The sequence below is a fragment of the Python bivittatus genome, unplaced genomic scaffold (genome assembly GCF_059951505.1).
Source record: "Python bivittatus isolate LINGU-HERP-01145 unplaced genomic scaffold, Pbiv_v1 ctg000020_np1212, whole genome shotgun sequence".
Classification (NCBI taxonomy): Eukaryota; Metazoa; Chordata; class Lepidosauria; order Squamata; family Pythonidae; genus Python; species Python bivittatus.
Genome location: NW_028277030.1, coordinates 95,085,235 through 95,157,323, shown reverse-complemented (window position 1 = coordinate 95,157,323; position 72,089 = coordinate 95,085,235). Strand labels below are relative to the sequence as shown.

General features: G+C 38.5%; 1 protein-coding gene and 1 long non-coding RNA gene across 8 annotated transcripts; both read left to right on the top strand.

The window, feature by feature from the left end:
• Window positions 1-24,477: 24,477 nt before the first annotated feature.
• Window positions 24,478-34,524, top strand: LOC107326507 (uncharacterized). 4 transcript variants are annotated; one of them, XR_015796754.1, is made up of 5 exons: window positions 24,479-24,533; window positions 27,819-27,908; window positions 31,964-32,044; window positions 32,162-32,252; window positions 33,818-34,524. It is a non-coding gene; the product is annotated as an uncharacterized LOC107326507 (long non-coding RNA). The 4 variants fall into 4 exon arrangements; XR_015796753.1 differs by having other exon boundaries at window positions 28,671-32,044; XR_001560179.2 differs by lacking the exon at window positions 27,819-27,908 and having other exon boundaries at window positions 24,478-24,533.
• A 7,856-nt stretch (window positions 34,525-42,380) lies between these two features.
• Window positions 42,381-66,253, top strand: LOC112542470 (uncharacterized). Of its 4 annotated transcripts, none has more exons than XR_015796751.1 (4): window positions 42,381-42,486; window positions 52,500-52,569; window positions 62,567-62,756; window positions 66,105-66,253. XR_015796751.1 is itself a non-coding variant. In XM_088144514.1 (4 exons), exons 1-4 carry the CDS (start codon window positions 42,480-42,482, stop codon window positions 58,303-58,305), a joined length of 348 nt encoding a protein of 115 aa, XP_088000640.1. In that variant the 5' UTR covers window positions 42,381-42,479; the 3' UTR covers window positions 58,306-60,116. The 4 variants fall into 4 exon arrangements, 1 of the variants encoding a protein (XP_088000640.1); XR_015796745.1 differs by lacking the exons at window positions 62,567-62,756; window positions 66,105-66,253 and adding exons at window positions 55,071-55,223; window positions 58,096-60,116; XM_088144514.1 differs by lacking the exons at window positions 62,567-62,756; window positions 66,105-66,253 and adding exons at window positions 55,163-55,223; window positions 58,096-60,116.
• Window positions 66,254-72,089: the final 5,836 nt, after the last annotated feature.

Genomic DNA, 72,089 nt, shown 5'->3' with positions numbered 1-72,089 from the left:
CGAACGGGGCAAATCTCACAGTTGTTTCGTGACTTGTGATTGGTTGCTCTTTTTTTCTCCAAGACTTTTCCAGACTAGCCAGTGAAACAGCAGGGACCAGTCTGGGCCTGTTGCTATCAGTTCAGGTTGGATGGGGTGATAGGTGACAGGATGGGGTGAATGAAGCCTTGCGGGGAAAGAAGCATTTAAGTACATGGATTGGTTAAAGAAGATTGCTTACAACTGCCTGGTAAGTTAGGTTTCTTTTGGAAAGGTGGTATTGAGAGAGCTTGTGTGGGTGGGTGGATGGATGGGTTCCATGAGTATTATGTGCCACTAATACTGCTGAGGTTGTGTAAATCTGAAGACCAGTAATTCAATCTTGGCTTGGTTAGTTTGTTGAAGTTTTGTGTACATGTTGCTCTTGTATCTACTTGAAATGTATTCAAGGTTATTCATGGAATTAAGAAGCATTAGTAGGCTTTCCCCCCATGTCCACCATGCAGAGTAAAAAAAATAACATACTGTACACAGGTTTCCAAAAAGTAAAAAAGGAGTACCTACAGAAAATTGGCCAAATATACTGTATGTTTTTGAAACAATGAGAAAAGTTCATAGGTAGATGTACTAATTGAAAGGAATGTTAAGGAGTTTAACTGCTTTGACCTGTAATTGGTTGGCTGATTAACCCAAATAATAAGAAAGAAAGAAAGAAAGAAAGAAAGAAAGAAAGAAAGAAAGAAAGAAAGAAAGAAAGAAAGAAAGAAACTGCAGTCTGCTCTTTCTATTTATAGATAAGCAACTTTTATGATAAGACACTAATCTAAATAAATGTTTTAGTTGGTGAGAATAAATCTATGTCCCCAACATTGCCTATGGGGATTTAGTTAATATTTTCAAAATTATTTAAAAGTTATGCTTTTGGCTATTTTTCCTGCAATTTGGGTGGTAGATAGCATTCAGCTGGTCTTGAGTTCCCATTGATTCCTACATCTGAAACAATTGAAATGCTTTCAATTTTGTTCTGACAAACTGTAGTCACTTGGAACAGTTTGAGTGGGATTGTTTTCTTCCAAGCTTTCAACAAAACACATTTTCTATGTCAGTAGCTCAGCATTAACCATCTATTGACAGTCAACAACCACTGGGATGTTTAGATTGAAAAAAATCCTCACTGATAACTATGATAGTGTAGGAGCTTGTTTAGAGGCATATTTTGTTGGAAAAAATAAAATTTGTATCATACAATTTATATCTTCCAAAATCAGTCTCCACCCATATGTGACTTATTAGGACTTATTATATTTGGAAGCATGTATTTAAAATGTTACTGTTATATCCTACTACTTCTTATGATTTATCTGTTCTTATATTTTCAGGGCAGGGATCATGAGATTCATAGTTATGATATCTACTAGCAATAGATATTACCTGTGTCACTTTTTTCAAGAGAAATAGATCTGTTCTTTGTACCTTTTGCTTCCCTGGTCCACCTTCCTTCTTCTTTTACTTCCATGTTTCTTGGAAGAAGAACAGAGGACTGATTTCCTAATATCTTTCAGAGCCTTTTGTTGGTTACTACTTCATCCACTTTCTCTCTCTTTCTCTCTCTTTCTCTCATAATTTTTATTAAGAATTTTGATTACAATAGTAAAAACAAATACAAACTAAACTAAGAAATGAGAAGAGAAAAAAGAATAAAAAGTGCAGAAAAAAGAAAAAGAAAGAAGAAAAAGAAAAGAAAGAATATAATAAAGAAAAAGAAAAAGAAATATATAAGGAAGTGACTTCTAACCTTCATCCGAACAAGTATCAACAAATTTAGTAACTCTTAACCCTGTATGAGGTTACAGATATTCTTCATCCCATATCCCATCCCTTATCTATAAGCAAATCCATAAAGCATCAACTTTTCAATCCTGGTGTCAGCAAAAACTCCATTAAGGGTTGATAGAACTTTGCATATATAAATAAATAAATACATCTTATTTTAAACTTGGTCAAATAAACTCACTTTATATTCCTTCCTTTTACTTCTACCAAATCTTTCATTCAATCAAATATTGTCATAGAATTTAATTTCTCTTCCATTTTTCTTTATCCCATCACACAGATTTCTTCAAGGCTTTAACAAGCCTCTTTTACAGAACCAATAAGAAAACATTTTCCAGATCATTCTCTTGGTTCATCATTTGTATTTCCCTTTTAATTTTTAAAACCTCAGCCAGTTTCTTTTGTATATTCAGTAAAACATCCTTTTCCAAATCTTTCTTTTGGCCTGTCATATCTAGTTCCACTTTTGGTACTTTCTCTGCCTTGTTAGATAAAATTTGTTTCACATCTGTCATTTCTTCATTAACATCTTTTGGACATAGCTATCTCTAATAGCTTTAAGATGGTTAATAGGCCATTTCCAAAAGCGATTAGAAAGTGAGGCTTGCAAATTTAGGGTCCTTTAAAAGGTTCGGCCACAGTGGTGAAGAAGATGGCTGATCCCTTCATCTTCCAGTGCTGAAACCCATAGAAAATCACTTTCCTGCAGTTTCCTTATGAGGAGCAGCTGTCCAGAGCACACATGAGTGATCTCCCATCCCCTCCTTATCCAGAGAGGTTCTGAGGAACCTCTCTACTTCCTGGTACCTTGGTCTTTGCCATGGTCGTTGGCTCTGCTGTCGTAGAGATGTCTTCAGTTAGCCATACCTTTTACTTGTAAGCCACCTAGAGTCACTTATACAGTGAGATGGCTGGCGTATAAATTTGATTAATAAAAAATAATATAATACCTCTCCCGGAAGTCTACTTCATCCAGTTTTCTCATACAGGTAGTCCTCAGGTTACGACCCTAAGTGGGACCAGAATTTCCATCACTAAGCAAAGTGATGAAACATCACGATTACACCATGTAGTGACAGCAGTTCTAGTAGTCCCAGTTGCGGACATTAGGCTAGGACTGTGCCATTGTTAGGCCAGGACCTTATGTTTCTCCTACCCTGCCACGCTCACCCCCGCTTCAACTCCTCTCACCTACCTATCTCCCCCTATTTCTGCCCATTTGGCCACCCTACACTACACTGTTGCCATCTCCCCATACCACCACCCCCGCCACCCGCAGGTGACCTTCACTGTCTCCCGCTGCTGGCAAGGCATGCCCAGCCGAGCCAGCTTCTGGCCCTTCACAAGGCCCTCTTTGGTATAGAGGGAAGAGAGAAACTCTGAAAGGCTTTCAAGGTCCTTTTATTATACCCTATAACAATAGAGTTGAGTTCTAGTAGCTCTTCTGGTATCTATTTCCTGACCTGGCCTATCATGAAGGGGTACCACATACCACTGAAGTCTGGTTTGCTCACATCAAAGGCATTTGTGTGGGGTGCCACAGGGGTCAGTGCTTTCACCGCTCCTATTTAATATCTACATGAAGCCGCTGGGTGAGATCATCCGGCGCCATGGAGTGAGGTATCATCAGTATGCTGATGATACCCAACTATACATCTCCATCCCTGGTGCCTTAAGTGATGCTGTGACTACCCTTTCGCGGTGCCTGGAGGCTGTGGGGGTCTGGATGGGGGGACAACAGGCTTCAGCTGAACCCTGGTAAGACGGAGTGGCTGTGGATACGGGGAGCCTCAAGATCTAGGACTTTGTCATCTTTGGTTCTTGATGGGGTTGCACTACCCCAGACAGACCCGGTGCGTAATTTGGGGGTTCTCCTGGACTCACGACTCCTGTTCGAAGAGCAGGTGGCAGTCGTGGCCAGGAGGGCCTTTGCACGACTTTGTGTCGTGCGGCAGTTGCGCCCCTTCCTGGATCAGGGGGACCTCCGCACGGTCACTCATGCCCTGGTCACCTCTGGGTTGGACTACTGTAATGCGCTCTACATGGGGCTACCCTTGAAGAGTATCCGGAAGCTACAGCTGGTGCAGAATGCGGCGGCGCAGACAGTTCTTAATGCCCCTAGGAGGGCACATATAACACCGCTGTTGCGCGGGCTGCATTGGTTACCAGTTTGTTTCCGGGTCCAATTCAAGGTGTTGGTTATCACCTTTAAAGCCCTTCATGGCACGGGACCAGGTTATCTGAGGAACCGCCTCACCCTGTTCACTTCAGCCTGTCCCACTCGGTCCAGGAGAGGGGGCAGGTTGCAGACCCCACCGGTCAGGGAATTTCGATTGGTGGGGTCTAGGCAGAGAGCCTTTTCTGCTGTAGCGCCCGCCCTATGGAACATCCTGCCTCCTGAGGTCCGGTGTGCCCCCTCCCTCATGGCCTTCAGGAAAGGTATTAAATCCTGGCTTTGCCAGAAGGCCTGGGGGCCAGAGGGGGGCTCGCACCTGTGGAGATGGCTGGTGGGATGATGGGTTGCCCCCCCCCCCAGCATCTTACAGATTTTTATAGGGCCAAAATTAGAGGAGGTTTTTTACGGTATTTTAATATGTTTTTAAATTATTTATAGTTTTTAGCCATCTTGGAGAGAATTGTATTTCTTCATTTTTATTGTGAGCCGCCCAGAGTCACCCGTGGGGGAGATGGGCGGCATACAAGCTGAATAAATAAATAAATAAATAAATAAATAAATAAATAAATAAATAAATTTGGAGAATGGGTTGGCATTATTGCCTGTGTCCATTAATGTTGGGGCCTTTGATCATAAGGCTTATATTTCTGTAAAATTATTTATTGTAATACAATTTATAATTCTCAGTCTAACATATACTACTGTTCTGATTATGGTACTCAGTGCTGAATCTCCCATGCATATTTTGACACTAATAATTAGTAGTCTTGGGAAACTACTTTGCAGATGTTTAGGGTTGGGTTTTTGGTTTTGCCCTCAGTATTTGCCTCAGGGAAGCAACTGTGGTTTTTATATATCCTTATTTTCATATAAATGTGTTTCTTTGCATTGGCTTTTATTTAAACTATGCTCTGGTATGAAAACTAAGTTCAGTATAGACAGTTGGGAAGGGAATATATTTACATTTGGAATTCCATTTTCAAACCTTTCATGTATAACTGCTAATGTATTTACTTTTTATCACTTTTCTTTTGTTGTTCCATATAATTGAATGTGTTTGAATAAAGGTGGTTTATTGGCCTTACATCTTAATTTGCAAAGTAAAAAAGCTACTAACATCTTTACCTGCTTCATGCCATCTGCTTGTGTTGAGAGGGAACCAAAAGGACAATTGCCCCCATCAGACACCACACTGAAAACATCTGCTGAGGATAGAGCTGTGGATATGAAAGCATGTAAGCTGCTGTGCTGGGTTTGTCTGAGAAAACAAACTGAAAAGTAGACATGATCCCATCCCACCTACCTGTTCACATTCTAAGATGCTTCATACTCACATTGAAGCAGTGGGCCTGAAGGGACCAAGGACCTCCAAAATCTGGCAAAACACTTGCCAAGATAGAGTCAGCTTGCATCTCAACTTATCTGAAGCTCAGTTTGGATCCCAGTGTGTACATTTCTAAGATGACTTAGGCCATATAGTGTGCTCCCTCCATTATTTCTTCAGGCAAACTTACACTCTGATCTGTTAGGCCTCTTTATAGGAAGAAAAAGAACAGGATGAGGTATGTGTCAGAAAATGAAATGGCTTCAGCACCCCAAGCTTATAATCATGCAGTACCAGGTGGGTGAGATAAAAATAGTAAGTTATCTTGTATGTTCAGCAAATGATGCTCTGTAAACAAAATTTAAGGGCTTAAGTTCCTGGAACTTTTATCATTGCATCAGGATTCCAGGTACAAACCCCAGCAAAACCCTGAATCTTACTCATACGGTTGGTAGAGTTAAGACAGGGAAGCAAGAAACAACATAAATAGGGGGCTCATATCTGAAAATATAATATACAAATCCATCCTTGTTTAGAGAAAATGAGTTAATTCTCAGATTATTCATTGGGTTCCAAATTTACTACAGCATGTATGGGAGAGTTGAACTGATTCCTTAAACTAAAGACAAATGTTAAAGGCCCAAAAGGAAAAATTAAATGTATTCTTCCATTGTATTCTACCACACTGCTTCAAAAAGGTGTAAGGAAGAACATGACCATAACATATGAGTTAAAGTGCCCTCAAATTTCTTGCACCACCAGTGCATTCTTGTGATAAATTTTTATGCCACTGAAATTTTATATAACATTATGGAAATATTAAACATAACCCAGACTTATAACAAGCTATATAAAAAGAATACACATTAAGTACACATTAAGTTAATAATGTTTATGAATTATAAAGTTTATGACATTAAAGTTTATAATGTGCTCATGAGCATCCACAAGGGGGCAAATGATGCTGTGGGACAACATCAACACACAAATGCTGCAACTTACTTTCTTGCGTTAGATGTTGGGATGTCAGCCCTTCAAGGTTGTCCAGAGCAGGAAACTCTACAAGTAGACTAGAAGTAAGCTTTATTGAGATAAGCTATATTAACAGAATTTTAGAAGTCTGTGTTTTTCCTGCCCTCCCTCTTGTACCCCAGTGAGTCAGGGAGAAGCCAACTTGAGTCCCTTCCTAATACTATCTCCTTTCCCAGGGCTCAAGGAATGCTACTGCCCTTTTTGTTTTTGTAACAGCTTCTGAATATTTCCCTCAAGGCCACCTCCATGGGTCTCTACAGGATGCAAGTACATAACAGTAGCATTTGCGAGATGACACTGTTATGCATCTGTTGTCATTCTGGCATTATAGCAGTCTGCTCTGGATGTCAACGAATGCAGATTAGAGCTGTGTAACTGTTAAAAGAAGTTTATATAACACAAAGTATTAATTAAAAGGAGGAAGATGTTGAATGCTATCCTGCTGAATCTGGTAATCATCTACCCATAGCACCTTCGTCTTACTGGGATTGAAAGTCAATGCATTGACCTTCATTGAGTCTATCAACATTTTCAGGAATGGGTGGAAAAAACAGAATTGCTTGTTATACTACTAATGGTATCCTATTCCATTTTATCAGGATAGCTATGTGAAATCTCATGCGGATGAACTGAAGTTCTCCAAGATAATCTTCTAGAACTAATCCAGCAAGCAGAAAAAGAGCCAACATATTATGGTGTCTTCCATTCCCAAATCACAGAGCTGGTCTAGAAGGAGAGTGAAAAGTAATGAGAAGTCACTACCATAAAATTTCTCCCAATACAGGTAATCTATCAGGAGAGCTTTTCTCAAGTCAGTGCTCCCTGGGTATGTTGGATTTCTGGAATCCCTCACCAACCATTACTGTTGCAGTTTTCAAGATTCTATATTTACCCTAGACTAGAATTAAAGATATCTTCTTGAAACCTCTGTCATTCTTGCTTCCTTGATCTTGCCAGTTATGTGGGGCCTGGCCAACTTTGCCCTTGTCATTCCAAAGCAATGAATTTGTTCAAGATATCTCTGCCTACTCCTTGTGCCTTAAGACTCTTTGAAGTTTTTGATGAAAAACACAGCCACTTTTGTTAAACCTCAAAAGTTGATGAAATGTTTCACATCAGCCTAGATTGAATCTAAGATCTGAAATTAAAGATGCTTACAAAATTCTTCCAGTACAAACACTGATCCTTAGAAGAATCTATTTCTGTCCCGAATCACAATGATGCATTCATTATATACAAGTCTTCCATTTATGATTTTCACATATTATTCAGATTGCTGGGCTATAACATAATTCTCGAGTTTCTACTACTAAGGTGCACCAGGAAATATGCATGCTCGTTAAGATTCATTTTAAAAAGAACTGTGTGAATGGATCACAGGTGTTCACAGAAGGGGGAAAAGTGGTAAAAAGGGCATCATAACACAAACTCCACCCCTTATGTTCATTTGTGTGATATCATCATGCCCAAGACGTCCTAATGCTTGTTTCATGATTTTGGCATCATGATGACTAACAGCAGAACCTTTGACAATGCAAGAAAGAATCCTGATGTGATTGCATATTCATCTCAGAATACCTGACCCCATCCTGATTAGTCTACATATGAGCTGACATACATCAGTAACTTGTAAAGAAAAAAATTGGTGAGAAATTAAAACCATAGCATGCTAAGCATACACTGTTCTGAAATCATTTTATGAAAATCTTAAAATGTATCCAGAAGACAGAATAGAGGGAAGAGCAGACAGCACTTGCAGAACAGTAATGGAAAAGACCAAGGGAAATCTACTCAACTCAGTGAAAATATTGAAAACGGCTGTTCCACTGAATTCAGAAAATGTACCTTATTCAACAACGCATTCACAAACCATTCCCAGCACTTGTTTCTCATTATCTCTTTTTCAATCCCCACCACAGTGCATGAAAGCTTTTATGCTTTCCCATCCATTCCTTAAGGGTTCTGATAGTAATAATTTCTGTTGGATTTATGGTAGGGACAGATGAAATAGATTACATTAAAAGAATTTACACTTGCTATTAATTTCCTAGATTTTTTTTTTCCATTTGTCTGGCTTGACTGTCTTTTAATTGATCAAGGGCTCTTATGGACTGTAGCCTAGTCTAGCTGCTTTTTTAAATTTACATTCTACTTGTGCAACTTATTTTCTTACTGTGGAGTCCTTGGGGTTCTCTGAACTTGGTTGTTTTCTTGCAAACATTTTGTTACCCGGCTAGGTAACATCTTCAGTGCTAGAAGGGAGTGGGGTTTGCTCTCTGTTTATATACAGTGGCTTGCCCTGCCAGTGGTGGTGGTGGTGGTGGTGGTGGTGGTTGGTTTATTTATTTATTTATTTATTTATTTATTTATTTATTTATTTATTTATTTTCATTCATTCATTCATTCATTCATTCATTCATTCATTCATTCATTCATTCTTCTCCTGGTAGTTCCTTGATTAGGGTATTGTTTACTGCTTGATTGTCTGGTGATAATCTTGGTGTCAATCTCTGCTTATCTGGGTGATGATTGCTGGTGAGGAGATGTTCTGGTCTTTTGTTTTCCTTTTTATTGTCTCTTTTGAATAGATGTAGATGTTGTTTATCTCTGTGTGCCTGTTGATGGCTGCCTTGTCTGAATACCAGGCTTCTAGGAATTCCCTTGGATTTTTGGATATAGCTTGGTTATTTTCTTACTTTATATGATATTATTTGCTAAGCTGTATTTAGCAATTTATTTTATTTTTGGCATTTAAATTCTACAACAATTGCAGAGTGTATGGCACATTCTAGCTGTGCTTCAAATATTCCTTCTCTGGTGCCTTTTCCAAACTGTCATTACATCAGGTGTGTCTTCAGGGAGGGGTCAATAAATGGTTAGTGACCACAAGTTTCAATCTGGGCTAAAAGTTGTTCCTCAGATTCTAGAAGGAAGGGATTTAAGGAAGAGATTTACCAACACACATCAGACATAATAGGTAAACATAATTTCATGTTCAGATGGAATTGCAGCAGAGTAAATGCCAGATACTGAAAGGAGGACAAGAAAGGAAGGAAGGAAACATTGCTTGCTGCATTATACCAAGTTAGATATTTGTCCCTTTCCCATATCCAACAGATATCCAGGGTCTCAGGTAGTACCCTCTCACTAAATCTTTAAGGTAGCCTATGGAAAAAAGGTGGGATATAAATCAGAAAATAAAATAATCCCCTACTTGGCACCCTCTAAATATGCTGGGAGTACAAATACTGACCAGCAATGGCTTCAGGCAGGTTGCCCAGAAATCCCACAAGTTGTAATCCACCCATCTGGATGCCACTGGGTGGGAGAAGTTGGCTTTAAAACTAACTACTAAACAACCTGGAAATAATGGGATTGTTCCTACAAAACATGTCCTCTCTATCATTGAGTTTGCTCTGGTCTCTTTTGCATTTTTTCTAGGTATAGCTATTTTTGATGGATTCCTTGTCCAATCCAACAGAGTATTTATATTATAGAAGTGTCACAATACTTACCTATTTGTTTGGTACTGGTACCTTGAGTCTACTTCAGATTTAGAACAGAAAGCACGCAAGCAAATATAAACATGGGATACAATAGCCTTCTTAACCAACTAGGATGTGATATCCCAATTAAATGTTAATAGGTACTCCTATTCATGTTGGCAGCCAGAATACTACATTATAGACTAATGACTGGCAGTCACATAATGGACCTTGGAATAAGAAGGTATCGACACACTGTTAGAAAAGATAAAATTAACAACATGGAAGCCCCGAATAAAGAACTGAAGTAGAGCAACTAGGTGTTTTGATGAAAGGATTCACGACATAGATTCATAACCTAATGGAGTGTAGTTATTAATGATGAGGGTGAGATCTTGATATATCCTGCCTGTAATAGTTGCAGTACATGAAATAAGCCAAGAAATAATGGGGATGCACAAATAAATGTCTCTTTATATATTTGGATTTAATATCAAATTTAACAAAGAAAGAAACCTGAGCTACCCAGCTATCTGGAGTCCGGAAAGTTAGAATGGCATGAACCAAACATAGAAGGTAAAAGACAGCAGAAATAAGATTGGGGGGCTGGAGGCAGAAAACAGAAATACACTTTTCCTTTTAAATCACGTTCAAATATATTTCAGGAGCAAAGACAATCTTGCCCAACAATGTCTTTCTGGTGTTTTGCCTACAGGATTTGCTAGTATAAATTTGGAAGGAAGGAATGGTTTAGAAAAGGTGCAATCCATTAAGGGTCTGGAACCCAAGCCCTTTATTGTTTATAAACAAACCAGCAAACAATGTATATTAACTGGACAATCATTATGTAGTGGTAGAAGAAGACCGCTGTGGACATAATTTTCATTCAGGAGCAACAAACAGAGATCTGCCATAGAGATCCTCACATTTTCTTCTCCAGCAAAATGTGCTTCTCTTTTACTACCATATTTTATGGATTTGTTTTGAATTTCTCTTGTTGATGAGCATTATTCCTGGAGATGATAGAGGCTGCTACTGTTGCTACTCTCATTTTCTGTTACATAACGCTGAAATTTCCCTGGCCACACATGCTTTCCAAGAATGATGAGTTCTCTCCTGATTGAAACACAGGAAGTTAGGAGGCCATAGACTTCTGAAAAGATTATACAGTGAAAAGCACACCATGGCTACCTTGTAAGTGAAAGAATACCACATTCCACTTAAACGTATTTCCTTGAATTTCCTTTCATCAGATTGAGTAAGATCTGCCTTTCTAAAAAATATATTTTTAAAAAATTCTCTGTCACCAGCACCAAGAAGTGAAGGTGAAGTTTTAATACAAATGGCTAGGTAGCCGTGGAAGAAAAAGGTATTAGATTGCCTTTTCTTTTGTTCTTAGGTAGGTAGGACATTAGCATGGGATCAGTTAGGTTTAAAGAATTCATGTCTCATGGAATTTAAATGCTTTATAGTAGCTCCTTTGGTTAATCAAGTTCTTAATGTTTTGAAACAGTTACATTATTACTAAAGTTCCAGCAATTAAAAAAAAAAAGTAATTTTGGCATCTAAAAGATGAAAGTAGAGGAAAAACTTATATAATCACTTGATAACAGAGCAGCCAAAGGTGGCAACTCTCTGAAAAAATTAGTCTAGCTGCTAATATCAGAAACAGAGAGAGAAAGAATCTGTGACAGCAATTTATATGAATTGCTTTCTCTCCACTAAATTGCCACTGTTTTGTATAGCCACCTCATGTGAACCACAAAAAAATATTGTCCACAGCTTGTCTAAATTTTGGATATAAATTTAACTTTTAAAAATAAAATGTACAGGCTATTTAGAACACATAATTCAGAGCCCTGCATGTTTGATGCAGTCCTGCTTTCAGATATGAAAAGAAAATTAATTTTTCCCATGAAGAATTAACTGAGGAGCATAGGGAACACATGGTACATTCTTGTGGCTGCTTCAAGTTCTCTAGTAGTTCTCTACTAGTTTGTCTCAACTTCATTACCTTGAAAAAATGTTTCTGATAATCAACATTAAGTTGTGAGTAAAAATTAAAGTGAAAAACTTAAAAAGAAAGAAGAAAAATACGTTTTTACCAAACTATTTTAATGAGGGAGGTATGTAATGTATCCCACACCTCTTGGATATTTTAATAGCCTTAGAGTAGCAGCTTTGGGATCAGATTCACTTTTTTCTTTTGATGAAGTCTACCTTTTGGTCTCAAAACACTCTGTCCATCAGTTCTGGCCAAAGTGTAAGGTATGGCAGATAGCACCTGCAATCCAACTTGATTATAATCTGCTTTTAAAAAACAAAACAAAAAACCTCCCAAACGTCATGCTAGTTTTCAATGTCAGCCTCACTAGGTAGACCAGCCCAGGAAATGAACTCCACAGGAAAGCTAAAATGACTTTTATTGAGCTTGGCTTTAATAAAAGAATCTTGAAGTCTGCTTGTGTTGTAACTTCTCCTCCTTTTTATACTTCAGTGAATTTTGGGGGCATCTGCCTGAGGTGTTTCTGAATGTTAACTCATTGTGCACTTAAAAAAGTACTTCAGCCACGTTTGCCTAGGGAACAGATCCTGCATATCTTCATCAAGGTCATCTTCCTTACTCTCTACATTCATTTTGGTGGTCTGTTAATTAATCAGAATTAGTCTGTATTTCATATGTTTGGTGACTTGCACATCTTGTTAAGAACACCTCAATATTTTTTTTATTGGCAGTAATTTATATTGTTTGCCTGTTTTACTTGATTGTTGTTTACTGATTATATCTAGAACACAGTCCAGTCTCCTCCTTTAATTCATAAAATAACCTATAGAGCAAGGCTTAATTTAAATCTTATGAAAATAATTCACTATTTCTGGACATCCTTTAGGCACAAACTTTGATAAGTATAAGCATCAAAGGGGTGGGTGGGTACATAATTCATTCTTCATATGAATCATGTAATTTGCATAATTTCCATGATGGCATCATAAGCGTAATATGTTTTCAATGTGGGTGGAGGGGTGGTGGTTTGATGGTGCTGAGAGCAACTGCTATAGCACCTGTTGGGCTCACCTTACCCCTGGTTGCATGTCGGTTGGTGAGATTCCCCTTTAGATTGAGAGAAGAGCTCTGAGGATGGGGGATGGAATGGCTGGAGGGGCAGACAGGGTAGGGCAGTATATATCAGTCGTGTTGGGTAAAGGGAAATATGGCAGGAGACAAGGGGTGGGCTGCTCGGAGGGAACACGACCTCGGTCCCTTGTACCGATCTTGTGCTCCGGCCCCTTGAACTCAACCCATTTACCTGGTGGTCAGATCCATGGAGGCCCGGGTTTTAGGCCGCTGCTCTTAAATGCCAGATCAGCCTGTAATAAGGCTTCCCTTATCGCTGATTTGATTCTTTCAGAGAAGGCTGATCTGGCTTGTATAACTGAGACCTGGCTGGGTCTGGGGTGGGGGTTCATCTCTCGGAAATGTGCCCAGCTGGTTATCGAGTATGGCACCAGCCTAGACTGCAGGGCTAGGGAGGAGGTGTGGCTGTTGTCATCAGAGAATCTCTGGTGGCCTCCAGGGGTATCACTCCACAAGTGCCTGGTTTTGAGACCCTCTTTCTTAGGTTGGGCTCGAGGGACCAGATGGGATTGCTACTGCAGTACCACCCTCCCTGCTGTGTAGCGGCCTCCCTGCCCAAACTCCTGGAGCTCACTGCAAGGCTGGCGGTGGAGTTCCCCAAACTTATAGTTTTGGGGGATTTCAATCTTCCATCCCTGGGGGCAGGGTCAAAGGTAGCTCGGGAGTTCATGGAAACCATGACTTCCATGAGCCTGTCCCAGGTCATCCAGGACCCAACTAGGAACAATGGTCACACACTCGGTTTGGTGTCCTTGTCGGAGCAGTGCTTATGTGACTTGGAATTGGTGGACCTATCTTTGGTCCCCTTGTCACAGTCAGATCACACCTTGGTGGCTATGAACTTCTCTAGGGCTGTACACCTCTGCAGGGAGGAAGTACCTATTAGATTGGTCCACCCCTGGTGACTGATGGTCCCGGATGGGTTTCAGAAGGAGCTGGAGGTTATTACTGAAGATCTACTGCACAGTTCTGCTGAGTCCCTAGACACTGCCTGGAATAGGAAGGTTTGCTTCTGGGTCCAATTCAAGGTACTGGTTGTCACCTTTAAAGCCCTACATGCATTGGGGCCAGGTTATTTGAAGGACCACCTTTTCCCAGTTTTATCTGTCCAACCCACCAGATTGGGGAGGCAGGATATGTTATGGGTCCTTTCTATTACGGAAGTCCATCTAGTGGGACCAAGAAGAAGGGCCTTCTCCATGGTGGTCCCTCCCTATGGAACATCATCCCCGCAGAGATAAGACTGGCCCCCACCTTGATGTTCTTCCACAAGGCCCTGAAGACATGGTTATACCAGCAGGCCTGGTGATCCCAGGTTGACCCAGAGCCCATCAAATGGCTAGTGTAAATGCATTGTTATTGCCAGGGGGAGGGGGTGGTGGTGGAGGGGGTTTTGTACTGGGATTTTTATTTTTGTAAGCCACCCGGAGTCATCGTGAGTTGGGCAGCCATATAAATGGTATGAATGAATGAATGAATGAATGAATGAATGAATGAATGAATGAATGAATGAGGCATATGACATAATTGTGGCTTGCATTAGACTATTCTGACTGTAAGAACTTCATTCTTTCTGTTTCTCTCTTTCTGGTCTTCAACATTTCAGCTGTAGAGCAACAATTCCAGAGGTCATCTCTGAAATGTGCTAATGCCGTATTTGTTGCTTCCCATTACAAGCCAAGTATGCTAGTTTACATGAGACCCACCTGTGGCTCGTTAGCTCTGCTGTTCATTAGCCCTCCATTCTCTTGGAATTAACAGCTCTGCCTAACCTCTTTTTCAGTGGAGATATTACATGCTCATTTAATTACTTCACCAGAACACTGGAAAGCATTCACCCCAACAGCAGTGCTTACTGCAGATTAAAAATAAATTTTCAAAACAGGATAAACCTAAGTACAACTTGTGCTCTGTCATAGTGTATTATTAGTAGCATTCAATTACTTGGCTGGGTGTGCAGATGCACTGCACCGCAGTGCACAATGCAAATAGCAAAAGAGATGTATTGTAAATGGAGTTTTTATCTGCTAGATAAACATGTGGGTTGGATATACTTGGAGTAGAGATGAAGACAGTGGAACTAATATATGTGTGGAATTTCTCTGTTCCCTGATTCTGCTCTAGGGCTCTCAGCTTCTTCTTCTGTTGACACTTTCACTCTGGACTCTTTGGCCACATCTTGGCTGAGCAATGTAGATGTTCTCCAGATCTTAAGTCTTCTGTTCAGACTAGCTTACGCTAAATTGTCAGGCAGGCAAAGTGCATCCCCACATGCAACTGGCAGATCTTATCCTGACTACTCTTGATGGCAGAATACTGAAATACTGTGGCTGAGGAGGAAAAGGGAAAAAGGCTATCATCCTCATGTCTACAATGCAGTGGTTAGTTGCTATGACACAAAATGCTGGGCCAGCTACATTCTAACAATTCTCATAAATGAATGAAAACATTCAATATTCCATATTTAATTTCATTCAGAGTGCCAATGCATTAGCCCATCAACATTAAACTGAAAGCAGAATACAGACATACGGATATGAAAATATTTGCTTTTGGCTAATGCCTCGGGACTACAACAGAAGAGGCAGATGGCAAAATATCTGCAAAGAGAAGACCAAGAGATGGTGGAAGTCTCTATCAACCACTTGACTCTTCTTCTCCAGAATGTCAATAGATGCTATGTCACTTTTCAGATTCCTACTTCCTACCCCTATTTGGGCCCAGGTCCAACAGAGGTCCCACCTAAATCTATACAGATCAGGCAGTCAAAATAATACTTTGAAAGGTTTGAACATGCAATAGTAGCAACAGTATATGAATCAGTTGTTCAGTTTTGAGACACTCAACTACTTAAGTATTTATGAAATCAGGGGAGCATGCTTCTAAAAGGATGCATAGAAATATCCTGTAGTGCCCAATTTTCCATTCCATCAATAGATGGAATTTTCCTTAAGGGAAAGACAATTACACTCATGGAAGCTATATCTATTACTGATAGCTTCCTCTGTTCCTCACATACACACACACAAATACAAAGAGATTTTAGAATGTCCCATTATCTTGAACATTTTTAAAAGCAGAGCCCTCATAAAGAAAGCCTCCAGCTTTCTTAAGATCAACATGGCTATTTTAAGCTAGTTTTGGGATGCCGAAAGTAATTGAAATACAAAAAATAAAACTCTACAATTGGGCAAACTGCTAAAAATTGCCAATTATTCTTCAATCTTTTACATATCCTTTATCAGAGCAAGAATATGCTACAGTAGAATGGGGGGGAAATCTAGCAATAAAATAAGAAAATCACCTGTGCTTAACACTGTTTAATTTTAAATCTGCGACAATAGTGGCTAAATTGTATTTTAAAAGGTATATAGTTTAAGTGATACTCCTGCTAAAACTCCCCCTTCTTCATTATCTTAATGGTTTAAGATGAGTAGATAGGTTACTTATTTCATTAACATCTTTCTCTTTGTGGGTTTCCTCATAAAAAGTTAGAAATTGTTCTTGTTAGTATGATGTTACTAACTTCCAAATGACCTTTTCTTTTTCTATACAAAGGCTGAATCTAAACTTCAAAATATCCTATACTCACCCAAAAGGAAAACAACCCTGAATTTAAGATGAAATCCACCACCACCTCACCCACCCCAAGAAATTAGGCCTCTATTACTATATTTTCAATGAATCTAAGATGTGCATCCCTGTTTAAAGGCAAATTGTGGGAAAAATATAGTTTCCTTTCCGATAAATGTAGCTTTAAAAAAAACATTCTAAATCAATGAAAAAAGGGAATATATGGGATTGGCAACTAATCAGTAGTTGTTTATATCATACCTGCCACCTAGTGAAAAACTGAGCCCATCTCTGTTCTTGATTAGCAATTTGTGAAGACAATTTTGGCTATGGTAACATTTCCTTCATAACTTAGTAAGGCAAATTTAGTAGAGATAAACTGAACTGAATAGAGATTACTATTCAAAAGAGGCAATAAAAAGGAAACAAAAGATCAGAATACCTCCTCACCAGCAATCATCACCCAGATAAGCAGAGATTAACACCAAGATTATTACCAGACATATAATCAAGCAGTAAACAATACCCTAATCAAGGAACTACCAGGAGAATAAAAATACACACATACCCCCCGCAACACTGGCAGGACAAGTTACTGTATATAAACAGAGAGCAAACCCCACTCCATTCTAGCACCAAAGATGTTACCTAGCCGGATAATGAAACTTTTGCAAGAAAACAACCAAGTTCAGAGAACCCCAAGGACTCCACAGTGTTTTAATTTCCCCAAGGGTTATGTGTACTACTGGTAAAAGATTTTTTGTATTTCCCCCCAATGGGCAGAATCTTATTTACCTGGAAACTCAATTTTAGTGTCATTCAACACACTGAATGACAAAACAGCCAACCACATTTTAGCCTAGCATTTTGTGGGAAGTCAGTTTATAGTTCAGTGCGTTATATTAATGTAGAAAATTGGTTTAATTTCATAGACCATGGTTAAGCCAAGCAAATTCTGCAAAGACAGCCAAGATGCCTTCCTCCAACTTGGAAAAAGCTATTGTGTCTGCCTTCTCTCAGTAGTTAAGGATAATAAACCTACTGATGGTACATATTAGTGCAATGAAAAAGGAAGGATAAGAAAGTCAGAGGGTTTCCCAAATTGCCAGAGTTAGTTATGGCATTTAGAGTTTTTGGGCTCCACGATGTTACAATTGTTTATTGTCAGTTTTTTTTTTTTTTTCACGAGAATATTTCTAAACTCTCCTGCAAATGTGGTTAATCTGCATCCTTTGATCCACATGTGGCCCATACTTTAAGATTGACTTGTCCCTAGAGTTTATTGGGTGAAGAGGACAAAAAGAGAAAAGAGGATATCAGAAAGAGAAACAACTGCAGTGGCCAGTTTTTGGCTCTGGACTGATTCAACATTTGGTATGGTCCTATTCATCACTGGCATGCAATGTGGACCAGAGCAAATGATTCTTGGAAGGAAGTTATCTTTGACAGAGAACAGGTTGCTCACTGTTGCTCTGCTGGAAAAGTCTGGCTATTCTGTAGTGCGGTACCTTTCTACCTTCTTTTACTCTCTTCCTGTCAACATTGTTATCCTACCTGTGTTGTTATAATTACTTGGATTTTCCTTATATTTCAAATGATTATTCTTAGGATCGGTTTATACATGTCCATCACAATGTGACTACAACATGTGTGGCTCATTTCAGGATGGATAAATCTTTGGGTTCTTATCACTTCTACTTGAAATCCATCAGAAATCAAGTTAGTTTATTTTTGCTTTAACCTGGTGATTTAACCAATGTAGAAATTCAGTTTTAACCATTATTTTCAAACGTTTCCCCCTCAAAGTACATATTTGTGTGTGTGTACATACATCTTATGTCTACACAAGAAAGTTGGTAGATAATAAAGTTCTACTTCACACATTCATCTAGGAGATCTGAATTAAGTCAGTTCACACTGAAATGTACAGAGGTTGATTTTTTCAAGCATCTCTAGATATGATTATTGTCAGACCAGACAAGAAAGATTATAATGCAATGGCCGGATTATAATGCAATGGCTCAGTCATTTTAGCATTCGGGGCACAAACCCATTCTTCAATTGCACAAGTGAGAAGGTTTAGGATGATATGGAAAACTTACTCTGTTGGCTTAATCCCAATTCAGCCACTCTCATGACAGAGGAAACACCAAGATACACCTCTGAAACATTCAAAACAAATAGACCTGTGAACTAAAGATAAATAAAAAAGAACAAGAACAGCAAGAAGGGAGGTGCATCTTGTTTTAAACCATAGATACCAATTATACGTTTTCCTGTTTTTTCAAAAGTGAAATATACCCGACCAACCCGAGAAAAGATTGCCAAAAGTCTGCAACACAGAATGAATAGAACTGATTATTTCAGACTTCTCTTTTTATAACCCTCAGAAGACCATTCTTAAGTGTTTCATTTCTGTCCCACACTGAACATTAATAAATTCACTTCATGCTAAAACGTGTCAAAGTTTCACTAAATGTTTTCGTTAAAAAAAGTGAAGCAACAGAGAGTTAAGATAGTTGGGCCAAATTTGTGATTCTTTGTTTTGTTTGTCATGGCCTCTGTAAACACTTATTAAACCTAATAGCTCTTACATTTTATCCAGCCCATCAATCAAAAGCTCCAGTTTAACAAGATTATACAACTCCAGAATAAGCACTGCTGGCCTAAAAGCACACCAATTTCCCTTATGGCTTTAACTTCCTTATCTGTGACCTTGCAAATTGACTCCATTCTGATATTTTCTGATCATCTCATCATTTTTCTAGGTGCTTGCAGTTCACTTGTGCCATTGTCTCAGCTTCACAGAGTTCGCATTAACATAAAGCAACCAAGAGCAGACTCAGAGTCAGCACTTGAACACAAAAATGTTGGTATCTATGGTTTTTTTGTTTGTTTTTAGGTGAATATTCCCTATCTTTAACCATTTGGTTTCCTTTCCATTCTGCTCATCAGCTTTTTTCCCTGTCATCTGGTTTATAGATTTTCTTTATCATTTTTTATTCATTTGCAGACAAAATTATTGTTGAACCTGGTTAAAAACAGTTCAACTTGCTTAAATTACTGTAAGGTACTTTAAAAGCACAAAGACATGCGCTGAACCTACAGATCCTTCATCACCAATTTAGCATCCCTGGAAAGTAGCCATGTAGTCTCTGATTAAAAACCACTAACCAGGCAGAAGCTCCTGTATAGCTTCAACAATTAGAAATTCTTCCAAATAGTTGCTATGGAGCTGGACACACCTAAATTATGGGGACAAAACTTGGGTGGGTGATTTCTTTGAATTTCTCCAGAGGAAGAAGAAACTGGCCAACAATTTCCTAAGGGTACAATTCCCCCTCAATGGCAGCAATAGCACCCCCACTGAAAAAGCCCACAGAGAAGAGCTCCTTCCTTGGATTTAATGGAAAAATGGGAAGTCAGGAAGTCTGGAGGAGTGATCATGACACTTCCCTAGGCCACTTCTTCATAAAATAAATGCAGGAACATCAAATGTCACTCACAAGAATGCCTCTGAAATCATCTTTTCCTTAGAAAGACTTTCTAGAGCAAATTCTCTTTCATCCAATTGAATAAGAACTGGTAGGAAATAATGCAGGAAATTTTCTATGCCAAGCACTAATGTAATTGGGATCCTTTGTCCTGGTATTTGAATGTGTCTTATCTCTGAAGTAGCTGAAAACCAATTTGCTTTATCATCTCTACAAAATCCCTTCTGATGTTGAATGACTATCCGCCAACCATTTAATCTTCTCTCTACCAGGCTAAAACACCCAACTGGATTTGAGAGGAACTGTACTGAACAATTCATCATTTAGAAACATAGAAAGCTAATACTAAAGCAGGCCTCATTGATTGATGGTGGCCAGTTTAAACTGGATTTTTTTCCAGACATATCTGGAAATGATGAGGATTGAACTCAGGACCTTCTTCATGCAAAGCATGTGCTCTATAGTATGAAGTTTCAATCTGAAGGTAAATCAAATTATCGAATGGACTTGATGCATTGTATCAACATTTGGGTGTGGTTGCTATGTTTTATTTATTTATTGACTGTATTTAATTTAAACTTGATCTTAGCCTGTTTAATTTAAACTTCTGTCCTGCCTGTTTATAGGTAGCCACACTCCAAAGACTTATGCTTTGTGGGTGGGTGTCCCTCTGAGTCAGTGTTGACTCCTGGCAACTGCCTGGACTAGTCCCTGCAGCTTTCTTGGCAAGATTGGAAGTGGTGTGCCATTGCCTGCTTCCTAGGACTGAGAGAGAGTGACTGGCCCAAGGTCACCCAGCTGGCTTTGTGCCTAAGGCATGACTAGAGCTCACTGTCTCCCAGTTTCTAGCCTGGTGCTTGAACCATTACACCAAACTGGCTCTCTTATAGTGGTTTACAATGCTTTAATTAAAATCAGATCAGAACATAAGGCGATGTAATAAAATATCAACACCAAAATACATAAATGCAGTAATAACTGCAATTACTTGGTGTCCCTCCCCCAGTCACTGTCTTAAAGACTGAAAGTTTTATGAAACAATTTGGTTTTAGCATTTTCCAAAAGTTAGGAGAAAGAGAAACATACAAATTTAATAGTGCATATATACTATTAGGAAGTTTTGAAAATAACAATTTGTTAACAGAGATTCAGGTTTCCATTTTTCCCATAAACTGCCAAGATTTAAACCAAATCTTACATTCAGGCTGTATTCAAGGTACTATCTTGAGTAATATATGAAGCCACCTATTTGGGAAGAAAATGAATGAAGATGACAGATGAATGCATTCCTAAGACATTGATGGCTGCAGTAACTAGACATTTTAAAGGATTCTCATAAGAGAGGACATCACCTTTAAAAATCCTATGTTCTTTTATAGCTGGACAGCAACAAATTTTGCAGCCAGCAGGCTGGTACTACTTGTAATAAATAGTAGCTACTTGTAATAAGCACCAGAATACTTTGAAGGAAACAAGAAGTGATAGGAGCAGAGTTTGCAAAATATAATATAACCATAATTTTTAAAAAGTGGCAGGATTGAGATATCTGAAATATCCTCTGGTTAATATATTGTTTTCTTAGAATTCTTAACTAGAAAATGTACTCCTATCATTTCCAAATACTTGTTCAAACTTCTAGAGGCCACTCAGAAATTCACTGTAAGTATTGACAGTGTCTTCTTATACATTTTCTCAGAAATAAGCCCTGTGGAATCCTGTTGCTATAACTCACATGTAAATGTATATAGGATTGACGCCTGAAATGGGATAAGTCCAATTATGCTCAGTGGGACTTACCTCTAAGCAGACATGTGTAAGACTATGTTGTAAGAACCCTCTTTATAAACAAATAGCACACTTTCTTCCCAACTGGCATTTTTAACAAATATTTATTGATGTAATTATTTTTTGACAAATCTATGCCCACATACCGTTGGTATGCCAGCTCATAGCAGTTTACACTACAACAATAAACAACATTAATCATAATAAAATGTTGATTTTTCTGGTGTGAAAATGCGACGAGTCTTTAACCTTTTTGAGACAAGCCATCCTAATTTTTATAAATGAAATATGGCTTTCCATGGTGCAAAGTCTGGCACATTTATAACGTGGCAAGAGACAGTGAGCAAAACATACATACGCATCCTAGGTCATGACTTGGCAGGGGCCTGGTATTGCTTGGCCAGGAATTGGACAAAATTCAAACCTAGAGACAGATTTCCTTTGAAACCCACAGCTGAGGCTCAGGAAATGGAATTTGAAACAGTGCTCTTCCACTAGGTTTTCACACTTCACTGGTTTTGTTTTAGTTAACAGCTCACCTAATCCAAGCATTTTATGGTTTCTCCCTCCCCCAGTTTAGGAAATGGCGTGGTTCATTTATCTTTATTTTTATTTATTTTAGATCCTTATTACCACACTCTTCAGTTTGTAAGAGCTTGTGGAGCAGCTTAGAACAAAATCAATAGAAGCAGTACAAAGTCGTCAAACCAGTTAAAAGCAGAGCAGATAAACAGTGCAGCTGGGAAGCAGTTCTAAAAACTGTGCTCTTACGAATCTAAGGGAGTAAAAAATAAAGTTTTCATCTGGAATAAAACAGAAGGATGAGCTGGAGTTGTGCCAGTTTCCCTAGAGGGAGAATCCCAGGCCCTGTATCTGCCCAGTCATCTACTTCCTTTGAGAATGGAATGGGGGGGCAGTGGGGGGGGCTTTATATATGGGTCTCTATGAATGATCCCCAAACCAGAAACACGACGCTAATTTGCTCCTTTAGTAGCTACTGGATATCACAAGGTTAGGTGATCATTCAAGGAAGCACTGTAGAAAAAGTCATGCTATGAATATTTAAGACCATTTTGTTAAAAAAAAAAAAAAAGTGTTGGCCACTACATACAATGAACACTCAAAGAAATAATCCTGTCCAGTGAATTTTTCTACGTATGAGAAATACCGCACTCCCAACTTGAAGTAGGTAGATTTTACCTCAACTACCCTTCCTTCCATACCATGTGACCCAATTAGGGTCTAGCCCTACTAAATATATGTATGAGCAATTGATCCATTTGCTAACACCTGCTTATTGTGGTGTTTCTGAAAATTGTCAAGGAATGCTTCAGTATCAGTTGGGTCCATCCTGCAGTGTACAGCTGTGTATTCAAGTGCTATTTTGCCAAGAAGTTATTATCAAAATTAAAACATAAAAAACAAGTTATTACCATTACGACAGGTAAAATGGGGTGGGTACTCAACAGAGCAAATAAATTTATAATTCTGCGGGGAAGGCAGTCCAGTACTTTGCAGAACAGAATGCCACATGCATGAAACCTCAGATTGCAATGCAATTGCTGCATTATTGTTCAAAATAACACTGCAAGTCCACTAACGAAAATTGGCCAATGTGATGAAGCAACCTCAGGGGCTACTATGTTTCTAGGCCCAGTTCAGAATATAGCGATTTGTCTTTAAAGCCCTGAAAAGCCAAAATCATGCTTGCCTGGCCATTTTGGTGATTTTCAGAGGTCTTCCTTTAGGTGCCACCATCAAATGAAGAGAAATGAGTTGTTACATGGGGGAAGAGGGCCTCTCAGGTATTTATTTCTTTATTACAAAAGTTGGTATTTTGCCCCATTCTATCAATTCCAGAAGTTCACATATATTCCATGCAGCTAAAGTGCAACTAAAATCAGAAATAAGGACAAATTTACTTAAGACTGAGAAAAACTGAAAAGGGCCAGCACAACATTAACACTGACATTAACCTTAACAGATAACTTTATAAAAGACTAGAAACCCTGTATGGACTGCTGAAAATGGATAAAAATAATCTCTGAATTTACTGATTGAAAAGGGCTATATATGGGAAGAAGAGAACTATGTTATGTAATTTGGGAGGGTGGAAACTATTAATTATGCTTGTAACTGCTGCAAAGAAGATCAGAAGTCATTTCTTTAAATATTTCTCCTTCCTTCCTTCCTTCCTTCCTTCCTTCCTTCCTTCCTTCCTTCCTTCCTTCCTTCCTTCCTTCCTTCTCTTTCTTTCTCTTTTCTTGATCTATACCAGTGTTTCTCAACCTTGGCAAGCTTAAGATGTGTGGCCTTCACACATCTTAAACTTGCCAAGGTTGAGAAACACTGATCTATACTGTTGTTTACTTTTTCTTCTATCTTTCCTATTCTTGTTATATCCTTTTCTCTTTTCTATATTCTTTTTAATTTTTCTGCAGCCATTAACTTTGTACAAAAAGATTCTTCAATTAAAAAAAAATCATACATACATACATAAAACATTAACCTTAACAGCCAGTTTGGTGTACTGGTTAACATGCTTGCACTGGCAGGCTGGGGGACCCGGGTTTAAGTCTACTCTCAGCCATGGAAGCTGATTGGATAATTTCAAGCCAGCCTTCTTCCCTTAACTCAACCTGTCTCATTGGGTTATTATAGTTGGGAAGAAGAAGAAGAATGGCTATGTATCCTGCTTTGACCTCCTGAAGGAAAGGTAGGATATTTTAATACATGAACAAATAAATAGCAAATATTCAGCCAAAAAGCCCTTGTGGAACATCGTCAGCATTGTTTTTGTTTTTAACATTCTTCTCACTAGCATTTCTACAGGTTTTTTTTTCTTATTAAATACCCACTTTATATTTGGACTGTGACCCTTACATTTTTATAGCATCTTTTCTGGGCTGCTTATTAATGCCTTTTATTGCTTTTCTTGTTATATTACTATTACAGCAATTGGGTGACTATTGGATAGATTAGGAGTATGCTAATTAACTAACAGAATAAAAGAAGCCAGAAGAGAAGTTAGATTTTCATATCAGTATTAACTCATTGCCCAAATAAACCAATTTGCCATTTTTGGTTGCAACACAGTTTCAAAACAAGGAAATTGAACTGTTCACATACTTTATTATGTACCTTAATTAATATTAATAATTATAGATGGTGAGTCAGCGATGATTAAATAAGTTGTTGCTGTAATAAGAGACACAATCATTAGCTACAATCATTCCAAGCAAGATCAGAAGCTCAGCAAAACAGAATACTTTCCTCCAGCAATTCTGCCTTGGCTCTTTCTGTTTCTGCTGCAATTAATCATTTCTAAAGCACTTTTATAGGCAAAGTGCTTCACACTCTTTGAGCGCAGCCCTACAATTTTTATGTGGAGGTTAGTCATAGGGGAGATGCATATGAATAACCAGGAGTTGAATCATAGTCTTCATTTCCATATTTTAAAACAATCATCTGGTGAGTTCATTATTCCAGAAAACTATATGAGAAATGACGACTTTTCCAAATCCACTCAGTTATCCTTTGCAATTTTACACGGCTTTAGCCTCTCCCAATAGCTTGATTGACTTAGGCTAATGACAGCTGAGGTCCTTCAGCACAACTTGGAATGGACACTTCTTAAGTGGCTAATTTGGACTTGATTCAGATCCAGTTATTGTGGCTCCACCACTGTCCAGACGATGTTGGGATCCGAAAGGAGCCTGGAGGCTGTCCATCCCTCAGAAAGAACCACATTTTCCCAAATACCTTGCTCAGGGGAAAAGGAAGCTGTTTCATACCAAAAACCCAGTTGAAAATTGGAAATTTCAAACAGTTATCACTGGAAAATAAAGCTTCCAACACTGGACTGTTCTGTCTGGATAATACAAGGCTCCATGCATAGGCTTATTTCAGTAGAAGGGTCCAAGGACCTGTTGCTGTTGAGGTTGACATATCTAGTATAGTGGTTAAGTGCCAGGTTCAGGTCCGCCCCTCAACTATGGAAACTCATTGGATGATTTTGGGCCAGTCACTAGGCTGAGAGACTGGGGATAAAGTGAAGTCCTCATATAAGCTACCTTGAGTTTGGAGTAAGATATCATTCTAACAGTAAATAAATACACATTTATATCTGGTTCTTCTATGACAGCCAGTGTGGTGTAGTGGTTAAGATGCTGGACTAGGAGTGGGAAGACCTAGATTTTAGTCCTCCTTTAGGCACAGAAGCCTGATCAGTGAGCTTGAGCCAATATCTCCCTCTCAGCCCTAATATGTATCAGGCTCTGCAACAAGCTGGCTGAAAAAACTCTTGTATGCATTAGCTGCTTTACTGTGTGAATTAAAGTGAGCACAGTGCAAAACAAGTGGATCTTGCAACCAAGATAGGCAGACATCAGGAACAGCAACATATCCTGCTCATCCAGTATCTTTGCAGGTCTCACACTTATCAATCTCCTTTTCCCCAAAAAATGTGGAAAAGCCCAGTATCAGTTATCTGATAAGACTTGTTTGTACCTCTGGATATTACCTGGTAAAGACACAGCTCAAGTAACAGCCATATTTCCTCTCTCCACCCCTTTGTCTCCTGGATTTGAAGCAGCTTGCTTCATAGAGAGTTCTTGGCCTATGAAAGCTTGTAAGTCTTTGATTGGCCTGATAACATTATTGCCTCTGTGGATTTTGGATTATATTCACATGGCTACTATTGTGTTTTCATGGAGACTTGAGAATAGACAGAGGTGTTCTTGAACATCTGATGCTGTTAATACTAAGAAGTTTCCCTCTCATGTAGGGCATGATGCCTTTATTGACAGTCTTCCTTAATAACCCCACTTTACACTTTATCCCTACTGTCAACTATATTTATATAGTTTACCCCTGGCAGATTGGCCTTTAAATACACTTGTTTCTGGGTTATTACAATGCAGAGTCAAAAGTGGTCAAGCCTAGCTTAGTATTTAAGCAGAACTGCAATAAATTCCTGAACATGGAATAAATCCTCATCTTAGTGCAAACCAGGTGATTAGCCTCAATTAGCACCTAAATCTTTAGATTCTGGAACTCATTTTGTTGTCTCTGGGTCATGGCCCCCTCTCTCTCCCTGTGACTCTCCCTCACCAACATATGCCCATACCTCTTTCACATAGGTAGCTTGGGGCAGCAATATGGCAAAGTACAAGAAAAGAACACTTTTACCTAGTGGTTGTTTTCTTTCTTTCTTTCTTTCTTTCTTTCTTTCTTTCTTTCTTTCTTTCTTTCTTTCTTTCTTTCTGTTAATTTTGCAGAAATTATGTAAGACTTATGAGAGACAGAAATAATACAATACAAAAATAAGAAAATGCCTAGTTGCAGATGTCAGAATGGGATGGCCAGTCCACTGCATCCAATGACTTGGCAGCCTTGACTGGAAGAAGCAATGAAACTTGTGTTTAGTATTCGTTTGAAATTAAAGATAAAGTGAATTCCAGTTGCAAAGATGAGATATGTGTTAGGACACTTTAAGTAAGGCCTCTCTGCCAAGCTGGTAAAAACAAGGATCTTTATTCCCTCAAAATTCCAGCCCTGTTGAAGATTCTCAGCTCCCCAGTTCTCATTTGACTCCTGTCCATCTCTGCTTCTAGCCTTTTGATACTTTGGACTGGACTTCTCAATGTCTTCCCCTTTGGGGCTGGACTTTTCAGGCAGCCTTCCAACTTTGGATCTTCCATGACTGGCATTCCATGCTGCATCTTTTTTGACACATAATACAAAGCAACAACCCTGTGAAAGTCTGTGCCATTCTTAATTCTAATTCATTGTCTTGGTGGGTCTGTGACTTGTAATAAAGAGAAGGAATTCATTGTCCCATTAGCCTCCCAATGACCCTCTCTAGTCTCCAACTCCTATCCTCCTGCTTTTAGAGCTATAGCATTCTAACATGCTATATATAGACAATGTAAGATGGCCAAGAAATATACATAAAACAGCAGCAACCTTTCTTAAATCTAATATTACCATTTTATTTCAGTAACAGAGCTAATCCCTATCAATCAGTATTACTTTGCAGTACCAGGTAGAGAAAAAGCAATGAAGATGATGTATAAAGTTCAAACAGAAGGTAAGGAGTTAAGACATAAGTATATTTCAGGCACAAAGTAGACTCAGAAGGAGAAGTTGTGAACCTCTAGGTGGTGCTTAACTACAACTCTTACATCCCTCATCATTGGCCATGCTGACTAGGACTCCTGGGAATAGTAGTTCAGCAACATCTGAGCTAAAAGGACTGCGTTCTGCATGAACCTAAGAAAGGGTCATACACAAATGTCAGTATACAGACATAGATTTCATTGAATGTGTGTTGGCACAGATCCTGACTACCATAGACCTTCTCACTGGCAAAAAAAGAAAAATGTCTGCAGGGAGCAGAGCTACCATGTGCATTGGGATGTGGCCAGAGGGTACAGTTCTAGTGGGCCCTCCCACGTTCAGGAATAGGTGAGGTAGTCCTGTAAAACCCCCTATGATGAATTCATAGTAGTCCAAGCAGAGAAGATGAAGTTCCCTTTGGCTTTCTACCTTCAATCTGTGGAACAAATGGTGCTATTGCAGCATGCTGCAAGGCAAACAATTGATGGTTCACTGCCTTTGACTGTTTCCTCCTCAGGAGTGTCTTCTAAGATTTCTGCAAGAAAAGATACTAGGAAAAAAGCTTAAGAAGCTATAAATAAAAATTAGCTTGAAATGTGGGATGTAGAAGTGCTTCAGCTAAGAACTTGGGAAAAGAAAAAAAATGCTCACAAATGCAGACAATTAAATGATTACTTTTAAATAAGTCATTGAATAATTTTTTTTTTCTACTTACTTCTTGGTTTCTGTACAGGTCTTGTCTATGTTTTTGAGCATCCTCTCCTGGTGGGAAGGCAGAGAAGAAGGAAAAATGAGATTCTTGATTTTGTGAGAGACATCTTTGCAGAAAGTGTCAAAGATTACATAACTTGCTATAATTTGGTGCTGGCAACACTTCCTGTGGGGAGGGAGAAAGTGTTAACAGCAAACTCCTTCACATCTTCAGGCATAAACCAATGTGGGGCTTTGGGGAATTCTACAACTTTTAAAAGATCTTTTGCTTTAATCTTTGGTGGGGGGGGGGGGTATACATACACAGAGAGAGAGGTTGAGGGCAGAATAGCCAAAATAGCCCCTTAAGAATAGAGGAGGTAAAATTCTCAATTTCAGGATTGTCACTAGCTGTTTATAAGCAGTAAACACCTGTTACATTTTAATTGCGCTGTCTGCAAGTCACTTTGAAAAAAAGCATGAAAAGACTCTCTCTTCTTTTTGACACAGTGATAGGGTGAGAAGGTAATAAAGAAAAAAGAGTACTTCAATGTGAATTATATATGATCAGAACCAGGCTTTTTTTTTTCTGGGAAACTTTCTTGTGTTCTTCTTTTTTTTAACTTCCCCATCTTTGTTTTTGTTGTGGCCATCAGATCCTCACTCCCATCCCCTAACACACAATGTCATAGAATTATACTGCTTTAAACAACTGTGGAATTTTCTAAATGTGGACTGGATGGATTGATTCTGCAGTCACTGATGAAAACAAAAGCAAAGCAAAACAAACAACAAGCAAAACAAATAAAAAATGAGGAAATAAAGTTGGGGAAGGATAATACTATTGCCACTGTTAATTATGACCCTCCCTCCAGCAGATTTGTCCTTCTAGGGAAATTCAGTGATGTAGCCTTCCCCTTTTTCATCCAAATTTCAGGGGTCATTATGTAAGTATTAAACCTTATCAGTCCCATTCAGACCTCTTTTCCCTTAAGAGCAAAACTGAGTGCAGAAAGTGAATAGAAATCTATTCTTCCTACATGCCAAAGTTTTCTGCTCCCTATCACTAATGTATGGGTGGAAAAATCTGGAAAAACCTATGATTTGTTAAACTAATTTATTTAAATTTATTAGCCACCCAACTTCAGTGGATTTATATTCCTCCTTACCTCCAGGAGTCTGAGATAGTACAACTACTATATCTTTTCCCTCCCACCAACCCACCCCCAAAAACAGCCACCCTGTGAGATTGATTAGGTTAGGAGAGAGAGTGACTGTCACCTAGTGAGCATCCATGGCTGACAGTAGCCTTGAAATAGGGTCCTACTGTTCTTCATCCAACACCTTAACCACTCCAATAGAATATAATATACATAGCTCAGGTTTGAACTGTGGAGTCCTTGGTGCTCTCTGAGCTTGGTTGTTTGCTCACAGACATTTCATTACCCAACTAGGCAACATCATCAGTGCTAGTGAGTGTGGGGTTTGCTCCCTGTTTATATACAGTAGTAGCTTCAGAGAACATGTAGATCCTCTTGTTGCACCTGCCAGCAGCTACTTAAAATAGCTGCCTTCTGTCCCAGGATTGTGTGGCTGCTGCTGTGCAATCCTTTAAAAAGATCTGTTTGGCTCAAGGAATTGCCAGTAGATGCTACATGAATGCCTACACATGCTCTGGGGAGTCTTTTTCCTCTCAAATTCAAAGAAATGCACAGCTGTAATGTATACCAGACTCTCCTCCTCAGACCTTCCCCATGTATTTATAGACAAAGCTGATGTGGGGCAGGATGGATGTGAAAGCAAAAATGAAGCCAAGAAGCACAGCCCCATCTCTTTCTCCATGTGGTTATGAGGAGAACAACTGTAATATATCTTTGCATATGACCTACCCTTCATGTACCTTTTATGATCATTTCACTTAGTTCTGTCAACACTGGAAAGTAATTATTGTTCTGGCTAAAGTCTCCTTACTGTTTGAGGCATTGGCCTATGGAGGAACAAAACCTTCTATCATATTCATTGCTTTCTTTTCTGTTCTTTCTTCTCTACTGAGTCAGCTTGCATCTGCAGCTGTTAGCTATTAAATTTTGCCTCTTGACGCAGCCAGAGAGGATTGCCAGAGTGATATCCAAGGAAGCACAAATAAAAAAATGGAATATTTACAAGAATTAATCTAAAGGTATCCATATGCCAAAAGATGCTACGTGTCACTAGGGGAAGTAGATAAAAGAACCTCATTTTTTTCCCCTCTTCAAAAGTTATGAATGGGTTCTCTCAGGTGAATTAGGTCTGGGTGAGCTATCAGTTCTGCATCACCACTGGGTTCATAGATCTGCTTGTTCAGTCTTTGCTAGAGATGCCAGAAACGTCATTTGAAATAATGTTCATATAGAAGAGGAGTTTGGAATATTGCAGTAATGCACATTCCTATGGTCCAAGGTGTGCGAGATGCTACTGCTTTGACCATTTTTTTTCTGCCAATAGAGTGTTAAATGAGAAAGAGAAAGCAAAAGAGGGACTTCTTTTATTTCAAATAAGCAATTCCATATTTAAACAGGGAAAACTCGGGAGAGTAAAAAATGAAGGAGCTATTTGTTCTCAGGGCCAGAAAGCCGACGGTTCCTCTGTCTTGGATCCCATCTGGATGCCACCTAAAGCCCGGCCACCCTTGGGTGGCAAAAGAGGATCCTGATTTTCTACTCCTTAATACCAAAGACACTATCCATGCGAAGCAGCATGCAAGATGAAGGAGATTCTAAAAAAGACTGACACAAGTAGGGTTGCTGACCAGCCCCTCCAGTAGGGGTTCTGCTCGTGTATCCAGTATGCACTTTTAGTTATGATGAATTATTTAAAGTGTTTCTAGGCTGCTGCTTATTTTAAATCCCTAAACTGCCTACAACAGCTACCACATTAATAGAAACAGGATAAGAGCAGAATAACAACAGAGTAAAAATGAACAAGAACAATCCATTTGGGGGAAGGTGGGAAAACAAACAAGGAAAATTATTGGCAGACTTGTGAATGGCTGGGAAAGCTAACATAAAAATATGACTTGAAAAGCGGCCTGAAACCTATGGAATCAAGTATATCACTGACAGGAGGTCATTCCATTCAACAGTTGCCACCATAGGGATTCTCTAAGCAAAAATGCACATAGGTGTCTTGCACACAATTGGAATATCTCTAGGTTCTAAGGATGATGTGGAAGAATGTTAGAGAATACAGTTCAGAAAACACACGGTACTGTATTCAGTTATAGCAAAGAGGATGTGGGGAGATGGGAGACAACTGAATTACTGTTGCTGGCCCTCTGCTCTCTATCACTAATTTTAGGGGTTGGATCAAGAGGATGTCATTTCCTAGTATCTGATGTCAGCTGGCCTAAATCAAGAAACCTATAGGGTTTTCAGGAAGGTAAGTGCGCAGGATAATTTTTTTAATTATTATTATTTCTTGGCAGAACTAAAGAGAATTTCAGGGATGGTTTCTCCTTCATGTTCTATATGAAAAGATATAGATTTTTTTCTATAGGCCTGTTTGGGAATAGAGGAAAATCATTATGAAGAATATGCTGTATAACATAATGGAGCCCTCAGCAAGAAGAATGAAAAACAACTGAAAGGTAAGCATCCATGCCAGGGAATTACTATGAATAAAAATGGTTTTAAATGTCTTTGCTTTCTGCACAGTTGCTGCCAACATCCTCTGTGGTGTGACAAGAAGTGGATGCAGAAGTAGAGGAGCATAAAGTAATGGCAAAGGCCTTGAATCGAACATTTTTCAAGCAAACATGCAATATCGTATTCTCTCAGGTCCCACCAAAATATTTAAAACTTCTCTGCTTTGGTGTAACATTCTTAATGGCAAAGAACTTTAAATACTAGTGCTATGCAGAAAAAAATCTCTTGCACTTTTTCAGCCAGTCCACATCCCACACTTCAATTAATTTCCCAGCAGAAGACATCACAAGGGAGTTTTCCCCCTTGAGCTTTTTTAGACCAGGAAGTGTGGGCAGCCAAAGAAGCTTCAAAATTAGCACAAGCACCCTCCGGCAATAAAGTAAACTTGAATATCCAATCAAAATAAATTTGAAAGACATTCTCAAGCTTTCTGAAAATACAGTAGGAAAAAAAAAATGAAGTCTGTTTTGTGGGAGAATAACACTTTTGAGAAATAGCAAGACAGACTTTGCCACTGCTTGGCAACCATCCTCTAACACGTTGCTTAAACTTTCCTCCCTGAAACAGTGTGATTGAAAACCCTGACAAATTATTTCCTGTGAGGAGAATTCAGAGCCCTCCTGTCTTCTTCCCCACCCTGACAAATTTTGACATGGAGACTTTAGGAAGAAATGCCTCAATTTTAGCAGGCACATTGCTCACCTCTGTGTTCCTACAAATCTTCAAACCTTTTATGAAACTTCAGGAGAGTTCATATTTTGATTTAGTCTGCTTTGGTTTAGACATCTTCATTGTGGATATGTTGCTGGGGTGATAGGTCCTCCTCCCACAGTCATGTTCTTCCCAAATGGAGGGCTTTGCCAAACTACCAAGAGGCATATTCTTCTCTGGTCATAGTGACATCTCCACCAGCAGGATAATGTTTCTTCTACTTCCACTGGCTAGCAATATGTGTCAGTCAATATGTTCATGATGTGTGAGGCTTTAGATGGTTTGAGATCTTGATATTCGATGGAGTGACCTCCTTGTATACAACTTCCTAAGTATTAAGATCTGCAAGGGACTCAATTTTGTGCTATACATCAAGAAGAATACATTAGCCAGAGAAGTGAGAGAGGATGTGACTATTTCTACAAACTTTTGGGTTATTGTGAATCTAAATAAACTTATTGTAATTTATTATTTTGTTGACCTATTATATTTATTGATTATATTCTGTCCTTGATCTATTGATATAGATCAAGTTTCAGGTATTTTAATAAGAAAAAGAAATAACATTTGCAATATTATTACAAAGGAGAGCTTCAGAAAGAGCACTGCAAAAGGAAGCAGACACCAGGAGAAGGAGGATGGGAATCTGGCTGCCACAAGAACAGAGAGCAGCTCTTATTGGTCCCCCAACTGCTCAGACTAAAGACACAAATATAAGGACAATTATGCTGCTTGCAAGAAATTGTCTTCTTATGCCAGTGTGCTTTCTCCAAAACCTTTCTCTCTCCCTCTGTAGATTAGAGCAGGAATGTCGCTGAAAGAGATGCATAAGGCTCCTTGCTGAGATCTTCACAAGAGGGAAGTCTGAGCTTCAGCAACATGCTGACCTATTTAACAATGGGGATATCCATTTCCAGTGATTTTTTATAGAAAAGCATAGCAGGACGACAGACAGCAGGAATCCAGATAATTGAATTTTCAAACCGCTGTTGTTACTCCATAGCCACATCATTCAGCAGCTGGATACCAACACCGATAATCCAATATCTCTTTCGTGATGCTCAAGTGACATCTTAGTTTTCCTGAGACATTATGGGAAAGCAAGGTTAAAATTTCAGAAGATTCAGTGGGAACATGATTGGTATTTTTTAATGGCCTCCTAGGAGGGACTCACTGATACTCAATAAAGACAAGAAAGAGAAGAATCCCAAGTCCATGCCATTGTGAGAGTCTAATGAAGTGAAACCAGCAAGTTACTCTTCAAGAGATGATACCTCTGAAATTTCTGTCCATACTTTTTTCTCAGAGTGATTGTCAGCCCCTATTTGGCCAAGTACTTGTCCCCATTCTTGCTCAGCTCACCTTGGATTGGCATTGGAGAATCTGCAGGGGCATCTCCCTCACACCCATTCACCTCATCATTCACAATGTTGATTATTTCAGTATAAAGCATGTCATTCTGTAAAGTTACTTCATTGGTAAAATAATGAATAAAACAATAGATCACAATGCATTCTATTTTTAAAGCAACAGTGTTCGCTTGCTGCCTTGAGCTCTTGAACAAAAGGCAGAATCAATAAATATAAATAATCAGTAAATAAAATCCAGTGAAACACACCATGAAATAGTATACAGATCACAAAAATCTTACTAAGAAGTTAAGCCATGGTGGCTGTTTACTGGTATCACCCTAAGTCCTTACCTAATCAGCTTTATTGTTCCAGAAAGGCCATACATACTGTAAGGGTTGTGTGGCAACTAGGAGCAAACCCTGATAGGCAAGAAGGTAGATCTGATGTCTTTACTGGGGTCTGCCAGAAAGGCTGTTTGGCCTCAGACTCAACTTCAAAATGGGCCTTAGACTTGGACACTTGCTATTTTAATCAGCAAAGAGTAAGACAATCTATAGATAAAGTCTCAACTTATGTCTCAGTCTTTGGGGTTTGTGTGTTTGGGGTTTTATTTTTTGTCGTCATGTTTTAAAGGTGTATGTTGGCTATTGGGTCTCAAATGAGGATGAGGATGAGGATGAGGATGATTTCAATTTATATGGCCGCCCATCTCAAATTCATGATTCTGGGCAGCTAACAACAGTTACAGAAACACATAACTATCAAAACAACATACACAGAAGCTGGGTAAAAAGAAACAGAACCAACAATGACCAATCAACATAACCATTGCACAGGCAATGCTACTCCTCTGGATCCCCAAGCCCAGTGACAAAAGCATGTCTTTAAGGCCTTGCAAAAGGCCCACAGAGTCAGGACTAATCTAACATCTGGAGGAGGATGTTCCAAAGGGTGGGTGCCATGACATAAGAGGCTTTCAAGAAGACATTCCCTAACAGACAGCGCCTGGAGCCTGCCTCTCCTGACAAACCTAAAGGGATGGGTAGACATAATTGGGGAGAGATGGTCCCTCAAATAAATTCAAGAACAGTTCCTCTCTGGAACCCCAAGATGTGCTATCCTATTCACTGAAATCAAACTAATAGGGATTGCCCTTCTGTAGATCTCAAAAATTAAATGCATCTCCTTCCTGACTAAGGCTACCCTCTCAATCAAGTCATTCCTATGAGAAACCTGAAGTTGCCAATTTAGCAACTTAGTGGAAAATGCAGACCAATCTGTGACACTGTGCACTATAGGGCCTCTCTTGTTCTGAGAACCTCTGTCTGGTGAAGTTTTGTGATGCTGAATCAAATAGTAATGCCAAATCTAATCAAGATACTATGAGTCTAAAGAAAGGTTGATGTTCATTCTAGAGCAGTGTTTCTCAACCTTGGCCGCTTTAAGCTGTGTGGACTTCAACTCCTAGAATTCCCCAGCCAGCATGGCTGGCTGGGGAATTCTGGAAGTTGAAGTCCACACAGCTTAAAGCGGCCAAGGTTGAGAAACGCTGTTCTAGAGACTAATCAGAACTTTTGTTTAACCATATTTCAAATGAGCTTGAAGTCATTGACTGCTTTGTGCTCTTTTACTATATCCCATGACTGCTCTTGTATTCATTCCCCCTTGGATATGAAAGAAAATCTTTCACAGGATTGAATGTATGTGGTAGGGTTGTCTCAAAATAATTTGAAAGGAATGTTTTGGACTGCCCACAATCAGGGGCACAGGACCTCTTTGTTTTTCATTAATGCAGACTGACTTTTTTCAGGCTTCCATATGAGCCAAGAGGGTCCATGCTCCAAGAGACACTTTAATTTCAATAAATGGATTCCTTAAAGCAATGGCATTCCCCCACCCCACCCCAATTGCAAATGATGGCTTTTATCACTGTGATTTCCTTTATCCTGATACCATGCAAAATCATTACTCATGTTCCAACTTGGGTCACTAAAGAGTCCCCATTGTGCTAAGGCTTCCAAAAACACCCATGTTCCTTATTTTGCAAAGCACCATTCTCTACTTGTCTTCTATTGTTGCTGTTAGGAATAATCAGCTACTTCTATGTTGGGGCTTGGGAGCTTATTTTTCTTTCCAAAAATAACTGGGATTAAAATATAACCTCTGCAGCAAGCTAAAGCTTCATTAGTTTTCCTGAGCTAAATTATCTACTTTGGCAAATGTCAGCTTATGTATTATGAAGGGTCAGAGATTTTGGGATAAGTCAATAGTACATCAATATGTCAAATATTGTCATGCTATGTTATATTCAAGAATTAATATTGCCATATTGTTCTTTTATGTATCAGGTTAATATTACACAAATGCCATCCTCTAACGATCTGTCAGATTACTTTAGGTTATTTTAGGATTCGAAACTAGCTGTCTCTGATTTTTACTCAGCACTCTGCCTCCACACCACCTAATTGGCAACAGATGAAACAGACAACAATACTGTATAAAAGAGATTGCTACATATTTATTGTCCAGAAATTAAGATTTTAATAAGTATGCCTACATCATACATTAATTGCTTAACTTTAAACAGGGAAAATAATTTTGATATTGCTTACTTTTTTATGGGTCTTCATTAACTTTACAACATTTCATAACAAAACTTGTCAGAAACTTAATGCCTCCCTCCTCCATCCATTTACAGATTTATAATTCCAGTACTGGAGAATGGAGCTAATATTTCATAATATTCACATGTACAGAAGGTATCCTCCCATATACTTACTTATATGCCATTTTTTCTGAGTCATGCCTTCGGCCTTGAGACAAATACAGAAAGTATTTGTCCATGACCCCAGTTCAGGGCTATAATTATTACAGTGGCTAGAAAAACTTACTCATTCTAATGTAGAATTGGGTTTTGAGATACTAGTGAGCAAAGTACAGTAAAAATTTCTTCTGATGCTGCTGTTTCAAGCAAAGGACAGCTAGAGGCAAAATTGGTAAATAATATACCCCACCATGCCAAGTTTTTATGATGAGAGCATGTGAACCTTTTGCATGTCTCAGGGCCCTTCTTGGGGAACAGTGAAGTTATATGAGGAAAGGATCTTGGAACTCGAGCAATTATAGGCCAAAATTCCGAAGGCACCTTTTCCCGTTTGTTGCAACACTGTGGAGGAGGAAGCTGACCATTTCATAGGCATTCCTGTCAGGGGCAGCATTGGAAACAGATGGAATCGTCGTTCCAGAGTCCAGAACAGCAAGCTAACAAGAATTAGTCCCTACAAACACAAGATCTGTGGCCTCGGACTCTCACTGAAAACCATCTCCATGCTTACAGGAGTAACAACACTGTGAAATAGAGAATTAAAGGGAAATGCTCAATAGCTCAGAATTTTGGGTTCATCTATATGTATAGTAGCTGCTTTGGGATGGAAGCTCAAAGTGTTTTATATAAAACTCTGTATCTGGGAATTATCCAGTGCTTGAAATAACTTATGTAATTAATTATTCCCAGGACTAGATGTCTTGAACTAGGTCCTGAACTTTGGATTGACTTCTGGAACACTGACTTGGTTTGTACTTTTTCTTTCCTTGTGCTTTCTGAACTGGAACTCTTGAAGTGCCTTTTATACTGCGCTTTCTGCCCATCTCTCTAGCTGTGTGCTGGTTGGCTGGGAGAGGTTTTAATCTGCACAACTATATTTGCCTTCACTTTCCTGCAGTCCCTGGCTAAAAGAGGCCAAACATGAGAAACAGCTTTCACTGAGAGTGCTTAAGACCACAGAGGTCTGGGTAAGAACATAATCTTCTTACCAACAAGCCATAACAAAAAGAATTTTGAATCAATCCTTTATTCTATTCTATTTCGATAAACCACATCTTATTATTTGCTTATTGTTCACAAACAGCGAGCAACAGAACTAATGTGATTGCATTCTTTTCATTCCCCTTTGTTTCTGTGTTAAGGCATTGCTAATGGAGTCTAGTAGCTAGACTTCTGGAACTGTCATTGGGAAGGGCTTTTTTTTATATGGCTGTTATTTATATGGCTACCATCTTAGAGCATAACTCTGGGCAGCTCACAACAATAAAACTACAAAACCATAAAACCATAAAAACCATAAAACTAAAACCAGATGCCTATTAAAGGTAATAACCAATACCTTGAATTGTACCTGGAAGGAAACTGGGAGCCAATGTGGCTGATGCAACAGGTGTGTAACATGGGCAAACCTAGGGGTGCCCAATACTATATGTGCGGCTGCTGCATTCTAGACCAGATGTAGCTTCCAGGTCATCTTCAAGGACAGTCTCATGTAGAATGCTTTGCAGTAGTCCAAACAGGAAGTGACCAAGGCAAGACTGACCATGAGCAAGACCTCCCAGTCCAGGAAAGGGTGTAGTTGGTGCATGACAAATCTGTGCAAAGGCCACCCTAGCCATGGCTGTCACCTGCTCCTCAGGCAGGAGCCATGAATCTAGGAGGACTCTCAAATTACGCACCAGTTCAATCTGAGGGAGTGCAATCCCATCCGGAGTTAAAGATAACTTATCACCAGACCCTGGGGGGCCAAAAACCCAAGCCACTCCATCTATCCAGGGTTGAGTCAAAGTCGGGTCCTCCCCATCCAGACCAGGCACTTGGTCAGCACTGCTACAGCATCACCTGCCCAACCCGGGCTGGAGATATATAACTGGGTGGGATATTCAAACCCCCTTCCGTAAATAAATAAATAAATAAATAAATAAATAAATAAATAACACTGAGCAATACTGTAAAACATATCTGGATTCATTTACAAAATAAAATTATGCAAATAGCAGGCTTATTCCAACAGCAACTAAATTAAAAGCAGTGGAGAAAACAAGACATCTGTTGGCCATTGAACTCCAGCAAAGAAGCATTAAAATGTGCCTCTTAAAGCAGTTCCATATTCTCAATCCCATAACAACAAGAGTTCTTCTAGCTAGCTGTTCATTAGAGATTGAAACAGAAAGATTCACACTTCAACTTCACCTATGAGCAGATTCATGATGGTGCAAGGAAAGGTTAACTCTAAGTACAGTATTGCAGTCCTAAGCGATCCAGGGTTTAGCATATAATTGTGAATCTCCTTTAGAGCAGGGAGTATGAGAATGAGCTTGGGAGTGTAGGGGAGAATGCTTCTTTACAAGTGCAGTAGTGGCACAACAGAGGGCCAGTAGTGGTTAAGGCTCCAAGATAGAAACCAGGAGACCAGGAGTTCTAGTCTTACCATAGACACAAAGCCAGCTGGGTGACGATGGGCCAGTCACTCTCTCTCAGCCCTAGGAAGGAGGCAATGGCAAACCACTTCCTAAAAACCTTGCCAAAAAAACTGCAGGGACTAGTCCAGGCACTTGCCAGGAGTCAACACTGACTTGGCACCAAAAAGAAAAAAAAATAGGCACAGAAGAACTCATACTGTGCACTCGACACAGTATGGCTAGTTATCTTCAGTACACTAGACTGAAAACACTTCAGATAGTTGATTACCCTGTGACAAAATGAACATGCAGCCCTTTCTTATAACCTTTGTAAGTTAAATTTGGTGGTAAGAGATTTTGTTTAAGCTGAGATAAAAAGAGGAGTATATTTAAAACAAATGACTAGCAGAGAGGGGAATCCAAATACAGCTTTATTTTAGTCCATCATACAAACTTTCCAGGAGAAAGAGGTTCCAATGCTTCAAAGGTACCCCACCTTAAAGAAATGACTAATAAAGGAAGCCTGTAGGATTCCTATCACAGTTGTCAACATTTTATGCTCTGTTCCAATTCTTGGCATTCAGACTCATTAAAGAAAGTCCATGTGATTCTTGCTTTCTTCATTGTGCTGTGTAGTTAAGGGACCTGATAGCACTGCTTCTTTGATCTTTTCCATGGCTTAACAAATACCTTAGTCTGTGTTCCTCATTCCTAGTGCAAGGTAGCAATTTATATTGTCATACTCCTGTCCTGGGAAACTATTCTTGATGTTTCTCCCACACCAGGAAAGGAGTTGATGATCATCACTTTAACAGCAGATTTAAATGAATTTCAAATATCCTAGCTGTATACTTATGTATTCCTTCCATTTCTCTTATTTCCCCATTTCCACATACCCATGCTAAGAACATATAAGTTTGGATTAAACCCTAATGGAAAATAGAAGTACTTTATAAATAAATATGAATGGCTTTACCATGATTACTATAGTTGTTTAAGCCAAGTCTGGGGAAAATGAATTGTGGAAAGACACTAAAGCTATTTCATTTTTTTTTTCTCCAGAACTTCATATTATTTCTGTTCAGATAATCTAGAAACCAGAGTTCAGCATGTAGGAAGTTAATTAGTTCATCACTCTTGGCTGGGAAACACTTGTGCAATTTCAATTTTACTCATACAAGATTCTCATTAATGAAAGTACCTGCTTGGGTCATCATTTCAGAGCCTGCGATTTAAAATTAACAGCTAGAGTTAGGAAGAGCACTGTTAGGTTTCATTCGGTCTATGATGAGGAACTATCTTCCTTGAACCAATTAGACAGTATTAATGAAAGAGAATATGAAACAGAATCAATGCGAGGTTGATTGCTATATAGAGTGCAACTTGTTTCCGTTTTATTTACTAATGCTTGAAATGCTACTCTGTGGAGTTGAATAATATGGTCCAAGTCTTTTTGGTACTTGAATTTTCAATTAAGAATCTTCCACATCTATAAAACTATAAGTAAAATCAGGATTACACAAGAAATGTCTCAGGATTCTAGATGCAATATCCCAGACTTTTCCAGGCAGTGGAAGCTGGAGATCACTTACGTTGGAATCCCACCACACCCTTTATCTAGGTAGCTAAGAGGGACAGAAGAAAATAGCAGGGAAATCATTCTCCCATGGTCTAAGCAGTTTCTTCAGCACTGAAAGAGAACTGCTCAGATAAAGGAAAAGGCAGCTCCAGAGGGAACTGATGCTCAGTTGGATGTAGGTCTGCTCCCTATCCAGGTTCCCTTACTGGGGAGCAAGGCTGGTTACATGTAGTGCTAGTTCCATCACTGGGTACAACAGGAACAGAGAAATCTCTAGCCCTCATGAAGCTTCTTTGATATCCGGTCAACATCTTCAGCAATGTTAAGACCTTAATTCAGATCTTAGACCTGAATCATTTCCTTTTTATCCTATTTTTTTTAACAGTGACAGAGATAGAGGAGGATTTTAATTTAAATAATTTCCCCCCTGTTCTAACCCCACTTTTCTGCCCTAATCGCTACTGACTTTATTGACAGCAGTCCCTAGCACACCAGTAATCCACAAACTGTGATTCCTATGCCAAAATAAGATTGACCATGCCAGGAGTAGAAACTTTATACTTGTTTTTTAGTAATCGTTTTATTTAAAATACGTGAAAGCTATCACGACTGAGGTCATATTTTCACAAATATAATGGAAAATAGCTGATATAAGTGAATCTGCCTCATCTATTATGTTGGCGTTTAATCAACTGGTTCTGTCTCCTGCTCCATTCCATCTGGTTTTGTTTGGTGAATATCTACAATTACCTTTATATTTAATAATTCTTTCATGGGGAGTTTGTTAGAGTTTTCACTTTAAAAAAAAAATGCTAGCAATTTCTTTAAGCTGATGTTATCTCATTCAGAAAGAGTAGTCATTTACATACATTTAGTCATCAACAAGCCTTGCTGACCAGATCCTTCATCCAGAATTTCACCAAATATAAGTGGGTCCTGTTGTGTTTTAATGGTTGTAGTAATCCAGGAATACTTTTACTGTATCCATCAGAGCTGTTACTCATTAAAGCGGCATGACTTTTTTCACTCATTAAAATCCACTCATTAAAAATGAGACTCTTAAAGCAGTGGATTTTTTTTTTCCAGGCATACATGGAAGCCTGAAAAAAGTTAGGCTATGTTAATGAATTGCTTAGTGCATTCATGCTCGCACAAGGTCCAAAGGTTTTTGGGAAGTCATATGGGAATGCACAGCCCTAGCATTTATTTTGCTGCCTAACGGTCTTTCTTCCTAAGCTAATCAGGGTGATCTTGAGCATTTCATTGGATTTCCTAGTCACACTGGAGCTGCTTAGTCAGAAATGGTTGGTAAGTTAACCAGCAGCATCTGTGGGAGTGGTTGGTCAAAATAGGCAAGATGGGTAATCCAAGCTTCACCTATTTTGAATGTGCATTTGATGAAACATGTACAAAATGGATAGAGCATGGATCATGATGCCACGTCTGCCATCTCACCTGGTTTGACCATCTCCTGCAGACCCCACAGATGCTGACCTAGACATGCAGTAATGGATGGACTTGGTATTCTATTGCTGTGAATCTGGTGTTCTGAAGGTGGAGGAGAGTTGTACAACTCTGTTGTTATCATTCCTTGGTTAGTTTTAGATTGCCAGACATGACAAACCCCCACAGAAAGAGTGGTTAACATGTTCTGACTTAGACACGTTAGAATCCAGATTCTAACTTAATAATAATTAAGATTATTATTAATATTAATATTATTATTATTATTATTAATAATAATAATAATAATAATAATAATAATAATAATAATAATAGACATTGCAATACCTGGAAACAGCAGAATAGAATGCACTTGGGGAGTTTTCCACCTAACCTGACATAGATATGGTTGAAGCTGTGGCTGATCTTTAGAATATAAAGATGAATGGGTACAGAAATGGAAAAATAAAGAAGCTCCAAATGTTGAAGTTTGGATATTTAAAGTTATGGACTTGGTGGAGATGGCAAAACTGACATGTCTAATGAGAGAAATCTACAAAGGGTTGAATCTGTTTATGGATTATATTTATAGAAGTAGAGAAAAATAGCTTGATGATAAAGAGTTTTTTAGATTAAATAAGGGGAGATAATGGAAAATTTAAACAGTGATTACAGTGGTATAAACAAATAAGAAATGGTTAATGAATCCATGAGAAAAGTGAAGGGAGGTGGACTATGTGTTTTTTAAGTTAGATGTTTAGTTTTGTATTTGCATGTTTACGTTTCTGTATATGTTTCTGTATTGTATATTTTATGTTTATTTTATATGTAGATTTTAAAACGTTTGGGTATATTAATAATAATAATAATAAAATAATAATAATAAAAATAATAATAATAACAATAATAGACATTGCAATACCTGGAAACAGCAGAATAGAAGAGAAAGAACTGGAGAAAATCACAAAATATAAAGACCTGCAGATAGAAGTAGAACAACTATGGCAAAAGAAAGCAAAGGTAGTACCAATAGTTATAGGTGCCTTAGGTGCAATCCCAAAACATCTGGAGCACCTCAAGAAATATATATAATCTTACCTTCTCCAGCATTAGCCTCACAACAATAATCCTGTGAGTTAGGTTTGACTAAGAGATAGTAACTTAGTTAGTTTTCATGGCTGATGCAAGGCTTGAACCTGGTTCTCCCTGGTCTTAGTCCAATGCCTTAACCACCATACCATGCTTGCTCTTAGTATATCATTTATCTAACAAGCAACACTGTTCCTGACACTCAAGCCCTGATCTTTCCTAACACCTGTTATGACCTCTGGAGGACTAAACCTGGAACTCTCTGCATGTAAAATACATGCTCCTTCATTATGATGTAATTCTCCTGTCCCAACCCTCTTTCCCACATATTTGCACTGACGGTAGTCTTAAATCATGTGGAAAAACTTGGAGGGCTTTTCTGCACCATTCTTTCAGAGAACTGATGCTAATGCAATCAAATCTTTAAATGGAATCAACTTTCTGAATTGAATTGGAAAGCTGAATGCCTTTGAATTGATTCAACAATTTAGAAGGGCAAAGCCATTTGTTTCAAAATCAGTTAGGAAAATTGAATTGACCTGAATCAATGCTTCAAATTAACTCAATTTTCAGAATCTAGTCAAAACACTGAATTAGATGGAATAAATCAAAGATCAAACTGAATCTTATCTGCAAACCCCTAAAATCTCAATGCATTTTCATAGCATGTAATCTTTCTGAAATCCCCACATTACCATTTCCTCCAGAAGCAACAGCACTTTTATGGCAAATGTTTCCACTATTGCACGAATAAAAACAAAAATCAAGTGGTTTCGTCCTATCCTTCTGATAGGCTGATTATCACTGGCAGGCATTAGCTAGCAGTGGGAAAGAGGATAATAAACCCATCACAGCAAAATGTATTAAAAGGTACAATCAGTCCACCATCTACATGCCGAATAGCATATTTCCATTTCAAATATGAATCAGATTGCACTTTGAGTCCTTCATATTTTGACACATTATCTTGGGGATTGTGCTCCCTCATGAACCATAATCAGTATTCTCCTTGAGACTATATCTTCTGGATGAGCATTTTGATGTTTAAGGAAATTGGGCACTGGGGCTTTTATTCAAAACTAGATATGGCATCTAATGTTCCTGTTTTGATCACTGCTCCAGTAAACACAGAGATTGTTTTCTTTTTCATTCTGCAAAATACAGAATTGGAATGCTGTACTCTATTTGCAGAACACCACAATAAACCTTTTTTATTAAAAAAAAAATGGGCTAAATTAATGAGACACTTTGTATCATTAAACTGCACCAAGGCATCTTCAATGGAGTGCTGAACACTAATTAATTGAACGTGACAGAGACGGGTCCATGCTGGAGTCTCTGTTAACATATAGAGCAGAACCTCAAAGACTTTGGAACTTGACATTGAAAAGTGGAGCAGCTTGTATGCATGCCTTGTCTATTTTTTAAAATGACATCCAAGTGTCATGTTCTTTTTAGACTCGATTTGAGAGGGTAACAACTGAGGACGGCTGATGGACAATGAGATGACTGGATTAGAAATGGTGTATTGTTAGAGGAAGAGTGCTGACACTTGGGGGATGGGAGCTGTCATGGGCTTGTCTAGGATAAGGCTCAACTCACAGAAGTAGCCGTTTGCTAGATCAAGTCTTCACCTGCAATTAGTTGATATTGACAGATGTTAGATTTATGTTTCACCATGGGTGGATCAGTCCCTGGTCTCAGTGAGGCTCATCACCTTCCATAACCTCCGTAGGGTGAAAGGACCAGTTACAATGATCTGCTCTTTTATGCATTTAGTCTCATGACTTTTCTTGGATGGATTTTTAGCTACCCCATATCTCTAAGAAATAAATACTGTATAGCCAAAAGTGAACCCCACACAAAAGCTTCTGTACTTGAAGCAGTTGTCAGCTGCATGCTTTCCTACTAGATACCTTGTTCCTTAATTATCATCCCCCCAAAAAGTGGAGATTAGGAAAAACAGCACTGTCATTCCTTTTAACCTGACACTGCTAGTTTTATTTGAAACAGAGCTTCTGGAAGGTGCAAGTCTTGTCAAGTAGATTCACAATCATTCTGGAAGCAACAGGGATCTCAATTCTTTCTTCATCATCCTGCCAGCTGGCTAGCTGATAAAAAGAGCTCCCACTGAAACAATACGAGGAGGTAGGAGTTTTTGCTGGAGATGTCATGTATGTACCTGTCTGGAGACTCCTGTTTCATTGAAGGTAAGAAAGAAAACCCAAGCCCAAGGAGGAGATGACAACAGTGAAGAGGAATGTCGAGAGAGAAAGCAAGCAAGTAGAGGCAGTTCTCAGCTACCTGGAGGAAAAGAGAAACAGTCTTGCAACAAATACAGTCACAAGTAAAACAGAAACAGTTTGACAAAGAGTTAAAGGCTGACTTATCCATCAGTCAACTAGAAAAGGAATCTGCAGAGCGAAGTAGAACCATGGCAGAGAACTGGGAGGGAAAGTGACTGAAAATGAAAGGATCCTCACTAAAGCATTCCCAATGGTTTAGCCTCCGCTCAATAGATCCAGTGAATGGGAGATTTTCTCTGTGTACTTACTACCATTGTCCAACTGCTCTTATTGTTAGGAAATTATTCCTAACATTCCTTCTGAATCTGTCTTTCTGCATCTTCATGGGATTATTCAGCATCCTACACTCTGTGATGACAAAAAGGCTGGTCATGACTTTCTTCTCTCCTTCAGATACTTGAACAGGGTTCCCTTCTTTTTTTTCCCCCCCCCAAATGTTTTTACTAAGAATTATAAATGAAAAGAATAAAGGCCAGTACAAAGTACAAAAAACACAAACAGAAAAATACAAAAGAAAAAAAAGGGGGTAGAAACAAAAAAAGAAAGAAAAGAGGAAAGAGAAAAGAAGTGGCTTCCTCCTTCATCCCAGCAAGGGCAACCAGATATAACTATTTTCATCTTTTAGCCCTAATCAAACAAATCAATCTTGTATTCCTTCCCTGAGTTTTTAAAAATATTCTTTAATCCCTTCAAAGAGTGTCCCAGAGGTAGTTTGCTGGTCGTCTGTGACTCAAGGCAAAGATCTTTCAAAACTTTAACAAATTTCTTTTGTATAGCCAATAAGTAAAGTTTATCCTTTTGCTTGTCACTTGTAATAAAGTCTTTCAAAACCTTAACAGAGCTCTTTTGCATACCAGTAAGAAAAAATTATCCAAATCAGTTTCCTGGTTTGATATCTGTATATCTCCTTTAGGGAATAAGTCATCCATCAGATCCATTTGTGTTACATACAAGTCTCCCTTCAGAGTAATTTCATAGACATCCTTTGCAGCTTGCTCTTGTTCTATAACTTCATTACAATATGCTCTGTCCATTTTATCAAGCAATTGATCCATTTTATCAAGAAGCTTGGTAAAAAGATATTTAAAAATTTGCAATATAGATTTCTGCTGCATATTCTTTATCGTCTAGCTCCGTCTAGTGTCCAACCTTCAAGGTCTCCTTATCATGAAAAAGCCAAAACAATCATAAGCAATTGCTATTTTCTCACAAGAAAAATATTCTAATTAATTCAAATCTCTCTGGCCCCTTAATCCATTACTAACTTTCCAAAATCCATATACTAAGCACCCCTTTGCAACACAGTCCAAAAAATAGATTTTCAAAGCTTTTAACATCAAATTTACACCCTCGTCCTCTAAGGAGGAGAAAATTCACCCAATGAATAGAATAAAACCTTGCCAGTCCAAAGAGTCTTACTCTCTCCAGTATCATCATCATCATCATCATCATCATCATCATCATCATCATCATCATCCAAAAAGGTGATTAAGAAATAAGCCTCAGTTGAGCTTAATGTCCATGAAAGGCTGCTTTGTGAGTGTGAGCTTGATGAAATCCTAACTCCCAGCTACTCTGCTCATAAACCAACTGCAAATCAGCAATTTCTGTGGTCTACTCATGAGGAGTGGCTGTCCGGAGTCAGATGGGTAATCTCAACTCTCTCTCCTTCTTCCGGAGAAATTTTGCCAGTCCAGATCCAGCATCCACCCAGGATTTCCCTCACAAATGCTGTCCTGCTAATGAGCAGGACATCAGCTTGCCATGATGCTCACAGGAAGTGAACAGGGTTCCCTTCTCAGAGCTAAACGTCCTCATTCTCAGTCTGTTCTTTAATTTGAAGACCTTGTTAATACTTGCCTTTCCCTGGTTCTGTTCTGGTGTTTCTGAATATTCTAAAAGTATAATCCATAGAACTGTGGTAATAGTATTCAAGGTGTGGTTTGTCCAATGCAGAATATACTAGAAACATTACTTTCCATGCCTTAAAAATTATGCAGTCTAAAGTCATGTTGTCTTTTTAGTAATCACATTAAACTGCTGATCAGGGCATCTATGGGGGAGTTCAAAAAAGTCAAGATGGCAGTTACAATTGTGCGATTGAAGCCTCACTTCTGATTCATATGTGAGGCATTAATACATGTACAAAAGGGGTGAGGCTTTGATCATGTAGGCATGACTGCCATCTTGACTTTTGTTGACACACACACACAAGTGCAGCCTGACTAATGCATCATTGGGCTGCTGACTCATCATTCCCAAAAAAGGGTACCTTTTTTTGGAATTAAGTGGCAGATAAATGTGGTAATAAATACTCAGCAACTACAATTCCATTATCTTTTTCATGCATGTTATCCCTAACCTTTATCTCACTGTTCTTATTATATTTCATTCTGTTATTTTCAGCTTCTTTTTCTAACTTATCAAGTTCATTTTGAATTTTATGAAGTACCTTTTTCCTTCTAAATCCAAAGTGCTGGACAGACCTATTATGCATGTGTATGCTTCTCTCCCTCCACATGATCTAGATCCCTCATAATAATATACAGTTCTGCATCTGCATTAGGGCAGAGATGTTGTAGTTAAGGTGGACTAGGAATTATGGCACTCAAGTTCAAAGCCCTCAACTATGGATGCTCAATGGTTGACTTTGGGCCAATCCCTTTCAACTTCATCAATATCATACAGTTGGTTTCATGGGAAAAATGAGAAAAGATATATTAGATATGCTGTCCTGAGCTCCTAGAGGAAAGGAAGGACATCATACATACATAAATACATACATACAAAGTCAATAAATCCCCACATCCAAGTAGATCCCTCAGCTCATAAATGACTTATCCCATCTTAAGTAACAACTTAATGAACCAGCATATAGAGACAAAGGAGCTGGAAGATGTCAAGAAGACAAGTATCATGAGTATTCTAATTCAGTAGGCTGATCCAGAGAACGTCCACAATTCAAAAACTCCAAGAATATCAGTCAGTAAGGATGCTATGAGACTCAGTTGAAGAGATACCTGTTCCAGCGACACAGAGCACATAATGAGGGCTGGTAGACTGAAAATCTTACTACCTCAGCAAAACTCAATTGCAAGCCATCAGAGAGAGGTCCTTGCAGAGCTCCAACACGTGAGGAAGGTGTACAAAAAAGTATTTACTCCAGAAGAGACCTTCTTTTTGGGTCCTCCTTTGAAAATCTTTCCTATGATACCAGTTGACTGAGTTCTGATTCTATTTAGGAATAGGGCAGAGAAGGCACTCTCCCTGTTTGAATTCCTATGGTTTTTCAGCCATGGTGGTGGTATTAAATCACTTTTTTCAAGTCTTTTTACTTTCCCACTCCCCCCTGGAAAGTTCCTTATTTTTACCAGATCCATGGCAAGCTTGTAGAACTACATAACATAGTTCTCTTTATATGGGAATAGCTAGCCTTAATGAATTTAGCCAGTGAAAATTTAGAATAATATTATTTGATGTAGTGTTTTCTTTTTTAAGAAGTTCCTAAAATTCACAGATTTCTTTATAAATGGTAGAAATTTGCAAATGAAAAAAGGGCATATGGAAAAAAAGTGAAAGTTAACAGATTTCTCTGTTCTTGCTTTTGGACAGTTTGGGTTTGCATTGTTGTACATCAGTTATAAAGCTCATTTTCCAAAACGTTCTGTATAAAGTGAAACTATACAAGTGTGTGTGGTGTTTATGCTTTTGGTTCTGCATTTGCATTTCTTTCACATTTTGGATCTTTTTCACTGCTCAGAAAAAAAAATAGGGTTGAATCCTGAAATTGTCTAATATTTGTTGAACAACATTGACAATAGCTAATCATCTTGGAAGACCTTTTTCCCACTTTCTACAGCTGAGTCTGTAGACCAAGTGCATCAGAAAATATATTTAAGGTAAACTTAAAGTTTGAGTTTGAACTGCAGATAGTAATGTACAGTATTTAAAATTAGTCTATGCTCTATTATTAAAGACCATTTTGTATGGTTTGTTAAAAAAAATCTTGGAGTGGAATTGCTATATTCATGAATCATTTGAGAAAACGTCCAATTATCAAATAATTACTTGACAAACTACAAAGGCCAAACCACAGAGTCTTCTGGGAGTAATTTGGAAAGATACTTTAAATAAGTATGAAGACACAAAGAGCTACCAGATCTGGGCTGTAAAAATCCAGATGACCGGTCGATTGTAGCAAAGTGATACAAGAAACTCTGGATTCTTAAAGTCCAGATCTGGTAACTCTAGTTAGAGTAGCATTTCCCATTCTGGTGCCCCCTCTGTACGTTGGGATTACAACTTCTGGAATTCCTTTTCCAGTCACCAGAGGATGCTGGTGAGCATTCTATGAGCTGTAATCCTAAAACATCTGGAATCCAACAGGTTGGTGGTGAGTGGAAGACCTCTTGGAGCAAAAATGCCCTGGATAATTATAGGAATAGCCCACTCAAAAACCAACACATTCAGCTACCTGTTGACTCTGTTTTTCATTTTTGAGACAGTTACTATTCTTCCTATCCCCATGGAATAACATAGTGCATTTGGGTACATAAAATAGCAGTTGCTACAAATCACCACAGACTTGAACACGTAATTGCCATAATCATAGAAAGGAAACTTACCCCCAATCTGAAATGGAACAAATGTAAGAACTGAGAATGGAATCAGTGGGGCTCCCATTCATACCAGTTTAATCTAATTTCCATTCTTTTTTTAGACAAATAGGCTGCTTCAGTGCCACTGACTGGCTCTGTTCATATAGCACACAAAAACCCAAGTGGGGCAGGAGAGGGTTAGTTTCAACCCAAAGTAGCTCTGGGGTTGTTTGAAATTGCCTTATCCTTATCCCAGTCAGGTGACCAGCAAACACACCAAAATCTGATCAAATAAGAAGCAGTTTCCAAAGCCTGCCAGTTAGTCCTCCAAGAGAAAGAGTTGGCAATATAGAATGGCTCAAAAAGCTGGCCTCTCTGTTGCATGACTTACTGCCAACAATTTAATTGTGTATTTGCAGAATCACTTGCTTAAAACAGGAAGCTTATCTAGAAGGAGAGTCTAAATTTAGGCTGCCAACTCACAGTAAGATTTTTGATATATTGCCATAGGAGTCTGAGACAAGGATTAAAATGAGCCATTACTGAATCGTTACTTTATTGAGTGCTATGCCAAATGACATTGTTGAAGAGCTGATTTAGGTTAAAATATAGGGATGTAAGTGTTATTGCTGGAAATGAATAACAGAAAATAAATTACAGTTGCTCCTAATTTATCTCTTTGTATTATATACAACTTCTCAACTATAGAGAGTGACTAGTCCTGTAGATGAGGGAAGAGAAAATGTAGCCAGTTGGTGACAGGGCTGATGACTGAGAGAAGCAGCAGGAACAGAAACACTGATGATGTCTTGTAATGGGAGCATCTTTGCCAGTTGCTTCTCAGGTGAAATATTTATACATCTTCTTTCTCACCTTTCTTGAATCTTCTAGAACACATTGCTTCCAGCGCTGATGTCTCTGCTAATGCACACGGTACACAGATTATGCAGCTGACAGCTGTCTTCTTGATTAGTTTTCTGTCTTAATCCATGAGGTAATCATGTGTTGATCTGCAGGTTATATTTTTCTAGGAATCAGCTGTCCTTTAAATTTTAGAATTCAGCTACTGAAAATTCCAGGAGTTTTTTGAAGCCTCATCATCTCAGTCACAACCATTAACATAGTCTTCTAATAACAGCCACCCTTATTTGTTCTGCAGTTAATGTCTTATTCTTAGCTCTCTCCATCTAGCCTACTCTTTTATCACACCTTTCCTATTAATATCTAGCACAAGTTCAACACATTAGGTCAAGAATAATAACTGCAAAGCAAAGCAGTGATAATTATTTTAAGAAAAACGCATAAAATAATAAATGAAATCAAAAGGTTACATTACAGAACCATGGCCCCATGCATTTTATATGTAAATCTCTATCATCATATATATGATTATGCAAACATTTTCAGTCCTCATAAAATTCTCCTGGGAAGATATCGTACTTCCTTTTCCCCCTAATTGAGCTTTACCACCCAAATAGGATAATTATGAGAGCAATTGAGCAAAAATGATAACTAACAGCCTTTTAATCCTGTTGAGAGAAAACCTCCTGCTCTAATGATTCATATTATTCTTTTAAGTATATTTGCAACATAGTCGCCTTCAAAGCCCTTTTAGAGAGATAATGCCCTGAGGTTCCCCATTCATAATTCCCATCTGTATTACAGACTGTAGAGTTTTTGAAGGAGAATGAGAACATACAGTGAAATCCAGTAATACTGTAGAACAGAAGACATGACTCACTGAGAATTTACTATTGCTTTCTTTGAAGTTGGTCTGTATTTTTTAAAGCGAGGTACATCATGGATTTTTCTCAAAATACAAAGAGGGCCTTTGATCTTTTATTATTTATCTAATTATGTAATGCACTTGTACTCTGCTCTTCAGCAGGAAAGCCTTGCAGAATTGCTTCCAGATCAATAAAAACAAGATGGTCCTTGCCCCCAGGCTTACAAAGGTACAACACAAAAGGGAGGGGGAAAGTTTCACAGAATGTATTTGATGTGCATGTGAAATGCCTGTTGCAATGAAGAAAAAGAAACACCTTGTCCTTCCAGCTGCAATTGTGAGAGAAAAAGACTCTTTCTTTTACCTCGTTTGGCAGAAAAACATATTTAGAATCTGCAAACCCCAGTGCATGGATTTTACCTTTTTTGCCAGAAATACTAGTCAGGTAGCTTAGCAAATGTTAATTACTATTGTTATTGTTATTATTAATTAGCAGTAGTAGTAATTCTACTATTATAATACTACTTTCTCAAGAGGGAAATCCATAATGGAAGATTTATTAAATGAATAGAACCCCACCACCCTCCCAAGAGCATTTTGAACATGATTTGGGACTTACTGGTAGGAAGGTAAATGTTAAGTATCTGGCATGGAACACAAAATTATAATTGCTAAGCCAAAGGAAGGGTCTGTCACAGAAATGTATACTTCAAGGTTTACTGTTGAAAGGACCCCATGGAAGTGGAAGATAAGGAAGTCACCATGTCACAAAACTATTTCTGAGAGGTTAAGTTAGGACTCACTCAAATCTTCATGAACACAGCATGAGGATTACTTCAGTAGCCCATGATCTGGAGTCTTTTTATACATTGTTTTTTAAAAAGTCTCTAGTGAGTTGAAAATGAAGAGTATCACAGTAAGAGTATCACACCTACATTTATGTATTTATTTATCGATTTATTTATTATTTATTTTAGAAAAACCTCTTCTACTGTGAAACAGAGTTACTTCTGAAACAAAGTCCTGAAATGGCTATCTCACTCTGGCTACTGAGCTGTCAGTGTTTTTGATTAACCGTAGCTGCAGTCTTTGGTTTTATTGCTGGTTTGCTATGTCATATCTAGGGTGATATAATTGGAAAAGCTCAACAAACCAAGAGTTGCCCAAATCTTGCTTTTCTTTTCTTTTCTTTTCTTTCTCTCTTTCTTCTTCCTGAGCAGAGAGCTTTTTCTTTTTTCAGGTCGTTCACTTCTCTTCTCTTCTGTCTCCATGCCTGACAGAGTTCAGTGCTCCTTTTCTCTTGTGCTTAGCAGATTAATCTTAGTTGCTTGCTCACTGATCAGTTCCCTTTTTGTGTCTGCAAACATAACTAATTTTGTACTTTCAAATCAATGTGCAGATGGAAACGTCAACCTTCAAATTCACGTTTCTCAATTTAGCTATACAGTGCTCATGTTGAATAAAACAAAACTGTATAGATTAGGTGAACACAATATGCATGTAGGGAAAAATGTATACTATAAAAAGATACCAAAGAGCCAGTAATATACACAGAGTTTAGGGACATTTACTTGTCAGAAAGCAAGTACAAGTTTTAAAAAGAATCTCAGACTGATATCAAAATAGGATGAATGGGATGGAAATGAGATGAAGTTCAGATCTAAAAAATGGGAAAGAAAAATAATTCACACACCATAAATCTTCATCTTTCCACACACCCACATTAAAGGCACTCTGATCAGAGTGGTAGAGGGAAGCAATGGAACAATTAGTAAGTAACTAGTAATTAGCATCAGCTAACAAGTCCTACAGCATTAGATCCCATCCACTGTATTCTATGGGCCTTACCTTCATGAAAAATTGCACAGTGGGGGTAGGGGATTTGTGGCTCTCCACATGTTGCTGAATTACAGTTCATAGCAATTCCAGCTAGCATGACTAGTAGTGTGCTGGGAGCTGTAACTGATCTGGCTGGCCACCTAATATATAAGATGGCAGGCCAACACTGTTGATATCACTTGAACACTATAACAAAATGAGTTGTCCAAAATGTGTAGGAGGGCTTAAAAATGCCAATTGCTGGATTTGAAATTTTGCAAAAAGTTGTAATGCCATTTCTGTATATGTGAGATAGATAGATAGATAGATAGATAGATAGATAGATAGATAGATAGATAGATAGATAGATGTCAATTTTGTTACTAGCAGAGCTGACTGTTAATCATTCAGTAGAACGGGTCCTTTCAGAGCAAACTGCATTCCTTTTGGAAACTTTGAGATCCTTTGTTCTTGTAAGTTTAACATTCTTAAGAGGATCTGTTTAGCTTATTTATACTGAGTGGTCAATTCATCACTTACACAAGTCTGTGAGCTGGACCCCATGTAAGCTTCTCTGAAAGTATGGAACCAAACAATAATTTATCATCCAGACATGTCTTGAATCTCCAACGTCCACTGTTAGAAGCTTTGCTCTGATGTGCTCCTCCGGACACAACAGGCTATTATTTATTAATTATTCTTTAGATTTTCCTTTCTTGTGACACTGCTAGGCTAGACTTATGTATAAATGAACTCCCCAACTCAAAATGGCTCATATCTACCAATATCAGACATTTTTCTCCCACTGTGTCAATATTTACTGCTGATACATAGATTTTAAGGTGGTATAAATGAAATTAACATTACAGTAATACCTCGGTTCATGAATGCTTCTGTTCACGAACAATTCAGTTCACGAATCTGTTCACGAACTCCGCATCGGGTGACAAACACGACCCACGGTCATCTTCCCTGCTCTGACACGTGGTTGTGGCTTCCTCTAGGCAAGATCGCGGTCACAGACAGACACTTGCTGTGAAGCTTTTTGGTGTCGCCTCAATCAAGGTTAGTGTTCTCTCTCTTCATTCTGTACTGTACTGTACTTTGTTTCATATTTTTGTGGTTAAAAAAAAATACATATGATTCAGAACGGATTAACCTTATTTACATTGAACCTTATGGGGAAATTTGATTCGGTTGGTGACCAATTCGGTTCGCAACCAGAACCGTGGAACGAATTAAGTTTGTGAACCAAGGTACCACTGTATTTACTAACCCTGCCATCACAAATATAGAAGCAAGCCCAGCAGAGTTTGCAAACTGTAAATGAACTACCATCACCACATTTCTATTAGTATTGCTATCAGATGTATCCCAGGAATTAAGGATACTGCATTCCTACAGCTGCAGCAGCCAACGGGTTTTTACCAATACGTAGGAAATTGCATCTAGTAAATATAGAAAATCATCTGTTAGTTGTGATAAGATACATTCTTTCTTTCTGAAGTGTTTTACTGGATGATAGTTGTCATAAGGCTTTGGTGGAATGGGATCTCAGGATCAACCAGCATGCAAAAATATTATTGTGAACTCTTTTTTCTGCCTTATTCATAGCACAAATAGAAAAGTCTTGGTAAGATTAATTATGCAGCATTTAGTTAGTACAGAGAAACAAACCGTTCTTCGGTTCCCCCTCCCCTGTACTGCTTTGGCCATTAAAGAGTCTGATATGCAATAAAAAGCAGTAAATTAATGTATTGCTTGTTTTATCATTCCCAGGTACTAGTTCCCTGCCTACCATGTAATGTTTCTTCTAATGAGGCAATATATAATTTAAACATGTGTAGTGTCTCTTGTGGTTGACAGCAAGTTGCTCTTCTTTCTTCTGATTCACCTCCCTCTGGTCATATAGGCATGATCCCTTGAAGTCTGATACTCCCCATCTTTAGTGATCTTCCATTCACCCTGGAGCTCTTCAGTGGTCTTGATCCACTGCAGAACCAGAAAATCAGCAATAGTCAACACTGTCTAAATCCATTTTGGCTTGCTTATCCATCTTCATCTTCCTTTCCAAAGCTCTAACTTACTTCCTGCCAGGTCATCAGGCCATGTTCACGTCCTTTCTCCCCCCTCACATGAGAAAGTTCCTTTGTGTGTGAATGTGCTCATCTGTTTTGCCCTCCATTTTTCCAGGCCGAGCTCACCATCTCCAAGTATAGCTGGTATGCCTGGGAGACCACATGACAGAAGGGCTGACAGTGCTTAGCTGTACCATTCTGTCATAATAGTGGTACCGCATCCTAATGCTACCCTTTTAGATTTTTAACTTTGAATGGGATGTGTCATTCAGAGGATAATAATAATATTGTTGTGTACAAAAATGGATGCCAATTTCATGTGCTTGTTTTAAAATCATTGATCAGAATGGAATATTTTACTACAGGTTTATCATTTTAATTACATTATGTTATATACAGTATTTGATTTTGTATGCCACTTAAAGCCTTTGGAGTGAAGTGGTTTATAAATCTTATCAACAATCAAACAAAGTTGGGGTCATGTTATGGACAAAGCTTCAAATGAACCACATATTATTTCTCTTTTTATTCCCTACAGTTCTCTGAGTGGCTTACCATACAAAGTAACCTTTTATTTCTCTCAAAGGAACTGGATTCTTTCTGAGCAATTTATTTACTGTTTTACTCTTCAGTTAAAATGCTTATATGGATTCCCTTCTCACAAAAAAACTTTTTCAGAGTTCCTGCCAGAGGCTCATTGCCAAGAAGCAGAATAGAATTCTGACTCATCTTTAGCTCCCATAATTGATGTGAAGAAACTCCACCCCAAAAACAGAAAAACAATGTCGTCTTGAGCAAAAACCTTGGCATTGCTGCAAGCTGAACATGGACATGACATGAAAAGCAAAGTAGTTTGGCCAGCTGAAAAACACTTAGCTGTCAATGGCTAGCTACTGCTCTCTTGTGCCATCGCTATCTTATGGATGAGGGTAAAACCCTAATATATCCAATAAAATACATATGAAATTATGCTCTTTCTGATGCTTGAGAATTCTTGGAAGTATTGAATGGGGAGGGAAATTGAATTTTTGATTTCTAATCTCTGCTTAGAATTACACCTGCAATGAAGTGAGCTTGCAAAGGAGAGGTGAAAGACCATAGGCAAGGCAGTTTATGTCATTAGCTTTCAAAGAGATCATCAATTGTCCTAGGTGTTTGCAGAGTTGAACACACTGGTATATCTGGCAGTAACAAGCACCTGCATTCAGAGTAGTTTCAGAGGTAAAAGAAAATACCTTTATATAGTTTAACATAATTTCAGATATTACATAGAGAGATCATTTTAACTTATTACTTGGATGGAGCAGGGAACTGGAAAGAATTTTCAGAGACTTAAGGGAATAGAGTTATAATACTGAGAGTAGTAGCAGACTTCCCACTTCTTTTTTCCTCCTTTTATAAACACACCTAGATTAAGAATTGACTCCTTTTAGCCCCAGTTCAGTGATGATTCAGCTAGAGTTGCTATTCCACTGAGAGAGCTGCTGGAGCAGCCATGACCCAGTTCCAGGAAGTCTACTTCAGATTAGTGTGCTTGCAAATAGGCAAAAGAAAAGTTGCTTCAGACATTAACTCTTGAAAGTTCCTTCAGTAAACCTGAGAGGAGTCTGTTCTATTAAACTACTTGTAAATCAGATTGTAAATTTGTGAACAAACAGGAGTCTGATTTATTATTTTAAGATTATAAAATACTTCAGCTGCTTTGGCCAAAAGGTGTAGAAGTCAATTAGTCATTTAATCTATCAGTAACACAATGTAATCCATTCTGGAATGTTTGCATGAAGTTATCAATGTTCTTCCTTTGAAGAAAAAAAATTAGACTATTATTGATCAAAAAATTTTCTTTCCTTGTTCTCTAGACAGATCATGAACTCCTCATGTGCAAGTTCCAAGTTAAGTTAAAGAAGAAGAAGAAAGCCAGTCAGTTTCCATTATATGATCTTGAACATATACCCACCATTTTCAAGGAGAACATCAGGAATTGCTTTGAAGTCCTGAATCTCACTGAGATAACAGAGGAATTGTGGAATAAACTTAAAGAAGTTGTTAATGTGAAAAGAGACTGCTAAAAATGAAGAAACAGAAGAAAGCAAACTGGATATCAGACAAACCATGGAAATTGTCAAGAAGATAAGAGAAGCCAAAGCCAAGGAAGACAAAAATCTCAGAAAAGAATTTAACAAAGAGTTTCAGAGAGTTATTAGAAGAGACAAGAAGTAGTATTAAAACAACATCTCTACAGACATTGAAGATGGAAACAGACATGGAAAAACAAGGAAAGTCTTTCAAAAGATCTCTGAACTCAGAAGGAAATTCCAACCCCAAAATGGTATGCTAAAGGACTCCAATGGAAAGATAGTAACTAATTCAAAGGTAATCAAATTAAGATGTAAGGAGTATACTGAAATACTGTACAATAGAGATGTCAACATCCAATATACCTTAGAAGATATTCCCTATTTACAAGAACCTCTAGTACTAGAAGATGAAGTTAGATCAGCACTCCAGTCATTACCAAGTCAGAAGGCTACAGGAACTGATGGAATAACCATTGAAATATTGAAGAATCAGTCAAAGTTCTAGCCAAGCTATGCCAGCAAATCTGGAGGACAACACAGTGGCCAACATATTGGAAGAGGTCAATCTACATTCCAATACCAAAAAAAGGAGACTTAACAGTATGCGAACTAGCATGCAATATCCTTAATTTCACACGCTAGCAAAATAATGCTTAGAATCATCCAATGCAGATTAAAATCCTACATGGAAAAAGAGATGCCAGATATTAAGGCTGGCTTTAGAAAAGGCCAAGGAATATGAGACGTTATTGCTGATGCATGCTGGATAATCGAGAAAGCAAAAAAATACCAAAAATAAGTCACTATGTGCTTCATTGATTATAGAAAGGCCTTTGATTGTGTTGATCACATCAGGCTGTGGAATGTGCTCAGAAAAAATGGGAATCCCAGAACATCTCATTGTCCTCATGAGAAACTTATATACAGGTCAGGAAATCACAGTATGGACAGAACGTGGTGAAACAGACTGACTCCAGGTTGGCAAAGGAGTGAGACAAGGCTGTATACTCTCCCCTTATTAATTCAACCTACAGTATATGCTGAATATATATTAAGGGAAGCTGGGTTTCCAGAAAATGAGTGTGGTTTTAAAATTGAAGGAAGAAACATCAGTAACTGGCACTATGCTGATGACACTACCCGGATAGCCGAAAATGCAAAGGATCTGCAAGCTCTAGTAATAAAAGTCAAGTAGCACAGTAAAAACAGAATGGGACTAAGATTAAATATAAAGAAGATCAAATTAATGCCAACAGGTAGAACAACCAGCTGTAGAATGGCAATGAAGATATCAAAGTGGTAGATAGCTTCTGCCTTTTAGGATCAAACATCAACACTAAGAAAAACAAACAGTTAAGAAATATGCTGCAGACTAGCACTTGATAAGGCAGTCATGAAGAACTTGGAAAAGATATTCAAATGCCATGATTTGTCCATACCTACAAAGATCAGAATCATGTAAGCCATGGTACTCCCTGTGATACTCTATGGAAGCAAAAGTTGCACTTTGAAGAAGCAGGGTAGGAAGAGCATTGATGCTTTTGAAGACTTTTGGAAAAGACTCATGGAGAAAATCGATGTGATTGCTAGGAGTCAAAAACAACTTGATGGCTCATAATCAATAAAAAATGTGTTAAGCCAATACAAGGCAAGACTATATCTTTCACCCTTGTTTGTATGTATGGGTGTGTATTTAATGTAGATCCTACACTCATCATTTTCTTCTTTTACAGATCCTTACTTCCTGAACTTCCTCAAAGATATTTATAGCACTATCCTAAATGTATCTGCTTAGAAGCAGATTTAATTGACTTTGGTATTTCTGAGTAAATTGAGATCCCATTGCATCCTTGTATGTTGTTTTGTTTAACCTGCCTCTCTAGGTGTTGAGTAATTCTCCTCACAAAGCCTATGGGTGTGAAGGAGAATAGGTATAAATAGGTCAGGTTTGTACAACATGCTAGGTTAGTTTGGAAACCTAGGCAAGTGGGTTAAACAATGTTTAGTATGTTGTGTGAGGTGGCACTGGGGTGGCAGATCTTTCCTTTTGGAAACATAACCATGAGTTTTCAGGGCATCTGTTTGACTCCTCATGCAAGTAAATAAATATAGGGTTCCCTCACCTTATGCTAAAGTTATATTCTCCCAAACTCTTGCAGTGATAATGAACCAGTGGGGAAAAAGGGGGCTGCAAGGTATGGTGTCAAATTTTGTAACCCAAATGCATTGACAAATGTGTTAATCCATTTTTAGAACCTTATTCTTAAGCACTACATTATTTAAACATGTTTCCTTCCTTGTCTATGTACAGTGAAAGCAATATATATATATATATATATATATATATATATATATATAATTTATATGGCCATCCATCTCACGAAAATTGACTCTAGGTGGTGTACAACAATCAGATAAAAACAACACATATATAAAACAATCATTATAAAAATATAAAAATCAGTATTAAAGATTAAAGATTATTAAAAACAAAATATATAAACCCCCAGCAAAGAGAGAATGAGTATATCCAGCTCAGTAGTGGGGCCATCTGAACATGTCACTGGTACCCTGGGAGCTCCAGGCCTGCTGACATAACCAAATCTTGAGGGACTTCCAGAACGTCAAGAGGGAAGATTTTTTCAGTCTTTTCTACAGCTGGACTTTGAATGTGTGTAATTACCATGGCAGACAAAGCAGTAGATCTATCACGCCATTACTAATTTTATTAACATTCTTTCTTATGTTACTCACAGTAGGTTTGACCAGATTAAAAGCTCATCCTAGGTCTGAGGATCCTTCCCCAGCTTCAGTGCAATGTAATATGTCCAACTTTGTTTCTACTGTTAGAGATCCATTTCCTTTTCATTTTGGGTAAGAGGGTTGGACAAGATGTTGATGGCCACTTTGACCCCATAATAACAGCAGTAGCTACTGCAGGCATGGAAATATGTGGGAGACAGAAGGCACAATTAGAGTAGTTGCCCAACACAATGGTACGTGCACCTGGGAGGGCAGAAATGGGTTTTGGCAGGAAAAATGTTCAAGCAGCTTTGGCTGGAAGAAGTCTTGGCATGTTTCCAGACCTTTCAAACAAATTGACTGTGCTGGCACAAATCACATAATAGCATTTTTGTTTTTATTTATTTATTTATTATTTATTTTGCATAAAGAGATGAAAATGATCAATCACATAATAGCTAATTTGCATAATGTGAATACTTATTTGCAGATATGCTGGCTGAATATTTCCTCCACCTGTTTCTAAATGCTTTTATCCAAACTGATGGAAAACTTTTTTTTATTATTATTATTATTATTATTATTATTTTGCAAAGGAGAAAAAAATTAGGAAATGAAGAACTGCGAGATGCAGGATTCTTACACTTTCTTTGGTTAATAGGAAAGGGGTGTGTACACAACTACTCTGTTTTTCACTGTCTAATCCAGTGTTTCTCAACCTTGGCAACTTTAAGGTATGTGGACTTCAACTCCCAGAATTCCTGGCTGGGGAATACTGGGAGTTGAAGTCCACACATCTTAAAGTTGCCAAGGTTGAGAAACACTGGCCTAATCCTATTGTTGTTGTTCAGTTGTTAAGTCATGTCCGACTCTTCGTGACCCCATGAACCATATCGCGCCAGACCTTCCTGTCCTTCACTGCCTCCCTGGGTTTGCTCAGTTTCATGCTCATTGCTTCAGTGATGCTATCTAACCATCTCATCCTCTGCCGTCCCCTTCTCCTTTTGCCTTCAGTCTTTCCCAGCATCAGGGTTTTTTCCAAAGAGTCTTCTCTTTACTTAGGTGACCAAAGTATCTGAGCTTGAGCTTCATTATCAACTAAGCCTATTAGTATGTATTTATATAGTTCATAATTCTCCCCATCTTTTTTATTGCTATTAATAGTGCTTTAAATAACTTTAAATAATAATCTATCCAAAGAACTCTGGATATTGTGTGAATCAGATACTAAATGTTCTCTAGCAAGGTGCAGCCTCTCCAATTTTTTATTCTTCAGGGACTTCCATTAAAGGACTGAGAAAATATCTAGACAGCTTTTTCTATGGAGCCTTTTTAGTTTAGGATGTGAAGAAGTCCTAGGAGGTTTTAGAGCAATGGAAATCCATGCATTGGGAGGAATTCAAAAGAAATTCAGAAGCTTTCTTAGAATTATGCAGAAAATGGGCATCTTTGATGGGAGAACTTTTAAACTAAAGAACAGATTTTGTCACAGCCCCTCCTTTTTTTTCAGAATTAATTAAGCCAAAAGGCAGTGATATTTCTTCAAGGGAAAATGAACTGTTTTGCTGATAGCACACCTGCTTTCTTCAAACCTTTGACACTGACTTCCTGAGAATCAACTTAGCCTTCATTTTGGATGTAACATGCATATCTGACAAATCAAAGACATTCATCAGTAACAAATTTTAGTGGAAAAACGGGTAAGGAAAGGTTGTCACCTTCCATTTTTTGCTGAAATATTTTGTTTGGCAACGGAATCACAGTGACAGACTGATTCTGAATATTAATCATTAGGGTACTGCATAACTCAAGAAATGAGCAAAATATCTGCTTTATTTATTTGTTTGTTTGTTTGTTTGTTAGATTTATATGGCTGCCCATCTCAAATACATGACTCTGGGTGGCTAACAATATTAAAAATAATAAAAACACATTAAAAAGCACAAAACACATAGCAGCTGAGGGAAAAAAAATAATACAGAAATATCATAAAGTCAACCCAACCAGGAAACGGGTTCCATCACACCCTCCGGCCCTCGGCTTGAGCACAGAACCACATCTTCAAGTCCTTGTGGGTGGCTGGCAGGCATGGGGCCGATCTGATCTCTGAGGGGATGATATTCTAGTGGACAGGCACCATGGCAGAAAAGGTTCTCCTCTTGCCCTCCCCCAAGTGACAGTCCCTAGTAGATGGGACCTAGAGCCTGCCCCTCCTGTCAGAATGGATGGGATGAATAGAAACAACTGGGGAGAGATGGTCCCATAAGTAACCTGGTCCCAAGCCATGAAGTGCTTTAAAGGTGACTACTCAGTGCCTTGAATTGCACCCAGAAGCATGCAGTTCATGGAGCAGAGGGGTCACATACACTGAATAACAGGCTCCCTTAACTGTTTGCACTGCCACATTCTGCATCAGAACTTTTCCAAATGCTCTTCAAGGGCAGCCCCATGTAGAGTGCATTGCAGTAATCCAATTGGGAGGTCACTAGGGTATGAGTGACTGTGAGCAGGACCTCCCAGTCCAGACACAGGTGCAACTGATGCACAACCCATAGCTGTGCAAAGGCATCCTAGCCGTGGCTGCCACCTGCCCCTCGAGCAGGAGCTGTGTGTCCAGAAGGACCCCAGCTTGGCACCAGTTCTGCCTGAGGCACTGCAACCCAATCCAGAACCAAAGATGGGGAGTCCATAGAACCAGGAGGTCCAAACACCCAGAGCCACTGAGTCTTGCTAGGGTTGAACTGAAGCTTGTTGTGCCCTATCCAGATCCCAATAGCCCCCAGGTACAGAGACAAAACCTCCATGGCATCACATTTTTTCAGCTTATTTATTCCTGGTGATTCTGACAAGAAAAAGAAGAAATAATAGGTATGAATTGCATAAATATGTATATTGAAGGCTTTTCCCAAGATATTGGATTGCCACAGGCAATATTTTATTTATTTTATGTTTACTTTACTTTACTTTACTTTACTTTACTTTACTTTACTTTACTTTACTTTACTTTACTTTACTTTACTTTACTTTACTTTACTTTACTTTACTTTACTTTACTTTACTTTACTTTATTCACAGGACTTATATGGCCCCCTATCTCATAATATAACTCTAGGCAGCTCACAACAATCCATAGAAAACATATTGAAAAACAAAAGTACCTTCCCGTGAGGTGTGAGACCAGTCATCCTCATAGCTCAACCCCCATCCTAGCCCAATGCCTGGGAGAAGACCCAGGTCTTCACAGGTCTCTGGAAGGCTAAAAGGATAGGGGTCCCTCTGATCTACAGTGGGAGGCTTTCCAAAGGACTGGGCCAGCCACTGAGAAGGCATACCTCTAAGGTCCTGTCAGATGGCAACATTTTAAGGGAGCAGACCTGGAGTGCATCCACCCTATCTAACCTAGTTGGACATGCAGAGACCCTCAAGGAGGGGCAGTCCCACATGTAACCTGGTCCTGTGCCACATAGGGCTTTAAAGCTGATAACCAGCACCTTGAATTGCAGCTGGAAAGCAACTGGAAGCCAGTGCAGCTCACACAGCAGTGGTGTCATTCAGGTGAGCTGCAAGACACACAAAACTCTGCATGCTGCTGCATTCTGGATCAGTTCCAGCTTCCAGATGGTCTTCAAGGGCAGCCCCATGTAAAGCACATTGCAATAATCCAAATGGGAGGTGACTAAAGCAATTGGTGCACAAGACAGATTTGTGCAAAGGCCCCAATGACCACAGCTGCCACCTGCTCTCCCAGCAGGAGCTGCGAGTCCAAGGGGACCCCCAAATTGCAGAACACATCTGTCCAGGGGAGTGTTATCCCATCCAGAGTCAGAGATGTCAACTCTCCTAACCCCGGGGATACAAAAACTCACAACCACTCTGTTTTGCTAGGGTAGAGTTGCAGCATTTCTCCCCATCCAGCCCCTTACAGCCCCCAGGCACTGAGCCAGGACCTGAGCAGCGTCACTTGCCCAGCACAGGGTAGAGACTGGGTATCATCAGCATACTGATACTGAAATCTGTGCTGGTGGATCACCTCTCCCAGCAGCTTCATATGGATATTAAATAGGAGGGGAGAGAGACTCAATCCCTGAGGCAACCTACATAGTAGGGGCCTAAGGCTAGACCTCTCCTCCCCCATCAGCACTGACTAGTACCAGTCATGGAGAAAGGAGGAGAACCACTGCAAAACGTGTCTCCCATTCCCAGTCCCCAGAGCCGGTCCAGCAAGATACCATGGTCAATGATATCAAAAGCCATTAAGAGATCCAGAAAAGCCAGGATGGGCACACCACCCCCATCTTGAACCCTCAAAGGTCATCCACAAGTACTACCAATGCTGTCTTGGTACTATATCCTGGCCTGCGGTCCTCCTGCCTTGCTGCCATCCGATCCAGACAAAGTGAAGCTCCACTCACACAGCGTCTTTCTTCCCACCACCCTGGACAACACCCCACAAAGTCTCTGGCTGCCAAACACTCTAACCAAGATTCACTCCAACTTCCCTCCACCATCTCAAACTTCTCAAAAACAATCATAACCGTTGAGCCTCCTTCATACAGATTCACATTGGCACCAGGAAGGAAGGAAGGAAGGAAGGAAGGAAGGAAGGAAGGAAGGAAGGAAGGAAGGAAGGAAGGAAGGAAGGAAGGAAGGAAGGAAGGAAGGAAGGAAGGAAGGAAGGAAGGAAGGAGATCTAGATAAGAAGTTGATGCAAAAAATATGATCTAGATCAGAAGCTGATGCATAAGTATTTCCATATTTTTTCATTAGTTCTAAAGAAGACATTTATTTATTTATTTTTCCCATATTAATTAATATTTTAAAAAAGGTTATATAGTTTAATCATCAAAAATATCTCCATTGGTTTTGCTTATGAGCCATTAATATGCACCACAGAGAGTCATTTAAAAAGGGGATATATAAATCATATCTGGGCAGAATAATAATCGGGATAATAATGTCTCAAACTACCCAAATTTGGGAGTTGAGATTATCTGTTTAGAAAAATACACTGGTATGTAATTTTCAATCTTCTCTCTTGTTTCCTTCAGCTCTCTAAAACTCCAAATTGACTGTCATAGAAGTGCAAGGCTAACCAGACATATTTAAGTGGAAAAAATTGGCCAGAGTATCAGCAAATATCCTTTGAAGCTTCTTCAAATTGCTTGAATAAATGTGTTCTGTTAGGATTTCACAGTTTTTGTAAAAATGCAATAAAGAACCATAAAGCTGGCAAAACTCCAGTGCCATTTCACTTTATCATGCAAATATCTAATTAGTTGATTTCAAAAAAAAACCCAAAAAACCCAAAAAAAACCCATATTACTAATCATTTGTGTTCTCCTCTCTCAACCCCAATCAAGCAGAAGAGCAATTTTTATTCATCCTGTGTTCGTCAATCAAGACTATTCAACAGCCGGTTCTAATTAGTTGTATGCATTTACTGTGGACTTGTGGATGATTAAATTGATTGGGTGGAAGATCTATGGTTAGACTTGACTTTGAAATTCAAGAACTAAAAAGTAATGTCTTCCCTCTTCAGATTTGACCAGTTTGGCTTTTAAAAGTGGCTTTCTTTCACAGTTCTTTTTGGCATGATTAAAGGGACTTGGAGATGCCCAGGCGAAAAAGTGTTAGTAGAAGAATGGCATTTCTGTGTCATTCTCCTCAGCAGCTCCCCCAAACCTATAATGATATCCTGAATACAGTATGTCTTTTCCTTCTTCCTTCCCCCTGCCCCCCTCAACTGGGTGTCAGGAGAAGACTCATAATCATTCTTGCTGGAGATCTGAAATGATGCCAAGTGAGAGACACATAGAATTATACTGAAGACCATGTGTGGGCATAGAACCACAGGTTTCTACCTTCATTTCAAAAATAGATTGAGATAAGCTTCACTTTTTTATTTTATTTTATTTTCCTCTTTAGCATTCTCAGAATGATGTACAGTACATGAATGTTCCATATTTCTTGAGAGTCATTTTCTTCCAGGAGAAGATGGTAGTGAAGCTTGAAAGTTTGCATTTTACTAGCTGACAGATTCTTGTACGCTATCAGGTCAAAAAAGTTTCAGCGTATCCAATTTATCTCTTCCCCCAAAGCGATAACACTGCTGAAGTGCATTCTTGTGTTCAAAGCAAAGGATTTTCCTAGTCAAAGTGTTTGGAATAACATATAGCACAATGAAATTATTTGAAAAAAGAAATGGATTTCCTAAAATCTACTTTCCAATGAAAGATCCCCAGCCATCTAGAGAACCTGACTCTAAATGCAGACTGGTTTTCCTTTTCTCATGTGGATATTAAAGCATATGGGAGGAGAAATTCATTCATAGGCCCACAAGGCTGATTTGTCAAGCTTTCCAGTGATTGATAGGGTATGAGTATGTATGAATGCTGTATCAAATTAACTGGTCAAAGCTTTAAGAAGTATTATCTGATTGCACTGGTGTTTAGGGTATTGTTTTGTATTCATTCTAAAGGATGCAAGGATTGTATAAATGGCTAAAGACAAATTGTGGCTGTTTAGTTAAATTCAGAGATTATGTCAACAGACAAAGAAAAGCAGAAGAGAATATATGTGGCTCAGGGTTGATCTGTGGAGTCCTTGATGCTCTCTGAGCTTGGTGGTTTGCTTGCAGATGTTTCATTACCCAACTAGGTAACATCATCAGTGCAAGTGAGTGTGGAGTTTGCTCCCTGTCTATATACAGTAGCTTATATAATTAGTTTATATACATCCACACTGCAGCAACCCAGAACACCAGAAAAAGGAAACAGACTGCCTATACAACATCTTCCAACAAAATGATTACCCATGCAACTTTATCAAAAAGTGCCTGACCACTCAACCCACTACAGCACAACCAACACAAGCTATGAAAAGAATAACACTACCATATATCAAAAACATCTCAGAAACAATGGACTATTACAACCACACAGCATTATCATAACAAAAAAACCAACTAAAGCCCTGCAAAACGTCTTAAGTAAACCAAAGGACCCAGTAGCCCAAGAAGAAAAAACAGGAGTCATCTACAACATACAGTGTAAGGACTGTAACAGCCACTAGGTAGGACAGACAGGCAGAAGACTAGGAGAGCACATCCATGAACACCAACTAGCAGTCAGAAGACACAATGAAAACTCCTTAATCTCACAACACATGGACAGACCCAACCATAGTTTCACCTGGGAAACTGTCAGCATCCTAGACCAAATTAAATCCAAAAGTGCTAGGGAATTCCTGGAAGCTTGGCATTCAGACAAATCAGCCATCAATAGAAATAAACCATAGTTACACACCATTCAAAGGAGACAATAAAAAAGCTAAGAGGGAAACAAAAAGACACATCCTCTCCAACAGCCAACACCCAGATAAGCAGGGTTAACTCCAAGCAAACAGTCAAGCAGAAAACCATGCCCTAATCAAGGAACTACCAAGGAGAAAACGACAACCCCACCAACATTGGCAGGGCAAGCTACTGTACAACGGTTTTTTTCTTTTTTTATACAATTTTTATTAAAGATTGTTTAAAAAGAAGATTAAAAACTAATACAAACTGATATAAAGTAAGAAAAGGAAAAGGAAAAGAAAAAGAAGGAAATCAAAGAGAAAGCTAAAACTGCAAGAAAGAAAGAAAAATAAAAATAGAAAATAAAGAAAAAAGATACAAAGAAGTAGCTTCCAATCTTCTTTACAGCAGTTATAAGTACAATTATAAATTTACCTCTTACTGTATGGTTTCAGCATAACTCTCTTCTTTCTATAATTTATCTTGTCTGATCATCAAAACCTTAAATCGTAAGTTCATTTTTTTCTGTTTTATGCAAAAAGTCCATAAGGGGTTTCTAATCAGCAATAAACACAGATACTGTCTTTTCTTTGATCAAAGAAGTCCATTTAGCCATCTCAGCAAGTTCCATCATCTTCACCAACCATTCCTCCATTGTGGGTAGTACTGAATCTTTCCATCTTTCTGCATACAATAATCTCACTGCAGTTATCATGTACAAAACAAAGTTCCACGATCTTTTTCCAACTGTGTCCATCGGTCCCAAAAGAAAAACCTCTGGTCTCAAACAGCTTTTCAGCATAGAGTAATTCTGGGAATGCAGGTGGAATAATTTTGTTTTGTCTCATTTTTGATTGGATTGATCTAATTTCCCAGATTGCTGTGCTGATTGGAATACAGTTATTTTGGATACTATCAGAATAATTTTCAAGTATGTCATAAGTCTTCAGTTCAAGAATCTATTTTGTTCTGCAATTCACTGCTAGGAATGAGAATAATGTCTAGGAGTTTTCAGACCCTATTTATATAGGTGTTTCTTCAACTCATTCAATTAAAGGGAGTTTTGTCTTTCATTTGTTGATTAGATAAAGGGTGTTGCTCGCAAAGAACTACCAATCTGTGCAAATGCCTAAATCTTACGTCACTATCCATCTGGCTAACTCAGCCATCTTGACTCACGTTCAAACTCTGCTGAATTTTATTGAGTGTCAGCCTAAATCCTTGGCATTTTGTCTGATGACAAGGATTTGATAAAAGCCCAACAACGAGGTGAAAACTTCATGTCTAGGAAAATGCTAAAACAGCACAGTATAATTGTAAATACTGAATTGGTTAAGAAAATGGGCTGAAATATGTCAGTGAGCTGTGCAAAAGGTTTCAGACAGTAGTGTTTTGTTTATATAATGAATATTTATGATCTATTCCTCTACCTGGGTAAGTATATGTAAAGCTGACATAAACAATTATTTAAAAATCTAGTCCTGATCAATATTTTTAAAATAAATATTAATAAAAAGAGGTCAAATGTAAAAGTTGTAAATTCAAGTTATATTAATTGATTGCTATCTCAAAGGCATTTTAAGATATTTTTATGCTTAAAAAAGCATAAGCATATTCTTAAACTATTTGTGTAATTTGTTGTTTGTTCTGATTGCTTTTCATGAAAGTTGCTGATCCTCTACAACATTTTCTAAATACAAAATTTGCTTAATTGATCTACAAACACATATATAAACTGAAAATATTTTAGGAAAGCTGTATCAATAAATAAATGGATTTATTTCAATTAAAATTATGCTCCTGTGACCTTTGAGAATCTATGTTTTGTGAGCCACGAGTAAATCCTCTCCAAATTTACCAGCAGCTGACTCATGAATAGATCGGGAAACTTTATTGTTCTGGGGTACCTCAGGTATTTGAGGATGCATGAAAAGTAGTGTGTGAACATGTGGGTACGTCTGTGCAAGCATAGCCCTTGAGGGTCATAGACAGCAAATATCAACACAGATAACCAATTAAAAAGGAATTTTAAGCTATTCCAATCCTTCTATTGAACAGTGTACCTTAAAATCACAATGTCATGGTTCATTGCAGAAGTGAAATCCTCCATCTGATCTATCAGAGCTATAAAAGCAGAACCTTGTTAATCAAATAGAGAAGAATGCTTGGGGAAAAGGAATTAATGGAAATTTACAAATGTGTGGCTGAAAGTTGAACATGTGCCCTGAACAGCTGTGGAAGTACAGAATAATAGTAATTAAAAAAAACACACACACACACTTCTATGGAGCAATCTGTGAGCTTCAGTTTTGATGTATCCAATAGTCTATAATGAAAAAGCAATACAATACTTCTCAATGCAGTTCATCCTAGGGAGTTGCTCTTCAGTTCCCAGTCTCCCACTATCCCCAGGAAGCATGACTTACAGTATGACCATGCTGGATATAAATAAGGAGAGTTGTCATCCAGCACAGATTGAGGGGAAGGCTGATGTAGAAGCTCTTAGACAGGACAAACCTGATTTAACTAGAGAAGGAGAAGCTGCAGAAACTGTGCTCCAGCCTTTCTTGTCATTTCCAATTCACAATTGCCCTGAGAAAGTAATGTCTTCTGGCCTCATCCATCAGCCAATGAGACACTTCAGGAAAAAAATTAAGGCAAGAGAAAGATCAGCCAGACTCTTTATGTCAAGCAATGAAAATGATGGACATTTGTTTCATCTTCTTGCCAAAATAATATTTTAAGAAGCTTTGTAAGCTTTTCTGTCCCTGAATCTTTTCCTTTTGTGTTGCATCATTCTGGGTTCTTTTCATGGGCCATGAGGAGCAGAGTAAAAATGGCTCAAATTAAAAATCATGCAGTGGCTAAAGCTGACTGTAGCCAGCCAAATGGTTAAGTGGGTGATTTTGATCTCTCTTCAGCATCCTTCTGGACTATACTTGGATTCATGCACAGAACAAAACCAAGCAAAATAATCTGTCTTCCACTTGACTCGTTCCTGCACTCTACTTGAAAGTGAAAAGCTAAGCTGAAGCATCAGTAAGTTTCCCTTGGCACTGAAACTGTTGAAATATGGCACTTAAAGCCAAAGCAGAACTAACTAAGACAGTTCCACCACTAAAACCTAAACATCAGATGGAAAAAAAAACCCCTCAGACTTAAAAGAAGAGACCTTCCCTACATTCCAGATATTACTTGATTACCTTAAATTCCACAAGTCAATGACAAAGTAAATGTATATAAAAGCCTTGCCAGGTCTTACATGTACATTGTTCCCCAAATCTCTTGAATCCAGTGAAAAGCAGAATAGCGCAAAGAGAAACTTTGAGGGGAGATCGAAGTTCCCAAAGGAGACCCTCTGAAAACTTTTATTCTTCATTTCTAGTCAAGGGAGGGGGGAATCACTGTGGCAGAATGATGCTACCATGTATCACCAGAGGAGAAGTATCGATTGTCTTACTACTACCTTTAAGACTAGGTTCATACAATTCATTAAGCTTTGGTTTGCTTATCTGCTGTATTGAATTGTTTATTGAATAAACCACAATTGATTCATACATAATGCTAAAATACAATATGTAGTTTGCAAACTACAATGGCTGTATTCTCAGAATATGCAAAACCACAAACACGCAAAGCGTGACATGGCCTAATGTTGTACACAAACCCAGTTTAAGGAGCATATTTTCTTTGGGAAAGTCTACAACCCTTATCCTTGAATTCAACAATCCCTTCAAAC

Coding starts and splice junctions, on each gene's coding strand:
- LOC112542470 (XM_088144514.1), top strand. Junction 52,570..55,162: donor TTGCCCCCAGGCTTACAAAG/GTACAACACAAA, acceptor GGCTTCCTCTAG/GCAAGATCGCGGTCACAGAC. Junction 55,224..58,095: donor TTGGTGTCGCCTCAATCAAG/GTTAGTGTTCTC, acceptor CTTGTTCTCTAG/ACAGATCATGAACTCCTCAT.